The sequence below is a fragment of the Macaca nemestrina genome, chromosome 14 (assembly GCF_043159975.1).
Source record: "Macaca nemestrina isolate mMacNem1 chromosome 14, mMacNem.hap1, whole genome shotgun sequence".
NCBI classification, from domain to species: domain Eukaryota; kingdom Metazoa; phylum Chordata; class Mammalia; order Primates; family Cercopithecidae; genus Macaca; species Macaca nemestrina.
In genome coordinates this window covers 21,543,184-21,598,340 of record NC_092138.1, presented here as the reverse complement: position 1 = coordinate 21,598,340, position 55,157 = coordinate 21,543,184, and the positions used below count along the sequence as shown (strand labels likewise).

At 41.3% G+C, this 55,157-nt stretch overlaps 1 protein-coding gene and 1 long non-coding RNA gene across 4 annotated transcripts; one reads left to right on the top strand and one right to left on the bottom strand.

Moving 5' to 3' along the window:
* Positions 1 to 11,279: 11,279 nt before the first annotated feature.
* LOC105498702 (riboflavin kinase) lies at positions 11,280 to 19,656 on the bottom strand. 2 transcript variants are annotated; one of them, XM_011770955.3, is made up of 4 exons: positions 18,947 to 19,079; positions 17,265 to 17,416; positions 14,325 to 14,427; positions 11,280 to 13,303 (listed from the first exon to the last, which is right to left on the bottom strand). In XM_011770955.3, exons 1-4 carry the CDS (start codon positions 19,047 to 19,049, stop codon positions 13,173 to 13,175), a joined length of 489 nt encoding a protein of 162 aa, XP_011769257.1. In that variant the 5' UTR covers positions 19,050 to 19,079; the 3' UTR covers positions 11,280 to 13,172. The 2 variants fall into 2 exon arrangements, with proteins under 2 accessions (XP_011769257.1, XP_011769259.1); XM_011770957.3 differs by lacking the exon at positions 18,947 to 19,079 and adding an exon at positions 19,524 to 19,656 and having other exon boundaries at positions 13,144 to 13,303.
* On the top strand, positions 19,139 to 39,932 carry LOC105498701 (uncharacterized). 2 transcript variants are annotated; one of them, XR_011612436.1, is made up of 6 exons: positions 19,139 to 19,276; positions 19,489 to 20,213; positions 23,227 to 23,339; positions 37,426 to 37,542; positions 38,385 to 38,526; positions 39,733 to 39,932. It is a non-coding gene; the product is annotated as an uncharacterized lncRNA (long non-coding RNA). The 2 variants fall into 2 exon arrangements; XR_011612437.1 differs by lacking the exon at positions 38,385 to 38,526 and having other exon boundaries at positions 39,733 to 39,931.
* Positions 39,933 to 55,157: the final 15,225 nt, after the last annotated feature.

Here is a 55,157-nt window from a genome sequence, read left to right as displayed (position 1 = left end):
TTGGGAGGCTGAGGTGGGTGGATCCCTTGAGCTCAGGAGTTCAAGACCAGCCTGGGCAACTTGGCGAAATCCCGTCTCTATAAAAAACACAAAAATTAACTGGGTGGGATGGTGCACACCTGTAGTCCCAGCTACTTGGGAGGCTAAGGCGGGAGGATCCTTTGAGTCCGGGAGGTCAAGGCTGCAGTGAGTTGAGATTGTGCCACTGCACTCCAGCCTAGGTGACAAAGTGAGACCCTGTCTCAAAAACTAAAAATAAGCATGAGGCCCTGTGTTGCTGATTGCCCAAAGGGCACACCCACGGGGCTGACCCTGATATTCAAAGTACTCACAGCACTGATCAGCATGCAAAATGCATCAGCTACTGCATCTACCTCCACCCACAAGTGGATCAAAGAATTTAGTACCAAACGTGGGAGCTGTGAGGGGAGGCGAACAGTTCTTTAAGATCTACAAAGCATGTAAGCGCTGAGGAAGATGGCTTGATACGGAAGGGGAAGAATTTCTTTTCAGGCATAAAAAGCTTAATTAAAAGCCAGCTGGTCTTCAAGTCCAGGATATCTTCGTTCCCATTTCAGCTCCATGTGACACTGACCAACTCATCTGACACAATGTACGTGGGTATGCTTTGTGCGTTATAAATGTGTAAACGCGCATGACAATTAAGTATCAATTCTTACTGTTGCCCTTTCTGAAGGTAGTCCTTGGCCCTTTTAGGAGACACACACACTTCCTGACCCTCGGCCACACCGGTGTCGTCACTCTACAGCCTACAGTTCTATACTCTTTCTAAAGCAAAGTCGGGGAGGGCTTTATTGTCCCAAATCACAAATCAGTCTTTTTTTTCCCCCCCATTTCTTTTCTGGTTCTCACTTCCTCTGTTCTAAAACAAAAACAAAACAAAACAAAACAAACAAACAAAAAACAAAAATAAACCAACCTGTCAATTGGTTCATTTCCCACGCAACCTTCTTGGAAGTCTGCGAGGCTTTGAAGAGTAGGGTGTGGGAGGAAGTGTTGGCCCTGCTCACCCCGCCTGACCTCCCTGGGCTGTGATGTCAGAGCTCTATTTACATAGCTGAGGGACTGGGAATGCCGGAGTGGAAGGAGGAGGTGAGGAACAATTCCGGAGGACACACCACATCCCTGATTTTCTTTCCCGCTGGCTTCTCAGCTGCTCCAAGCAGCAAAGAGAGAAGAAATCATAAGGTTCTGCTCTGTCATTTGGAGCCATCTGTTTCCTTTCTTTTTCCTTCCCTAGAAACTTTTTTCAATAAACAGTATAAAGGAGACACCAGAGGATGTCTACAAGACCAAATTAATCTTTCTTCAAATGTAGACTTTTGGAAACCTTTGGCATTTACAGAAAAAGTCTCCGATGCTGCTCTTCTTTCCTCCACATCTCAAATGTACTAGAAAAGATCACATGATTTGGGAGGCCAAGGTGGGCGGATCACCTGAGGTCGGGAGTTCGAGACCAGCCTAATCAACATGGAGAAACCCCGTCTTTACTAAAAATACAAAAAATTAGGCAGTTGTGGTGGTGTGTGCCTATAATCCCAGCTACTTGGGAGGCTGAGGCAGGAGAATCACTTGAACCTGGGAGGCAGAAGTTGCGGTGAGCTGAGATCGCACCACTGCACTCTAGCTTGGGCAACAAGAGCTAAACTCCGTCTCAAAAAAAAAAGAAAAGAAAAGAAAAGAAAAGATGACATGATAAGAGGCTCCCTTATTTACTGCATCTGGCTGAGGTAAAGAGAGCTGATGATTCTTTCCAGCAAAATGCACTCAGTATATATTTTCCAGAGGCCAAGTGTGGTGGCTCACACCTGTAATCCCAGCTCCCACTTTGGGAGACTGAGGTGGGAGGATTGCTTGAGTCTAGGAGTTTGAAACAAGCTGAGTAACACAGGGAGACCCCATCTTCCCCCCAAAAATGTAAAAACTAGCTGAGCATGGTGGTGAACCCCTGTGGTCCCAGTACTTGGGAGGCTGAGGTGGGAAGATGACTTAAGTTCAGGAGTTTGAGGCTGCAGTGAGCTACGATCCTATCACTGTACTCCAGCCTGGATGACAGAGCAAGACCTTGTCTCCTAAACAAACAAACAAACATCTGTTCCCTAGGCACCTACAATATGCCAGGCACCACGTGGGGGTGATGGAGATAAAGTCAAATAAATTGGAATTTCTTTTGCAGACTGTATGTTCTTCAAGGTCAGGGATATTATCTTATTTCATTCTGTACCCCTAGCACATAGCAGAATGCCAGCATGTAATAGCTACTCCATAAATATTTGAGGAGTATGTATTTGCTCACAGAAATCATTGTCTTGAGCTGAACAAAACTGGATTGTGCACATAATTTAGGGAAGAATTTACTGTATCTTTAAAATCACCTTGTTATCTTTGGCCAGGAGAAAAAAATCTCCAGGAGGCGGAAGCAATTGGCATTTGTGAAGCACATACTGTTATTTTAGGTACCATTAGAAGCACTTTGCATGGATCAAATAGTTTAATCCTTTTAATTGTCCTAACAACCCTATGAGGTAGACACTATCGTTATCCAGGTTCTATGGATAAGACGTTAAACCACAGAGAGGTAAAATAACTTGCCTGGCTCCAGAGGCCTTGATCTTGATCTCCCGTATTGCAGCTGCCTAATCCCTCCAAAACCAAGCACAGGGAGAACAAATTAAAACAGGAATTTTCACACTTTTTTGGACCACATTCACAGTAAAAAAATAAAATTTACACCAACACCTATTTATAAAACTGAAGCAAAAGTTTCAGGAAACAATATCCAACCAATGTATTTTCCAACACATTCTAATTTATTATTATTATTTTTTAAAGATGACCAAAATCCACGAATTTGATTTCCAAATATATAGCTTGAGAAACTCTAGGTCAGGGAAAAAAGCCCAACACTGACTGGCTGACCCCGAGCTTGCTGTGATGAAAACATTTTCTCTTTCTGAACTTTCCCTTCTGGGGCAATTCAATTACAATGTCTGTAGTGTGCCCGATGCCTCCTTTAGCAGACTGCTTCCAAGAAGCATTTCAGACCCTGAACTTCTGGAAATCTTTCCTCTGCCCCTCTTCTGGGTCACTTTACCTCTGCACGCTGCCATCTTGAATGGAATCTTCTGCAAATGTGACTCCAGTCATATCTGCAGACCTGGTCCGTGGGAAGCATGCATCTTTGTCCACCCTCAACCCCCTACATTGAGGGTGAAGGTGCTGCCTTCTCTCTTCCTGCTCTGTTCTCTAAGGCCAATCCAGCCACAACTTCCCAAACAATTCTTATGTACCACCTCCTAAGCTAGGGGGACACAAGTCAAGCTCTCTGATTGATACTTGAAGGGGATGGAGGCGGCGCACACTGCTATCTCCAAAGGAATTCTCCCTCCCTCCCCTCTTCAACTTCACTCCTTTATAAATTGAAATTAGTTATGGGCAGAAAGGGTTTCACAATCTTTTTGCATGACCTGGATTTTCTAGGACTTGGAATGTGTACCAATTTGCATCTATTACAAAGATTTTTCCCTTGGCAGCCTCTTCCAAAAGTATGAAGAAATCAAGGGCTCCATTTGCACATCATCTTACAGATGGGTAGGCGTAAGTGGAGGAAACGGGAAGAAATGAGCAAAGGCTTGGAATCTGGATAAGCAATCAGAGTTTGGGGATTACTACGGAACATGAGCTTGCTATGGAGAGTCCAGGTGTGGTAAAACTCCACAGGGAACAAAAGATAGCTATGAGTCAAAGGAAAAGCAACAACAGGTAGGCCAAGAAGCTTGCCAGGGACTTAGATTTAAATTTACTCTCTCCTGGCATTAGTTGACCATTCTGGTCCAGTCTGTGCTCTGGATCCTCGTTACATCCCAATTCCTCCAGGCTCAGAGACTTTGTGCCTGTCACAGTGTATCAGGTTGATTAAGGCTTGTGTGTCTATGAAGTTTCTGCCTTTTTGCTGCTTCTGCTAAAAGGTTGATCTCCAACTTAGCTAACTTTAATCTGGTGCCTGAAACAATCCAGCTAGCAGGGGCAAGAGCCAAGCAAAGGATGAACGGACATGTCCTGCAGAAGCTGAACTGGTGGGCCTGCAGATCGTCCTCACTTACCCTCCAGCATCCACAGCTCACAGGGACCCAAGTCTCAGATGTTCACAACTCCAGGGCGTAGCAGCTAAGCCTGATTCTACTAAGATGATGTCCCTCTGAATGTGAGCTGAAAACTAAGATTTGACGCTCAGCTCTGAGGTATGTTGGCGACATGGTTTGAGTAGGTCTCAGTTTATCTTTGTCTTTCAGTTTCTTCTGAAGTGCAATAACAATGACATCTAGCTAGATGATTCAGATGTATTGTGATGAACAATGAAGTGATATAAAGAAAAGCAAATTGAAATGCTTGCTGCTACAACTGCTGAAATTTACTGGTTTAGTAGATGAAATGGAGAAAATATACTCACTCACATGTTGAATCTCTATGGTGAAACGTGGGGACTTAATTTTTTTTTTTTTTTTCTTTTTCGAGACAGGATCTCACTCTGTCACCCAGTCTGGAGTCTGGAGTGCAATGATGCAATTATGGCTCATTGCAGCCTCTATCTCCTAGACTCAAGCTATCCTCCCACCTCGGCCTCCTGAGTAGCTGGGACCACAGGCACACACCTCCACACCCAGCTATTTTTTGTATCTTTTGTAGAGACAGGGTTTCACCATGTTGCCCAGGCTGTCCTTGAACTCCAGGATCAAGTGATCCTCCTACCTCTGCCTCCCAAAATGCTGGGACTATAGGCATGAACCACCATGCTGGCCTCATTTTTCTTTTTTTAAATTTTTTTTTTTTCTTTTTTCTTTTGAATGTTCAATGTGCATCTAGTTATCTTTGTTTAACTTTTCAAATGTTACGAAGAACGAGATATCTTCAATGTAGTTAAGCTGTGGCAGTAACAAAGCAAGACTGTCTAAAAAGGAAGACTGTCTAAAAAGCAAGACTGTCTAAAAAGGAAGAAAATAAACTTTCCAAAGAGCAAAGAATCCAAGGTAACATTGCCTTCCGTCTTCTAAAATTTCAAAAACATACTCAAACCAAATCCACAGAAAATAGTAGAGAACAGAATAAATCAGCTGGTCAGACAAAGGCCAGGGGAAAAGTCTGGTTGTAAAATATGCTGGGAATCTCAGAATCTTAATATTAGGTTTTGTTGATTTCAGGAGATAAAATGTAAAATAAAACAAAATCTTCATTTGGCAGAAATTCTGTACTAGGTGAGGAGTCATTAATAAATTTGAAATATCCTCAAATCAGTAATCAAAACAACTCCCCGGGCAACCCTAGAAAATATTTTGAAGGCTCAGAAAGACCTAAAGGGACTCTGAAATGAGCCTGAAATTCCCATGACGGACGTGTAGTTAGCAGCTGGTGTATGTTTACGTGGAGCCAGGCAGAACTCACACCTGGGAATCTGCTCAGTGCCCTAGAGGTAGTGACTCCTAGGCTTGACATGGACTGCTTCCAGAAAATGCTTGAGGCGCTGCCTATTATGTGTATGTTGTTGACATGAAAATAGAGAATGTGAACCGTGAGTGAGGAGGAAGGAAGTGTAACTAATCAAACCAAACAGAAGTTACCTAGTATTTCTTAGCATTGGAGGCCTTTTTACGCAATGAAGTCTTCTAAGGAACCCATATATAAAACAATTAGTATGACCTGAGTCCATGGGCGAGAATAAGTCAATGAATAAAAATAAAACAATTAAGAGTGCTGCACAAGCCAGGCGCAATGATCCAGGCCTGTGATTTCGGCTCCTTGGGAGACTGAGGCTGGAGGATCACTTGATGCCAGAAATTTGAGGCTGCAATGAGCTATGATCACGTTACTGCACTCCAGCCTGGGTGACAGAGCAAGACCCTGACTGTTTAAAAAAAAAAAGTGCTGAGCACAGTGGCACGTACGTGTAGTCCCAGTTACTGAGAAGGCTAAGGCAGGCGGATCCCTTGAGCCCAGCAGTTCTAGGCTGCAGTGAGCTATGATCATGCCACTGCACACCAGCCTGGGCAACAGAGCGAGATCCCATCTCTAAAAAAATTTAAAACAAACAAATGAAAAATGTTGCTGTCTTAAGGTTGGGAAGGGACAGAGATCCCTTTGTTTGCTCATCACCAAGACGCTTCCGTGAGGCCCCAGGGCTCTTTGTAGAACGTTTTGAAACTCACAGTTCTAAGTAATTATAGTTACTGTAACTGAACTAATTTAGTCCTAAGCTTCCTGCAATCAAGATAGAGAAACACTATGGACGGCGTTTCTCTTCTTCTTTAGATTAAAAAAAAAAGTTTTAGTCAGAATGTTAGTTAAAACATTAGTTTACCTGAAACATGTTAGTTTCAGGTAAAATGCTCAATACATTTTCAGATGAAGCTGCTCAAAATTAAAGTAAGAGTCCAATTGTTAAATGAAAAAAAAATACAATTACTATCTCCTCTGTTTCCAGACTTTATAGACCGTCATAGTTGTTTTGTCTAATACAGTGGCCACTAGACACATATGGCATTTACAGTATTTATTGATGAAACGCTCTATAAGGATTTATTGATGCAAGTAAAGAAATGCTCTATAGAGTATGTTTGTGGGGTTTTTCCACATTAATAGTTGGGCTCATTAAATTTAGAAGTACTTTACCTGAAAAGATGTCTAAAAACCGAATGAAAACATACTGGGCATGAAATTTGCAAATACAATATCCTGTTTAAAAATAAGTTGGCTGAGCATGGTGGCTCACGCCTGTAATCCCAACACTTTTGGAGGCCAAGGCAGGCGGATCCCCTGAGGTCAGGAGTTTGAGACCAGCCTGGCTAACATGGTGAAACCCCGCCTCTACTACAAATACAAAAATTAGACAGGCGTGGTGGCAGGTGCCTGTAAATCCCATCTATTCAGGAAGCTGAGGCAGGAGAATTGCTTGAACCTGGGAGGCAGAGGTTGCAGTGAGCCAAGATTATGCCATTGCATTCCAGCCTGGGCAACACAGCGAGACTCCATCTTAAAAAAAAAAAAAAATAGTTCACCCTGGTTGCTAAGTGAGTAGATTTTAAGTGTTCTGCCCACAAATAAATGAGGTTAAAAAAGCATTTGATCTTTTGCTACTAAGTAAAAGAATATACAATATGGAAGATGTAAAGAAAAAAGTTCATCCCATGTTTCCCAACTTTCTGAACACTCTCGAAATACATAACTTTTTTTTTTTTTTGATACTCTGTCACCTAGGCTCGAGTGCAGTAGCACGATCTTGTCTCACTGCAACCTCTACCTCCCAGATTCAAGCGATTCTCATGCCTCAGCCTCCTGAGTAACTGGGATTACAAGCATGCACCACCATGCCTGGCTAATTTTTGTATTTTTAGTAGAGGCAGTGGTTTCGCCATGTTGGCCAAGCTGGTCCTGAACTCCTGGCTTCAAGTGATCCACTGCCTCGGCCTCCCAAAGCACTAGGATTACAGATGTGTGAGCCACTGTGCCTGGCCCATAATTAAATTTTTAAAGGCTAATTTTTCTTTTCATCAAGATATACCTGCATATAGTTTGAAGAATCAAATTGTTCTACAAGTTATATTAAGAAAAAGAAACATTAACCTGTCATTAACATCACATCCCACTTCCCATTTCCTAAAAGCAACCAACTTCAAACCTTTCAGCTATTTAAGATCTATCTGCCTAACTCTGTGAGATGCTTAGATTGCTGCTTGTTTCCAGGCAAGGCATCTATCTACTCATTCTCACTAACGCAAGATGAGCAGTTTGTCTCCAGATCCCTCCCTTCTGTTGCCACCCCTGCATACTTCCCATTTCCTCCTCCTCCAGTTAATACACACAACATTTTGTTACATAAAAATTCAGTGCTGTAATTCTATGACCATGTAAATGATAGTCATACCTGAGCTATACAGAACTTTTTTTTTTGAGATGGGCTCTCACTCTGTCACCCAGGCTGGAGTGCAGTGGCACCATCTCCGCTGGGTTCAATTCCCCTACATCAGCCTCTTCAGTTGCTGAGATTACAGATGCCTGCCACCACACTCGGCTAATTTTTATTTTATTTTATCTTATTTATTTATTTATTTTGAGAGGGAGTCTCACTCTGTCACCCAGGCTGGAGTGCAGTGGCATGATCTTGGCTCACTGCAACCTCCGCCGCCTGGGTTCACGCCATTCTCCCACCTCAGCCTCCTGAGTAGTTGGGACTACAGGCGCCCGCCACTGCACCCAGCTAATTTTGTTTTTTTTTTTTTTTTTGTATTTTTAGTAGAGACGGGGGTTTCACCATGTTAACCAGGATGGTCTCGATCTCTTGACCTCGTGATCCGCCCGCCTCGGCCTCCCAAAATGCTGGGATTACAGGCGTGAGCCACCGCGCCTGGCTAATTTTTGTATTTTTAGTAGAGAGAGAGTTTCACCATGTTGGCCAGGCTGGTCTTAAACTCCTGACCTCAAGTGATCCACCCACCTCGGCCTCCCAAAGTGCTAGGATTACAGGTATGAGCCACAGCGCCCGGCCTATACAGAACATTATTTGTCTGTACACAAGGATAAAGCTTGATGAATTTTCTAAGGGAGCACACCAGGCAACCATTGCCCCAACCTAGAAATAGGACAGTAAAACAGAAGCTCCCAACACCCTTATGATCCTCCTGTCAACCCTGTCCTCGAGAATCAACCTCATCTTTATTGCTGTAGATCAGCGGTCCCCAACCTTTTGGGTACCAGGGACCGGTTTCCTGGAAGACAATCTTTTCATGGACGGGTCGTGGGGATGGTTTCCAGATGAAACTCTTCCACTGCATTGGATTATTGTAAGGAGCGAGCAACCTAGATCCCTCGCATGCATAGTTCACGATAGGGTTTGCGCTCCTGGGAATCTAATGCCCCCGCTGATCTGACAGGAGGCGGAGCTCAGATGCTGTATTAGTCCGTTCTAATGCTGCTATAAAGAACTGCTCGAGACTGGGAAATTTATAAAGGAAAGAGATTTAATTGACTCAGTTCCACATGGCTGGTGGTTCCCCCCTTCCCATGATTCAATCACCTCCACCTGGTCTCTTCCTTGACAGGTGGGTTTAGGGGATTGTAATTCAAGATGAGATTTGGGTGGGGACACAAAGCCTAACCAGATCAGGTGGTAATGCTCACTCGCCAGCAGCTTACCTCCTGCTATATGGCCCAGTTCCTAATGTACTAATCCATGGCCATGGTACAGATCCATGGTCTGGGGTTGGGGACAGCTGTAGATGACTTTTGCCTGTTCTTGAAATTTATATACATACGTATTTTTGCGAGGTGTCTGGTTTTACTGTTCTTTTTCTAGCTTTTTGAGATGAAAGCTTAGATCATGACTCATCTTCCATCTTGTCTAATAGCATTTAAAACTATAAATCTTTTAAGTGTTACCCGCATTCTCCAAATGTTTGTGTCACATATTATCATTTATTACAAAATAGCTTTACATTGTGACATTTTTGTATTTTTATGCCTAATTGATTTCTCCATTGCATTGTGTTCAGTATGTTCTTTATAGCAGTCCTTAGAAATTTGCTGATGCTTTTATATATCGTAGACAATAGCTGCGGTTGGAATCATCACTTGATTAGCTGATAATAGTCATTCTCCAAGATTTAGCAAATTTCTGTGCAGGCTAAACAGATATAATAGCGGCCTCTATCCTCAAACTTTCTGCATTTTTTTTTTTTTTTTTTTTTTTTTTGGAGACAGGGTCTCCGTATGTTGTACGAACTGGAGTGCAGTGGCTATTCATGGACATGATTAGACTATACCGCAGTCTCGAACTCCTGAGCTCAAGCTATTCTCCCACCTCAGTTGACCAAATAGCTGGAACCATAGGCCCACACCACCACACGCAGCTCATCTTTCAGGATTTTTGATGATGACCTCTCCAATTTTCCTGGAGATGTAGCATTGTTGTGGTTTACTATCCCGGCTTCTACTTGGCACTTGTAATGGTCAGGGAACCTAAGTGCAAATTCTGACAATAGTCAAGTATGTCTATCTCAAATATACACATGGGAACAAGCAAAATAAGCACAGGGCAGGTCCAGGGACTTACTGAGCTGCCTGAGAAATGACAAGCTGGGGTTCAAATTCCATTTATCATCTGACCTAAAAGGCAGCCAATTGTCAAAGAAATGTCGAGTCACAGCCACATCAGAGTATCAATGGTGAATTTGGAGCTGATAGCACAGTCATAGACTTAAGTCTCATAGTTCACCAATTCTCTTGTTTAATATATATTTAACCTATCCATCGAATTTTTAATTTCAATTTTTCTTTATAACTATATATTCTATTTTGGACAATTCTCAATTATCTGCCCAATTTTTACTTTACTTTAAATTTTAATAGAGACAGGATCTTACTATGTTGCCCAGGCTGGAGTGCCGTGGCTAGACACAAGTGCCCGTAACAGCACACTACAGCCTTCAATTTCTGGCCTCAAGTAATCCTCCTGCTTCAGCCTCTCAAATAGCTAGGATTATAGGCACATGCCACAGCACCCAGCTGCCCAATTTTATACACCTTGCCATTTTACCATTTTTGTTACTCTTTTATTTCATTATACATATTAAACAGTCATTTCAAATTCTGTATCTGATAACCCTGGATCTGCCATCTCTGTAGAGCTTATTCTACAATTTGTTTCTGCTAAGTTTGTTTATAATGGCATCTTTTTTGGCAGAATAGTTTTGTTTCTTGGCTCCATCTCTGAAGTCCGGACTTCCACTTCCATCTCCCAATCAAACTGCAGGCTTGTAAGCCTCCATAGTTGAGGAAGATGGGAGTTCTGGGGATGGGTGTTCAAAGAGTACCAGCATGCAACAGAGAAAGGCACGTTGAGTTCCAGGTTGCTGCTTATGGGGTTGGTAGCAAAAGACAAGAAGGTTACAGAACTCTGTTTTGGGGCAGGAGTTATGCAAGGGAACCCAGACCTATCTATACTGTTCTGGCTCTTCTAACTCCAAAATGTAACGGGAACCCTTACCCTCAGGAAGTGGACTTTAGTAGCGATGCCCTGTGAATGCTCTCCAAATAAACCTCAGTCACTGTGTTGCAGACATAAAACACAGGGGATCCTGAAGGCAAGGCCCTTTGTTGTAGAACTACAGCTGCCACCTATATCTTGCTCTTCAGGCAACTTAACACACTTAGAGTAGCAATCAGTCAATGAATTCGAAATACATAAAGTAAATGATTCAAGATGACACAGGGAAAGAAAAAATATCACTTAGTCAAAATTTATTTCAAGGCCTGAAAACATTCAGACTAATCAAAATGGTACTACTGTAACTTCTTATAACACATAATATAAAAGCTTTTGAAAAATATAGACACAACCCCTCAACAACACACTATCCAATTCTCAAAAGCAATGGCTATTTAACCAGATAGAAAGGGACAATAACATATCAAAGAACTTTCACACACCTAAAGAGAGCATTCAGCAGCAAGCTAGTGAGACAACACAAACACAAATATTTTCACATTTCCCACATTTGTTTTTAACTTTACTTCATAAAACCACTGACGATTGAGGCTTCTTTCAAGTATAAGATTTCTAAAATTAAAAACTGTTTTTGACATATTTTTATGAAGAAATAAAAAGCAAACACAATCCAACTGTATTTATATGAGTCCCTCTTCTCCAACAGCTTTAGATGTTTTTCTGAATACTTTTTATACAAAATAAAGTATTTTTATTAAAATCAGTTCTAATTCATTTATGCAGATTAGGGGAAAATGATTCATAACAAATTAACTTTAACATTACCTTCTATCTGCTTCTACCTCTATCCTCCCCCATCACCACCAAATCTGTTGCTACAGTGAACAATGATGCAATGTACTGTTGAACAATGATGCAATCTGTAATCTGAATTTCCCACATATTAGTTAGTAGGAGGAAAAATCCACAGTGTGAAGGCTATTAAACTAAAACTTTATGCTCTTCCCTCAAGCTGTAAGTACTCTTTAGACTAGCATTAAATTACATCGTGCATATACAACTACACCCGTTTAGATTTGCCTTGGAATATAATTAATTTCAAAGCCTTAAATATTAAAAATAATTTTATAACTATTTCATAGTTTGGCTCTTAAATAGTTTTGCTGGGGGTGGGGGAAACATTTTGTGTTCTTTAAGAAATTGATACGTGTAAATGTGTTCACTTAAATCTAGAAAAAACCTAAGCATGAAGTCTGTTGTTTTGTTTTTCCTAAAAAAGGAAAAAAGAACAAAAGAAAAATGCTGAAAAACAAGAATATTTACTGTTAAAAAGAAGAAACATTATCCAGCAAAAAGGAGACATATCGATTTGAAAACACTTATTTTACTGTCTTCAACGGCAACAAAAAACAGATAGGCAGGGGAAGTCCAGAGGACTCAGAACTGAAGCAGCTCTATACAATAATGAAGGTGGTACAATGTGACTGCAAAGAAAATGACTACAACAAAATTTTATAAACATCTTCATGTTTGTAATGTATTAATGCCCAAAATACCAAAATACAAAGTCTGAGTTTCTTTCTCACAGGTTTATGATAAACTATCAACCTTCTATTTAATGCATTTCCTTTTTTTTTATTATAGAGATGGAGTCTCACTATGTTGCCCAGACTGGTCTTGAACTCATGAGCTCAAGCAATCCTCCCACCTCAGCCTCCCAAAGTGCTCGGATTGATTACAGGTGTGAGCCACTGCACTTGGCCTTAATGCATTTACTTTTATAAGCCTTCTCTGTTTAGAAGTACACATTATACAAGTACATATATGCTGGTATTTTACCATGAAAATTTTAATTTTCATCTCAAACTAGTGACTTGCCTTTTTACCCATACTTATACACATGTAATACCTTTCTAGTGGTATATTTTAATCAATATATATTCTTTAAATCTTGATTTTTAACTGAATCTTTTTCGTGCTATGACATGATGGCCTTAATTTAACAGTTGAAGCATGATATGGTAACTACATTGTACTGTTCAAACTAATTCACAACTGTAGCAAAGTGTTTGATTTTTAGTATATAACCAAGACGAGGCTGGACAGTAATAAACACAGAAACACTAGAAAACAGTGAATGAATAAATATGATTTTTCATCAGTGGCCATTCATTATTTTGCTTTTAGAAACCTGGAAGAAATTGTCTTCTTTGACTTTCAAATGTTCTGGTAAATCTAGTTGTTTCTTAGCTTCTTCAATATCACCTTGAATTGCTGAAATAAGTGACTCTGCAGAGAGAATATACCAGGTAAAAATTATGAAAACCCGTTAACATACTCTTTACTACTCCTGTGTTTAGTCTCTCCTAAAAACTCACAGGCTGGCAGTATCTCTGGCACAGGGTAGATACCCAATAAATGTTCGTTCCATCACTCCTTCCAGGCCTAAGTCAATGGTACACAAAAGATATGTCCCTAGGCCAGACACAGTGGCTCACGCCTGTAATCCTAGTACTTTGGGAGGCTGAGGCGGGCAGATCACCTGAGGTGGTCAGGTGTTCAAGACCAGCCTGGCCAACATGGTGAAACCTGTCTCTACTAAAAATACAAAAATTAGCGAGGTGTGGCAGTGGGCGCCTGTAATCCCAGCTACTCAGGAGTCTGAGACAGGAGAATCACTTGCACCTGGGAGGTGGAGGCTGCAGTGAGAGGGGCCACTGCACTCCAGCCTGGGCAACAAAGAGCAAAACTCTGTCTCAAAAAAAAAAAAAAAAGGTATGTCCCTAATCTTACAATTTAAGAGAAAGGCACAGGCATAAATGTACACCGCAAATATCAAATGGAGGAAAAAAGCATTCACTATTCTTTTTGGTTGGTATTTACACTTGTAAAAGAAACTTTATAACAGAGTTAAAACCATCACACTGCACTAATACATACCTGATAACATTTGTTTCAAATGTTCTCTGATTTATTATATCTCAAACTTCACGCATTTTGAAAGACTTCATTAACTTCATACTGCTGGAGAGAAGCAGCCAGCCTGCTAGGTTCGAAGCTAGGCTCCGTTATTTACTATGTGACTTTGAGAATGTTACCTCATCTCTCTGTGCCATTTCCTCATCTGACAAATAGGCAAAATAATCCCTCACAGGTGAAAGATAAATTCAGGTAAAGCACTTAAAACGGTGCCTGGCATATATTAAATGCTCAAATATTATCTGTCCTGCCATCATTATTACTGGTAGTAGTGGTAGAGGTACCTGTGGTAGCAGTAGTAATATTTAAGAAGATCAAAGTAAGAACTTACCTAAAGAATCAAAGTTCTTTTCTGGTCTCAGGTAGCCAACAATGGCCACATTGAGGATTTCCCCATAGAAGTCTTCTTTGAAGGTATGCATGATATGTGTTTCCTATAGTCAAGACATGTCAGAAAGAGTGCTATCAGACTACAGTGTACTGAAATCTGAAATATATCTTCATATGTATGGTGAGTTAATTTAAATGAAACAATCAACACTCCTTAAACTTTTAAAGATTTAGCTTAAAATCTAAGTGCAGTTTTTCCTAAATTTTCCCAGCACTCCTGTTTGTGCCCCTATCTTATAAACATAACTGAGTGAGGTGGCAGTGTCTGGCATGATTTGCCATTACTTAAAAACAAACAAACAACAAAAAAAAAACTGACATGTATCCAAGAAGGTAAATATCTTATCAAGGTGAGAAACCAGGACACCAAAGAGGGAATGAGCAAAGTATTAAAAGACGGTACTACTAAACAACTAGTTGTAAGGTCAGGATTTGCACACCTCTGACACACAACACGTATGGAAACTTCAGAGTGTGGCAGAGCTGAGGATTGATGGGGCAGGAAAGCCATGTAGCTTCCTGATCAGGGAGTGAAGTGGCAAAAGGGTTCAGGGCACATTAAAGCAAAATGCTGCATGAGGTAGAAAGTGCCTCAGAAGCTAGTTCAGCTAAATCATCGGGGCAGTACCATGGTTAAGAGCACTGATTTACAGTCAAAAGTCTGGGTTCCCACACTTGGTTAACTGTATAACTAGCTTCCATGGGGCTCAGTTTTCTCATGTGTAATGGGCAGGAGGCGGTTTGAGTTAGAAGATACATAAAGTACACCATGGCTTTGGGGCCATGAACCAATATATCTGACGTGTATTCTTTCTTTTCAGTAAACATTTGAATAATAAAAAAGAAACTAAGATATGTAAGACCAGTCAGGCGCAGCGGGTCACGCCTGTAATCCCAGCACTTTGGGAGGCTGAGGCAGGAGGATCGCTTGAGCCCAAAAGTTTGAGACCAGTCTGGGTAACATGCAGAAACCTCGTCTCTATAAAAAAAAATTTAAAATAGCCAGGCATGGTGGCACATGCCTGTGGTCCTTCCTAGCTACTCGGGAGGCTGTCATGGGAGGATCACTTCAACCCAGAAAGTTGAGGCTGCAGTGAGCTGAGACTGCACCATTACACTGCAGCCTGGGTGGCAGAGCAAGACCCTATCTGAAAAAACAAAACAAAACAAAACAAAACTCTGTTCTTCAACACACCATTGAGTTAAAAAAAAAAAAAAAGCAACACACAATGAAAGCAATTTGTAATATAATACACAGTTCCAACAAAGGAAGTGGACCTAGATATGTTACTAAGAACTTATTTAAGGTAAGATAACACATTTTTTTTTTTTCTTTTTAAAGGGCAAAGGTCTGGCACAGGCACTTTATAGATGTGTGTTACTGGCAAAGGCAAGCAAAAGTTCAATTTTCCGCTGGTAAGGTACGCCTATGTTTCAAATTCAATTTTTCCTAACACTCAAAAGGCATTCATTCCTTAACTGGCTGTATAATAACATTTTTGTTATCTGAGTAGCTAAAGACAAATTAGTCATGGGCTATTGGTCCCCTCCCCTTCTTTTCCTTCCTCATTCAATAGAATGGTATTTTGTGATCTTTCTATTGTTTTCCTTGTCTCCAAAAAATAATTTTCAAATCATTAATATTCAAAAATAACTGAAATACTCAGGAAAATGTTAAGTAGTTCTGGGTCATTACTATTGCTTATGCCAGCATTTAGCTCTGTAGTTTTCCAGCAGTGACACACTTCACTTCTATTAACTCCACACAGAACAAAATGTAGCTTAACTGTAATTTGTTTTTGCCACACATTTGAGCTGACAAAAGATTCAGCCAAATCTAACAGATAAAACACTGAAGTTGTGGGGTCCTGTAAAAAGAGTAGGGCAGAAAAGTATACCCTCAGGTGGTTTAAAAAGGAAAAAGAAAAGCACCACTGTGGGACTGTATCAATAAGCGCCATCCACCATTCACGTAGTAACCTGTTTTATCTTAAGAGGGTGACCAAGTAATTGATGCATGAAGTAAACGGTGAATGAAGTGCATTAATTGTGGCAAGCTCAATTTTATGAAACAGGCTTTTAAATCATTTTTATCTTTGGTAAAGTGAGTCTTTCATAGACAGCAATTATCAAAGTCAGTATTATCATTTTGGTTTGTAACTCCACTCTTCATTTTCTACATAATTTAAAAAATAAATGCATAAAAAAAAACAATCATTAATCTTTGTTATTTGGTACCACAATGTATAAGGATGTAATCTGAGCTGGATGCAGGCAGTGGCATGCACCCATAGTTCCAGCTCTCTGGAGGCTGAAGGAGTAAGATCACTTGAGCCCACGAGTTTGAAGTTACAGTGTGCTACAACCTGGCCTGTGAACAGCCACTGCACTTCAGTCTGGGCAACACAGTGAGCCCCCATCTTAAAAAAAAAAAAGATGCAATTTGTGAGTTCTGTATGCTATTGAAATTAAGTTGGTATAAACTTTTAGAATTTCAGGACGTTAAATATAAACCCCATGGTAACCACAAAGATAGTATCTATAGAAATACACAGAAAGCAATGAGAAAGGAATTAAAATGTCACTACAAAACAAAAAAGCACACTACCACAAAAGGCAGTAATAGAGGAAATGAGGGACATAAAAGTTATAAGGCATGTAAAAAACAAATAGCAAAACAGTAGATGTCCCTCCTTATCAGAAATTACTTTAAATGTAAATGAGTTAAACTCTCCAATTAAAAGGCAGAGATTGCCCAAAATTCCAGTATTTGAACTATGCTGTGATTACCATTGATAAGCTATTTCTGCAACGAATACTGCAGTATATTACTCTACGTCATCATACCATTTTCAGTTACAGAGCAAAATATAATGCTTACCATAGACTTCTTCGTATTCTTGTAATATGGGTTCCATCCTATGCTCACCACCATCTTATGGACATCTCCACTTCCAACACTGGCCCAACCATAGTAAATGCCAGTGGATATATCAGCTGGAAGATTATCTACTACTTGCTCAGGAAAATTAGCTAAACAACAGAAGAAAATATTTTGAGTCTTACAAATTTTGTATTAAATGTCTGTAGCCGAGTGCAATGGCTCATGCCTGTAATTCTAGGACTTTAAGAGGCCAAGGCAGGAGACTCATGTTGAGCTCAGGGGTTTGAGACCAGCCAGGGTAACATAGCGAGATCTTGTCTCTACTAAAAAATTAAAAAATTAGCTGGGCAAGGTGGCCTGCACCTATAGTCTAAGCTACCAGAGAGGCTGAGGCAGGAGGGTCAGTTGAGCCCCACAGATGGAGGCTGTGGTAAGCTATGATCGCACCACCACTGCACTCCAGCCTGAGTGGCAGAGCCAGACTCTGTCTCAAAATAATAATAATAAACAAACATCTGTAAAAATCACATGCAAGGCTAATGTAAATCATTACATTCACAAAACTCCTACAACTTTGCCTATAATTATCAATCCCATCCTTACATTTTCCGGCTCAGATTTCCCTCTCATATTTATGTGGATAGGTTATGAATAAAGTACCAGGTAAGTATATAAAGCTCTCCAAAAAAAGCCATACTCTGAGTAGTAGGCAAAAAACAAGTACCAGAGTAGACGGATTTTTTTCAGATCTGTTCTTTCCTAACCAGGTACTGAATCACTTGAAAAATTTTTTTTTTTTTTTTTTTTTTGAGACGGTGTCTCACTCTGTCACCCAGGGCTGGAGGGCAGTGGCACGATCTCACCTCACTGCTGCCTCCCTCTCCCGGATTCAAGCGATTCTCCTGCCTCAGGTTCCAGAGTAGCTGGGATGACAGGCACGCGCCACCATGCCCGGCTAATGTTTGTATTTTTAGTAGAGACGGGTTTTTACCATGTTGGCCAGGCTGATCTCGAACTCCTGACCTCAGATGATCCGCCCGCCTCGGCCTCCCAAAGTGCAGGGATTATAGGCGTTGGCCACCAAGCCGGGCCAACGTTTCTTATTTTTGAAATACACAAGCTCAAGGCTGACTTAATAAGTCAAGACGCAGCCCTGGCATGTATTTCTAAGGATGAATTACAGTCAGGTCTCCATTATTGAAATTAAGGTAGACCGACCAAGAAGGTTAGCTGACTCTCATTCAACTACCTATGTTATCATTTGGACACCACATAATTACAAATTAAAAACAAAACCACCTAAGAGCCGGTTTGCGAGTTCAGCCGATCTGGCCCACGATTCGTCTCTAATGGACAAGACAAGCGTCATGCTTGACCAGCTGTACCTCGGCTGGCCAGAGAGGCGTGAACCACGGATCCCGCGATTCAACTCCGGCTTCCCGCTCTCACCACCCCTCAACCCCGTCCCCGCGGAGCTCGGAGCCAGAAGCAGGGACCAGCTCCCTCAACCTGGCCAACGGTCCTCCGCCGCAGACAAGGGGATCCCGGAGGAGGAAGGAAGGATGTCCCCTTTGCCCGCGGTCCGGAGGCCCCACGACCCAGTCCCGAGTCCCCGGCTGCAGTCTCTCCCCGCTCCCCACGTGACCCGGCCCGGGGGACTCTGGCCGCCCTGCTCTCACCTGTGGGGATGCCCAGCTGCTTGGAGCCGCGGCCGAAGCCCCGCACCACTTGGCCCCGGCAGAAGTAAGGCAGATGCCTCATAATGCAGTCTGCTCGGGGCATGAGCTGCGGCCCGGTCTGCGCGTCCTGCGGAGCCGCCGTCGACGCGGTGCCCAGACCCCGGACCAGTCGGGGGCAGAAGCGTGAGCTCTGCCTGCCGCGGGGGCGCAGCAGGGGCCGCACTACGCCGACCACACGCGGCGGCGGATCCCTGATGCCGCCGACCCAACAAATGCCGCCCGGCAACCCAAAAGCTGCGTCTCCGCTGGCTGGCAGCTGAGACAGCCGAAGTAAGTGCCGGGTGTGGGCGGGGTGTGGGGAGGAGGCGGCCCGACGCCCAAAGCCGGCCTCCGCGCTGCCGGCGTGCGCTCGCTTCCTCAGCCCAACTCCCCGAGCCCGCTCGGCTTCCGTAGCCCCGCCCCCACCAAGAGCCCCGCCCGCCCGCGGCTGCCGCGCCCCGCGGCGCCCAAGGTCAATATCCCGGGTTTCGTTTCACCCTCAGGCAATGGGAACTAATGTGGAAACCCGGTTTTCAACCTGCGAGCTGCGAAAGCACCATTCTCGAACAATTCTGTTTTGTTTTGTTTTTTTCTCCTTCCTCCTCTTCATAACAATCCGGAAGCCAAAGCGAGACGCTCTTTAGTTTCTTGGCAACCGCTGGATTGAACGTCAGGCATCACTCGTTCCTTTCGCCCTTTAAGTATTTATTAAAGCTCCAAAATTCAGCTCAAAGATCGCCTCTTCACAGAGGCTTTTCCTGGCCGCCCTACCGGAAGTGGTCGTCCTCCTCCGGGACCATTGACCACGTTCCGGAGTTACTAATATATTCGAATGTAAGCTCCAGGGGAGCAGTCCCTGTCTGTGACGCTGATAACCCCAGTTACCGAGATGGGCGGTGACTGTCCCCTCCAGGCTGTCTCCTTGACAACTTCACAAGCCGGATAACAGGCCGTCCCGCTACTGCAATGCAAATAGAGGCCTTCAGACCCTCGGAGCTGTAAACACGCACGCTCCTAGGGAAGTAGCTCTGGGCTCACTCACAGGAAAAGCAGGGTGCAAGGTTATTAAGAAGGTGCATCCTCTTACCTCTCAAAGACAAAGAAGTTTTTAAATTTATTTTTAAAATTTTTAATCAATGGAATCCAGAGAAGTTGGTTTTTTTCTTTTTTGGTCTATACGTTTGTATACAATTCTGTCCAGACCATGTAGTCTCTTTCTACCTTACATGTATGTATCTCTGTTAATATTTACCTGATATTAAATTTATGTTCTAGGCCAGGCGCAGTGGCTCACGCCTGTATTCCCGGTAGTTTGAGAGGCCGATGGGGGAGGATTGACTGAGCCCAGGAGATCGAGGCTGCGGTGAGCTATGATCACGCCCCTGCACTCCAGCCTGGGTGACAACAGTCAAAGAACTAGAGAAGAGGAAGGAAGGGAGGGAAGGGAAAGGAAAGGGGAAGGGAAAGTGAAAGGGAAGAAAAGGAAAGGGAAGGGAAGGGGAGGGAAGGGGAGAAGGACCCAAAGAAGCAGTTATGGTTGGTTACTTATCTATACGGAACTAAACAAAGAATAATGAGAATAACGATAATAGTAATACCGGTAGTAACAGTAGTAATAGCAAGTTGTGAAAAGCAATTAAATTATCTGGAGACGCTTAAGAGTTATTTTAGCAAGGTCTGTACAGGATTCTCTCACTCTTGACTCCCGTCCTTAATAAGAATGTTGCATTCCTTCTAATATAGGGAGGATGTCTTTCACATGGTAATTTCATCTGCTTCTAAGAAATAGAAAAGAGGTCAGAATGATTTTTTTGTATCTACTGTTTTTCAAGTGCTTTTAATGCAAAGTAGTCAATATGCAAGAATGGCATATTTTTAACTTCATCAGCAGTGATATACCAAATAAGAAAAGCCTGGAGGTGAGAACTTGATAAATCATCCCTGGGTCTTACTCCACTAAGCCCTGGGTTGCAAGAAGGTATGAGAATTAAATGAGATAAAATAATTAAATGAGTCATAGGAGGTAAATGAGGAGTGGTGGTTTTAAGAATAGAGAAAATGCTAAGGATTTTTCACACTGTCTCGTGTAATCCTCTCATCAGCTTTGTTGGAAAGCATTAACCTAAACGTATAAAAAGGACGGGGAGTGGTGGCTCACACCTGTAATCCCAGCACTTTGGGAGATCCAAGGCGAGCAGATTCCTTGAGCGGAGGAGTTCAAGACCAGCCTGGACAAAATAGGGAGACTTCCGTCTATACAGAAAATTTTTAAATAAAAATAAGAAAGAAAGAAAAAGAGAAAAAAGAAAAGAAAAGAAACAATAAAAAGAAAAGAAAGAAGAAAGAAAAGAAGAGGAGAAAGTAAGAAAGAAAATTTTAAAAATCAGCCAGGGCCTGGCACAGTGGCTCATGCCTGTAATCCCAGCACTTTGGGAGGCTGAGGCCAGTGGATCACTTGAGCTCAGGAGTTGGAGACCAGCCTGGGCAACATGGTGAAACCCAGTTTCTACAAAAAATACAAAAATTAGCCAGGAATGGTGGCGCTCGCCTGTGGTCCTAGATTTACCAGAGGCTGAGGCACGAGAGTCTCTTGAACCTGGCGGCAGTTGCAGTGAGCTGGAGATCACGCCATTGCACTCCAGCCTGGGCGACACAGCGAGACTGTCTCAGCCAGGTGGTGGTGGCTCGTGCCTATAGCCCCAGCTACTTGGGAAACTGAGGAGTGAGGATCGCCTGAGCCCCGGAATCTGAGGCAGCAGTGAGCTATGATTGAACCACTGCACTCCAGCCTAATGACAAAGTGAGACACAATCACTAAAAAATAAATAAATAGGCCGGGCGCAGTGGATCTCGCCTGTAATCCCAACACTTTGGGAGACCGAGGCAGGGGGATCACCTGAGGCCAGGAGTTCAATACCAGCCTGGCCCACGTGGCAAAACCCCCGTCTCTACTAAAAATACAAAAATTAGCCAGGCATGGCAGTGAACGCCTGTAATCCCAGCTACTCGAGACGCTGGGGCGGAAGAATCTCTTGAACCCAGGAGGCGGAGGTTGCAGTGAGCTAAGATTGTTCCATTGTACTCCAGCCTGAGTGACAGAACAAGACTCCTTCTCAACAAAAATAAATAAATAAATAAATAAGGAGAGACTTGTAGAATGTTTAAGATGGAACAGTCAGGCTCCAATCTTTAAAACTACCATTTACATGTCAAGTCATATGGGTAATTACTGTGTAATCAACATAGGATATAGAAGAAAGAATTATTATTATTATTTTTTAAATTATTTATTTATTTATTTGTTTTTTGCCAGAGTCTCACTCTGTCACCCAGGCTGGAGTGCAGTGGTGCGATCTCGGCTCACCGCAACCTCCACCTCCCAGGCTCAAGCGATTCTCCTGCTGCAGCCTCCCGAGTAGCTGAGACTACAGGTGTACACTACCACGCCCGGCTAATTTTTGCATTTTTAATAGAGACAGGTTTTCATCATGTTGGCCAGGCTGTTCTGCAACTCCTGGCCTCAAGTGATTCGCCTTCCTCGGCCTCCCAAGAAGGAAGAATTCTGATCATTTTCTACCACTGCTCAATATCATTCAATGGCTCCTCCCCTCTGAAGAATAAACCCTCCAAGAATTGTACTTCTCTTTTTTTTTTTTTTTTTTTTCGAGACGGAGTCTCGCTCTGTCGCCCAGGCTGGAGTGCAGTGGCGTGATCTCGACTCACTGCACGCTCCGCCTCCCGGGTTCGTGCCACTCTCCTGCCTCAGCCTCCGGAGTAGCTGGGACTACAGGCGCCCGCCACCGCGCTCGGCTAATTTTTTTTTTTTTTTTTTTTTTTTTGTATTTTTAGTAGAGAGAGGGTTTCACCATGTTAGCCAGGATAGTCTCGATCTCCTGACCTCGTGATCCGCCCATCTCGGCCTCCCAAAGTGCTGGGATTACAGGCGTGAGCCACCGCGCCCGGCCGAATTGTACTTCTAAGAACTCCCATCAAGTATTTAATCTGTTGATCAAAGCAGACCCCTCCACCTTGCTTCAGAGGCCAAAGAATATGCTTCAAATAATTTTTATTATTTTTCTTATTCATTTGACTCCCAAAGTATGCTACCTAGCATAAATCTAGAGTTAAAAATGTATGTATCTTTGCCAAACTTAACTGCTTTTAACCAAGGAAGTATTCTAAAATATGCTTTTTATTTCCCCCTCTGAACTGCACTTACACATCCTTTCATCTGCCTGTAGGGAAAGACTCCACATCTCTGGTTTAAGTTGTCTCTGTAGAAAGAAGGATCACAAATGAGACTAAAGAGAAAGTAGAACTGGCAACTTGTGAAGGAAAAGAAGGCCCACTCTAAGTAAGTAATAAAAAATGACCCACTCTAAGTAAGCAATAAAAAATGAATCTGAAGAATTCTTAAAATTCAGCAATAAGAAAATAAGCAACTCAATTTAAAAATGAGCAGAAGATCTGAGTAAGCATATGAAAAGATGTTCAACATCATATATCATGAGGGAAATACACATTAAAACAACAGTGAGATACTACTATATACCAATCAGAATGGCCAACATTCAGAACACTGACAACACCAAATGCTGGCAACGATGCAGAGCAACAGGAACTTTCATTCATTGTTGGTGGGAATACAAAAATGGTACCGCCCCTTGGAAGACAGTATGGCAGTTTCTTATAAAACTAAACATACTTTTACTGTATTATCCAGAAATTGTGCTCACTTATATTTAATCAAATGAGGTGAAAACTTTTGTCCACACAAAAACCTATTTGTTTTTACCCCAATCCATTTTTATTCCTACTCCCACTGAATGCAAATGGAACAGATGAATGGATGTTTTATTTCTATTTTATTTTATTTTTATTTTGTTTCGCATGGATGTTTATAGCAGCTTTATTCAGAATTGCCAAAACGTGGAAGCAGGTGAGACGTCCTTCAATAGGTGAATGGATAAACAAACTGTTGTGTATTCATATAATGCCATACTATTCTGTACTAAAAAGAAATGAGCTATCAAGCCACAAAAAGACATAGAGGAAACGTAACTGCATATTACTAAGTGAAAGAAGCTGGTCCGAAAAGGCTACATACTGCATGATTCCAATTATATTACATTCTGGATAAGGCAAAACTATGGAGACAGTAAACAGATCAGTGGTTACCAGGGTTTGGGGAAGTTGGAGGTAGGAGGGAGGGATGAATGTGAAGCACAGGGGATTTTTAGGGCGGTGAAACTATTCTGCATGATACTGTCCTCATGAATATATGACATTATGCATGTATCGAAACCCATAGAACTATACAGCAACAGCAGTTGCCAACCTAAAACTGCTCTAAATAGTAGAGTCTATTAGTTTTTGAATAATTAATCTAAAAATTGCTAACTTGGAGTCTGACATCAAGGTTCACACCTTCCACACCTAAATAGTTACCAAGTCTCTCCCAATCCATTTTTACCCCTCCTCCCACTGAATGCAAGTCATGACCTCTTACCTGCACAGGTGTAGCCAACTCTCCATTCTCCCAGTCTTAGATTTGACACCAGTCTCTCTCAACCGCTTTTTCATGCTGCAATAACCTTTCAAATGCCAATCTGATAACATCACACTAAAAGTCATGTTGTGCTTCCCCTTGTCTTAGGATCAGTCTAAACTAAACCATTGTTACAGATTCTCCCTATCACACCCCACAGCTCCTGCCTCTAAAATCTCTACCCAGAAGCCCTAGGGAACTTTTCCAGTTCCTCTAACTCACTCTTTGGACTTCGTATAAACAGACTTCCTAGCATGAGACAATGCTACCAGTAGACCAGAGAGCAAGAGAACCCTGTGAGTTAGGTATGCTTGACAATGCCTTCCAGAGAGGTGGGACTTAAGCTGGAGCCTTGGGGCATGTGTGAATCCACTAAACAGAGAAGAGGAAAGAAAAGTGTCTAGCTAGGGAGAGTTCCTGTGATCATATTTCCAAGAAAGGGATGTGCAATAAACAAGCCAGAACTACTGAACTCTACTGAGAGGTGATAGAGCTTAGTAGTAGGTAAGAGGGACTCTGGCTCTTACACCAGTTTCCTGTCTGTGAGAAAGGAATAATCACCATAGCACCTCATAAAGCATTTGAAAGATTTAAGACTTAATGCATGTGAAGCAACTAAATCAGTGTGTAACGTGTAGTAAGCCTTCTGTATTGGCTATTATGATGATGATTACCTGATGATCTGTTATAGAAAATTCATTGTAACCAGACTACAGTCCAAATAAGCTTGGCTGAGTATAAGTGTCTTCAGAATTCTACCTTGGAAAACAGACATGTAAAATCCCACATAAAAGCCCAATATAGAAAATAAATAATGTTTTATTTATTTATGTATTTACATATTTATTTTAGAGATGGGATCTTGCTATGTTGCCCAGTCTAGAGTGCAGTGGCTATTCACAGGCAAACTCATCGCACGCTACAGCCTTGAAATCCTAGAATTAAGCCATCTGCCTGCCTCAGCTTCCTGCATAACTGGAACTACAGGTGTACAATGCCATGCCATATAAACAAGTGTTATAACCACAAATGTATTTGTGGTTTAAACTCACAAAATTTACTACATATAGTATATATTTACTCAATAAGAACACACTAATGAAGTTTACAGTGTAAAGAAAGAAAACTAATATTTTTTCCTCACCCCTAATGCGTTCTTAGAAGGGACCCCCGTAACAAAAAACAGAATAACAAAGTAAGAGCAAAAACAAATATTTATTATCATGTATATTTTATTATGTATACAGGAGATGCCCAGGGAATGAATAATTCTCAAAGAGATGACTCAGACCTCTAGCTTATATAAACTTCAATAAAGAACATTAAGGCCCAGCACAGTGACTCACTGCTATAATCCCAGCACTGTGGGAGGCTGAGGCCAGAGGATCCCTTGAGCCCAGGAGGTCGAGGCTGCAGTGAGCCATGATCATGCCACTGCACTCCAGCCTAGGTGACAGAGTAAGAGCCTGTCTCAAACAAACAAACAATCAAAAAACACACTAAATTTCTAAATTTAGTACAAGACAGAGGAAAAGAACTTTGAATCTCTAGAGGTGGCAAATTGTGGGAAGGCAAAATAATGGTAGATGAAGTCCACTTAGCAACGCTTATTAATGTAGATTCCTCTTGTGCCATCTCCAGCCAGATGAGGGCTAAAGTTATCTTCAGTGGTTAACTTTTGTCCTTCCAGGTAGAGGGGGAAGAAGGGCACCTTTTTCTTTGTAAATCTGTGTCCTGCCACTAGGTAAAAAGAGGAAGGGCAGAGAGCTTTCGTATATCTGCTTCCTCCCACTTGCTCTTAGCTTAAAACATTTTATGTCAAAGAGGCATGTTTTTTGGTTAACACATCTGGTTTTCCTTCAACACTCTCAACGACATCCAAATTTGGTTCTTATCACTGTTTGTACTATTTTATCATATTAAATTCAGAAAACGTATTTTAAAATAACGTTTTGAAAACTAAATTCATAAAAGACATTTTTAAATGAAATGTGCTTTGAATATTTAGAACCTTTTGTAGCAACACAGATTGTAAATTACTCATCTGGTCTAACATTGTTATTTTGCACCAAAAAAGCAGACTGAACGTATGACCTGCTAAACCCAAAAGAAGACAGACAGTCTACAAAATGCTGAGAAACCATCCATCCCTTTGACAATGGACCTAAGATCACCTTTTCTGGAAGAGTTAAGTGATCAGGTCTGTCTGCTATATGCAGCTATTCATAATAACCCATAATGAAATGTTTATTTGGCTGATTTTTTTTTTTTTTTTTTTTGAGACAGAGTCTCACTCTGTTGCCCAGGCTAGAGTGCAATGGCATGATCTCAGCTCACTACAACCTCTACCTCCTGGGTTCAAGCGATTCTCCTGCCTCAGCATCCTGAGTAGCTGGCATTATTACAGGCATGTGCCACCACGCCAGGCTGATTTTGGTATTTTTAGTAGAGACAGGGTTTCACCATGTTGGCCAGGCTGGTCTCGAACTCCTGACCTCGTGATCTGCCAGGCTGGGCCTCCCAAAGTGCTGGGATTACAGGCGTGAGCCACCATGCCCAGCCCGGATTGTTTAATAAATATACCACACATATGGAAATGGAAAGTTGTCAGTAGTACTAATAAATAATTCTTATACTTGTATGGAATGTAAACCAAATTTTGTCAACTTCTACCCACATGAGACATTAAAAATATCTCTGGAAAATTAGATTCTAATGTCAGGTCAAGCCTGAAAACCAAGAGCTTACCTAAAATATCAAATGTTTTAGAGAAAGGTATTCCTTCCTTCATCTATTCATTCACTGGCTGCTTTAATAGGGTCCAGTCCAAATCAAGGGTGTGATGATTACTAATTTTTAAAAATCTATACTCCATAAATATTTGAGTACCTACTGTTCCTTGTGTATTTCCCGTATGGATTTTTTATTTTTGTTTTTTGTTTTTGCAATGAGCAAAAATTGCTTGTATTACGGGGGAAAAACTATGCAAATACAATGTTAAGTTCTCACCACCAAAATCAAAAGCACTACGAGAATTTCATTCCTCATGCATCCACAAGGTGGCATATTACAATTTTGCTTTTTACTGACATGAACCTAGAACTGCGGTGACACGTGAAGTAAGAACTGCAAATGGAAAATGAAAGTTAGGGAATGAGGTTCATCGGGCCCTGTGCTAGACACGGGAGGATTCTGTACTCAGAAATGTTTGGCTTGCTCATTGCTTCATGTGCTTGGATTTGGTTCTTTGGTGAAGCATGGCTGTTGTATTCTACCTTCTTCCTCAATCACAAAAGATAAAAAGACTGTCTTAATTTGGAAAGTTAATGTTTTTTGGTGCTTCCTCTGAATATATATATATTTCACTATAGAAGAATAAAATGGAGAAAGAGAAAAAGGAGGAGAAGAGCACCTAGAATTATAGATAGAAGAATTCAGACTTCTTTCCCATTTAAAAAAATGTTTTTTATTATACATTTGGTGCAATGATGGTATAGGAGATTAAGATGCTAAAAATTTCTGGGATGAGAGAGAAGAAAAACTTTCTAACACTGGACTGTTTTCATAATAATGAGTAAATACGTCTGAGATTCTGGAGATGAACTTTCACCTCTGTTCAGAATAATACCCCTTTTAAGGCACGATTTACTGATTGTGAAATTAACCATTCTTTAGTGTCCATGACAGGTGTCTGACTTGTGTTCTCTCAAATTCATGATACCTTTGGCATGTGACTGCCATGGCAAAAATATAGGTGTTACCAACAGTAATTACATATTTAATTATTTCAGTTTGTCTTCAAAATTACTGGTGTTTTCCTCCTTTTTTCTCACAATGGCGATATAACATTTTAGGAACTTTTTTTAATTTTAGAAATTTTTTCTGTCCAATATATAAAATAATACAGTTACATAGAAAATTGGTCTAATCTGCCGGGCCGTCAGCATGGACTATATATTTAGAAGATGAAAAACAAAAGTGTATCATGGGGGGGTAGTATAGATTGGAAAATTATTACCAGTTGAATAAAAAATAGTAGGGTAAATTAAAAATGCTCGCAAATACTTCTTCACTCCTTTTATTGAGAGGGGGAAGCCCATTTCCTCTCCCCATTAAAACTGACCTGATTGTGAAATTTGACCAATAAAATTTGACAGAAGTGATGTCGTGTAACTTCAGAGGTGTACTTACAGAGATCTGCAGCAACTCTGTGATAGGCTTTGAACGCTCTCTGTTAGAAGCTGGGCATGATATAAGTCCAGCTACCCTTCTAGAGAAAGAGATATGAAGAGAGGCCTGAAGTATCCTGGACATTTCAGTCTCAAATGAGCTCCCGGAAGAAATACCACGCAGGTGAGCCCCAGGCAAACTAGAAAATAATTTGAAATAACAGATTATTTTAAGTCATCAGTTTTTTTTGTTGTTGTTATTGTTTGGGGTTTTTTTTTTTCTTTTTTTTTAAACAGGGTCTTGCTCTGTGGCCCAGGCTGGAGAGCAGTGGCGCGACCTCAGCTCTCTGCAATCTCCACCTTCCAGGTTCAAGATTCTCTTGCCTCAGCCTCCAGAGTAGCTGGGATCACAGGCGCACACCACCACACCTGGCTAATTTTTGTATATTTTTCTAGAGATGGGATTTTACCATGTTGACCAGGCTGGTCTCGAACTCCTGGCCTCAGATTATCCACCCCCCTCAGTCTCCCAAAGTGCTGAGATTACAGGCATGAGCCACCAGACCCAACCCAAGTCATCAAATTTTGAGGTGGTTTGTTCTACAAAAATAGTCAAACCAGCTAGTGAGCTCTGTTTTGCCAATACTTTTTTCCTTTAAATAGACTTTTTTTAAAAAGCAGCTTTAGGTTCACAGAAAAATTGAGAAGTACAGAAAGTTCCCATATACTTCCTGACCTTCAACACACACACACACACAGCCTCCCTCACTATAGACATCCTGCACTAGGCACTAGAATGTATATGTTACAACTGATATACCTACATTGACGCATTATCACCCCAAGTCTGTAATTTACATGAGAGTTCACTCTTGGAGTTACACATTCTATGGGTTTGGACAAAGGAATACTAACCTGTATCCAACATTATCATATCATACAAAGTATTTTCACTGCCTTAAAAATCCTCTGTGCTTTGCTTATTCATCCCTCCCTCACCCCTAATCCTTGACAACCACTGATCTTTTTACTGTCTTCATAGTTTTGCTCTTTCCACAGTCACATATAATTGGAATTATAAAGGATGTACCATTTTCAGACTGCCTTCTTTCACTTAAAAATATGCAGTCAAGGTTCCTCCACATCTTCATGGCTTGATGGCTCATTTACTTTTAGTATAGAATAATATTCCATTGTCTGTATGTATCACAGTCTATTTTCCTATTCAAGGACGTCTTGATTGCTTCCAAGTTTTGGCAATTCTGAATATAGCTGCTCTAAACATCAATCTGCAGGTGCTTGTGTGAATATAAGTTTTCAACTAATTTGGGTAAATACCAAAGAATACAATTGCTGGATCATATGGTAAGAGTATCTTTAGTTTTATAGGAAACTGCCAAACTGTATAACAAAATGACTACACCATTTTGCATTTCCACCAGCAATGAAGGAGAGCTCCTGTTGCTGCACATCCTTGCCAGCATTTGGTGTCGTTAGTGTTCTGGATTTGGGACCTTCCAATAGGCCTATAGTAGTAATTTGCATTTCTCTGATGACATATCATGTGGAGCATCTTTTCATATGCTTATTTGCCATCTGTATATCATCTTTGGTGAAGTGTCTGTTCAGGTCTTTTGCTCATTTAAAAACATCAGACCAGTTGCAGTGGCTCATCCCAGCACTTTGGGAGGCCAAGGTGAGAGGACTGCTTGAGCCCAGGAGTTCAAGACAGCCTGGGCAACATAGTGAGACCTTATATCTACAAAAAAAATTTTAAAAATTAGCTGGGCATGGGTGATGCATGCCTGTAGTTCCAGCTACTTGGGAAGCTGAGGTAGAAAGATCACTTGAGGCTGGGAGATCAAGGCTACAGTGAGCTATGATTGTGCCACTGCACTCCAGCCTAAGCAACAGAGCAAGACCCTGTCTCAAAAAAAAATAAAATAAAATAAAGAAAGAAAAAAAAAGAAAGAAAGAAAGAAAAGAAAAGAAAAAATGAAAAAGAAAAAAGAACAAATCGGCCAGGCGCGGTGGCTCAAGGCTGTAATCCCAGCATTTTGGGAGGCCAAGGCGGGAGAGTCACAAGGTCAGCAGTTCAAGACCAGCCTGTTCAATATGGTGAAACTCTTTCTCTACTAAAAATACAAAAATTAGCCAGGCGTGGTGGTGTGCACCTGTAGTCTCAGCTACTCAGGAGGCTGAGGCAGGAGAATTGCTTGAACTCAGGAGGCAGAGGTTGCGGTGAGCCAAGATTGTACCACTTTGCTCCAGCCTGGGCAACAGAGCAAGACTCCATCTGAAAAAAAGAAAAAATCATCACGTTGTTCACTTTCTTCTTGTTGAGTTTTTTTTTTTTTTTTTTTTTTTTTTTTTTGAGACGGAGTCTCGCTGTGTCGCCCGGGCTGGAGTGCAGTGGCCGGATCTCAGCTCACTGCAAGCTCCGCCTCCGGGGTTTACGCCATTCTCCTGCCTCAGCCTCCCGAGTAGCTGGGACTACAGGCGCCCGCCATCTCGCCCGGCTAGGTTTTTGTATTTTTTAGTAGAGACGGGGTTTCACCGTGTTAGCCAGGATGGTCTCGATCTCCTGACCTCGTGATCCACCCGTCTCGGCCTCCCAAAGTGCTGGGATTACAGGCTTGAGCCACCGCACCCGGCCCTCTTGTTGAGTTTTAAGAGTTCTGGCCAGGCACAGTGACTCATGCCTGTAACCCCAGCACTCTGGGTGGCTGAGCTGGGTGAATCACTTGAGACCAGGAGTTCAAGACCAGCCTGACCAACATGGCAAAATCCAGTTTCTATTAAAAATACAATAATTAGCTGGGCATGGTGGCACACACCTGTAATTCCAGCTACTCAGGAGGCTGAGGTGCCAGAATCATTTGAACCCCAAAGGCAGAGGTTGCAGTGAGCTGAGATTGTGCCTCTGCACTTCAGCCTGGGCAGCAGAGCGAGACGCCATCTCAAAAAAAATAAAATAAAAAGTCATTCCCATACACAAGGTCATCTAGATTTTCTCCTGTGTTATCTTCTAGGAATTGTATAGTTTTGCATTTTACAAAATGATCCATTTTGAGTTCCTTTTTTTTTTTTTTTTTTAGTTTCTGGGTCAGTATTCTCTATTGCCACACTGTACTGCACTGTATTTACACTTCAAATTTCTAAAATAGCGTTTGTATATTATAATAGTTATTTTTCTCATTTTGAACTAATTTTGGGGATGAGTACAAGGTCTATGTCTATATTCTTTTTTTTTTCTCCTGCATGTAGATGTACAGTTGTTCCCGCAGCATTTCTTGAACAGACTATTATCCATTTTCTCCTTTGCTCCTTTGTGAAAGATCAATTCACTATATTTATTTGAGTCTATATCTGCTGCTCTGTTCTGTTCCATTGATCTGTTTGTCCACTCTTTCATCAACACTACTAAGTCTTGATTACTTCATAGTAAATCCTGTAGCTTTATGGTAAATCCTGAAGTCAGGTAGTGTCAGTCCTCTGACTAACACTCATGCATGATTATGTTGGCTATTCTGGGTCTTTTGTGTCTCCATATAAACTTAAGAATCAGTTTGTCAGTATCACAAAATAACTTGCTGGGAATTTGGTTGGTATTGTGTTGAATCTATAGATTGCATTGAGAAGAATGGACATCTTAACAATATTGAATCTTCCAATCCTTGAACATGGAATACCTCTTCATTTCTTTAGCTCTTCTTTATTTCATCAGAGTTTTGTAGTTTTTCTCATATAGATCTTGCACGTATTTTGTTAGATTGATACTTAAGTATTCCATATTTTGGGGTGTTAATATAAATGGTATTCATATTATGTTTTAAATTTCTAATTCCACTGGTTAATTGCTGATATACCAGAAAGGAATCAAATTTTGTATATTAATCTTGTATCCTGCAACCTTGCTATACTTACTTATTAGTTCCAGGAATTTTTTGTTGTAGTGGTTGATTCTTACGGATTTTCCACATAAACGTTCATGTCATCTGCAAACAAAGACAGCTTTATTTCTTCCTTCTCAATCTGCATACCTTTTATTTCTATTTCTTTTCTTACTGCATTAGTTAGAACTTCCAAGTATGATTTTGATAGGGAGTAGTAAGAGAGGAAATCTTTGACTTGCTCCTGCTCTGGGAAAGCTTCTAATTTTTCATCATTAGCTGTGGGGTATTTTTGTAAATGTTCTTTATTCTATTGAAAAAGTTCCCCTTTATTCCTTATTTCCTGAGTTTTTGTCATGAATGGGTATTGTTTTTGTCAAATAATTGTTCTGCATCTATTAATATGATCACGTTTTTTCTTTTTTAGTCTGTTGAAATGATGAATTATTAAATCATTAATTTTCAAATGTTGAACCAGGCTTACATACTGGGAATAAATTTCCTTGGTCATGTATATAATTTTTTTTCTTGCAGCTTCAGTTCAAAGAATCTTTTTACACATTGTTGGATTTAACTTGCTAATATTGAGAATTTTTGTATCTATGTTCATGAGAGATACTGGTCTGTAGTTTTCTTGAAATATCTTTGATTTTGGTATTAGGATAATGCTGGCCTCATAGAATGAGTTGGAAACCATTTCGTCTGCTCCTATTTTCTTTTCTTCTTTCTTTCTTTTTTTTTTTTTTTTTTTTTTTTTACGACGGAGTCTCGCTGTGTCACCCAGGCTAGAGTGTTGAGTGGTGCTCTCTCAGCTCACTACAGTCTCTGCCTCCCAGGTTGATTCTCCTGCCTCAGCCTCCCAAGTAGCTGGGATTAGAGGCATATGCCACGACACCCAGCTAATTTTTGTAATTTTTAGAAGAGATGTGGTTTCACCATGTTGGCCAGGCTGCTCTTAAACTCCTGACCTGAAGTGATCCACCCACCTCAGTCTCAAAAGTACTGGGATTACAGGTGTGGGCCACCACGCCTGGCCTCTCTACTTCTATTTTCTGAAAGAGATTGTAGAAAGTGAATACAATTTATTTCTTAAATATTTAGAAGAATTCACTGGTGAATTTATCTGGGCCTGATGTTTTTTGTTTTCGAAGGTTATAATTGATTCAATTTCTTTAATAAATACAGACTTATTCAGAATGTATATTTCTTCTGTGTGAGTTTTGGCAAATGTGTCTTTAAGGAATTAGCCTATTTTACTTAAATTATCAGATTTGTGGACATATAGAGTTTCTTATTTCTTTATGATCCTTGTAGTGTTCACAGGATTTGTAGTGATGTCCTCTCTCTCATTTCTGATATTAGTAACTTGTATGTCTCTCTTTTTCTTGGCTAGCCTGGCTAGAGGCTTATTGATTTTATCAAAGAAACGGCATCTAGTTTCATTTATTTTCTTTATTGTTTTTATTTTTATTGATTTCTTTTTTGGGAATCAGGGGAGGTGATCAGAGTCTTGCTCTATCGCCCAGGCCGGAGTGCGGTGGCACAGTCTCGGCTCACTGTAACCTCCGCCTCCCAGGTTCAAGTGATTCTCATGCCTTAGCCTCCGGAGTAGCTGGGATTACAGGCACATGCCACCATGCCCTGCTAATTTTTGGTTTTTTAGTAGAGATGGTGTTTTACCCCATTGCCTGGCTGGTCTCGAACTCCTGACCTCAGGTGATCCACCTGCCTCGGCCTCCCAAAGTGCTGGGATTGCAGGCATGGGCCACCACACTCGGCTGATTTTTATTGATTTCTGGTCTAATTTTTATTATATCTTTTCTTCTGCTTGCTTGGGATTTAATTTGGTCCCCCCTTTTTTTTCTAGTTTCCTAAAGTGGAAGCTTAGATGACTGATTTTAGATATTTTTTCCTATCCAATATATGCATTTAATGCCTTAAATTTCCCTCTAAGTACTATTTTTACTGTATCCACACATTTTAATAAGTTGTGGTTTTATTTTAATTTACTTCAAAATATTTTAAAATTTTTCTTGAGATTTCTTCTTTGACCAATGTGTTAGAGTGTGGTTTAATTTCCAAGTATTTTGGGATTTTCTAGCTATCTTTCTGTTACTAGTTTCTAGTTTAATTCCACTGTGACCTGAAATAATATATTGGATGTTTTATAATCTTTAAAATTTGGGCTGGGCATGATGGCTCATGCCTGTAATCTCAGCACTTTGGAAGGCGGAGGTAGGTGGGTCACCTGAGGTCAAGAGTTGGAGACCAGCCTGGCCAACATGGTGAAACCCTGTCTCTACTAAAAATACAAAAATTAGCTGGTCACGGTGGCAAGCACCTGTAATCCCAGGTACTCAGGAGGCTGAGGCAGGAGAATCGCTTGAACCCAGGAGGCAGAGGTTGCAATGAGCTGAGATCATGCCATTATATTCCAGCCTGGGTGATGAGCGAAACTCCCTTCAAAAGCATTAATTAATTAATTAATTAATTAAAATTTATTAAGAGTGGGTGTGGTGGCTCATGCCTGTCATCCCAGCACTGTGGGAGGCCAAGGCAGGCAGATTATTTGAGCCCAGGAGTTCAAGACCAGCCTGGGCAACATAGCAAGACCTCGTCTCTATTTCTAAATAATAAAAAAAGTTTTAAAAAATAAACAACTAATAACATTTTTTAAGGTGTGTTTTAGGACCCAGAATGTTATCTATCTTGGTATATGTTCCATTTGAGTCTGAGAAGAATGTGTATTCTGCTGTTGTTGGGTAAAACAGTCTAGAAATGTCAATTATACCCCATTGATGGTGCTATTGAGTTCTGTTAGAGAGATACTGTCTCCAAGTATAACAGTGGATTCATGTGTTTCTCATTGTATTCCTATCCGTTTTTGCCTCACATATTTTAAAACTTTGTTGTTAGGCATAGATACACTGTGGATTGTTACGTCTTCTTGAAAATTGAGCCCTTTATCCATTATGTAATGCCATGCTTTATCCCTGATAATTTTCCTTACTCTGATGTCTGCTCTGTTTGAAATTAATATAACTGCTCCCACTCCCTTTTGATTAGTGTTAGCATGGAATATCTTTCTCCATCCCTTTACTTTTAATCTATATATGTCTTTACATTTAATCTGGGTTTCTACATAAACAACATATAGTTGAGTCTTGTTTTCTAATCCACTCTGACAATCTCTGTATTTTAATTGGTGTATTTAGACCATTGATATTAAAGTGATTATTGATATAAATGGATGTATATTTATAATATTTGTTACCTTTTCTATTCATTGTCTCTATTCCTTGTTCCTGTTTTTGACTTCCACTTTTTCCCTGCCATTTTGGTTTTTTTTATTTGTTTGTTTTTAAAATTTTTTATTATTATATTTTGAGTCAGGGTCACACTCTGTTGCCCAGGCTGGAGTGCAGTGGCATAATCATGGCTCACTGCAGCCTTAACGTCCTGAGCTCAAGTGATCCTCTTGCCTCAGCCTTCCACATAGCTGAAACTACACACGTATGCCACCATGTGTGGCTAATTTTTGTATGTTTTGTAGAGATGGTATCTTGCTATGTTGCCCAGGCTGGTCTTGAAATCCTGGGCTCAAGCCATCTGCCTGCCTCAGCCTCCCAAAGGCTGGCCAATTATGCTTCTTTTAAAAAATAATTTTTTGGCTGCTATACAGTTTGTGATATACGTTTACAACTAACTGAAGTCCACTTTCAATTAACACTATACTACTTTACAGGTAGTGCAAGTACTTTATGATAACAAAATATTTTTAAGCCTTCCCTCCTGTCCCTGGTATTATTGTGTAGTTCATTTCACTTAATAAATGCTTATATTTTCTTAGTGAACAAAAGCATCCATAAGCATAAGTGTATGTATATACATCCAATCAAATACATTTTGCCATTATTGTTTGAAACAAAATGTTATGTTAGACCAATTAAACATTTTTAAAGTTTTTATTTACCTTTACTTATTCTTCTCTAATACTCTATCTTTCTATATGTAGATCCACATTCCTGAACTATATTATTTTTCTTCTATGTGAAGAATTTCCTTAATATTTCTTAGAAGGCAGGTCTACTAGCAACAAATTTCCTTAGTGTTTGTTGGTCTCAGAAAGTCTTTATTTCTACTTCACTTTTGAAGAATAATTTCACAGGATACACAATTCTAGTTGGTAGTTTCTTTCTCTCACCACTTTAAATATTTCACTTGACTCTCTTTGTAGTAATTTCTTACAATTTTATGTCACCTCAGCATCCATTTTGAACATAGGTTTAATTTTCTCATATTGGAAGCAGGGCTTAGTCACCCTTGACACAGGTTCCGGTTCTCTACTTCATTCCAGTTCCTCAGTGTGGTTGATCCAGATATCTGCTTTATACGACTGCCTCCTGGTGACCACCTCCCTATCAGACAGCTAGATACAACCTACTTGACTCACCTTGCTGAACCCCCTACTGTGCAGATATGCCAGTGACCACTTTTCAGTCACAGCATGATTTCATGAACTTGTATCTACTTCCTCTAAACCCACTAATTAGAACTTCCCGAGGGAAACCTGCCTGGATAACGCCCTAGACCCCAGTAAAGGCTTCAGCCCATGGGTTCCTCATTCTCTCTCTTGCTTCTTGCCTGCTGATTGAGTGTACATGTCCCAAATAGCTCCCTACTTCCTGTTGGCCCCATGGGGCATGCTGCTGTCTTCTTTCTGGGATCTGAAAGTAATATACTCCTTGTGTTATTTCATGTTTTGTTTGAATTACTTCCTTTGTGTCTCACCTGAATGACACATCTAAACCTAACTTCTTTCCTGGCCAGGGCTCTCCTAAAGAATGGCTATCTTGGTAGAAATAAGCTGGACACAGGTCAGACAAGAGCCATAAGGACATCTGCCACTATAAACAAGTTTCCTGTGAGTGGGACACCTGGACACAGGTCAGACACTTAGACATCTGGCTGTTTGTCAGGCTAAAGAAGTATCTTATGAAAGACACATTGTAAACATTCACAACCAAATCTCCTGAAGCCATGTGAGAGAGGACAGGAATTTACTGCCATTCTCCAGAATGAGACATTAAGATGAAATTACAGAAAAATAGAACACTCTTCTTGCTTGTGTGGTTTCTGAGGAGAAGTTGGATGTAAATTTTATGTTTCTCCTCTATAGGTAAAGTGTTTTTTCCTGTGGCTTCTTTCAAGATATTTCTTTTTTTTTTTTTTTTTTTTTGAGATGGAGTCTCGCTCTGTCACCCAGGCTGGAGTGCAGTGGCAATCTTGGCTCACTGCAAGCCCCGCCTCCGGGGTTCATACCATTCTCCCGCCTCAGCCTCCCGAGTAGCTGGGACTACAGACGCCCACCACCACACCCGGCTAATTTTTTGTATTTTTAGTAGAGACGGGGTTTCACCGTGTTAACCAGGATGGTCTCGATCTCCTGACCTCGTGATCCACCTGCCTCGGCCTCGCAAAGTGCTGGGATTACAGGTGTCAGCCACTGCACCCAGAGGGCTGCTGGTTGACTATTTTTATGGTTATTTCTTGATTATATGATAAACAAAGAGTAGATTATTCATGAGTTTTCCAGAAAAAGGGTGGGGAGTTCCAGAAACTGAGGGTCTCTCCCCTTTTTAGAACATGCAGGGTGATTTCCAGAAGTTGCCATGGCATTTGTCATGGTGCTAGTAGGCGTGTCTTTTAGCATGCTAATTCATTATAACTAGCGTATAGTGAGAAGTGAGGACAACCAGAGGTCACTTTCATCTCCATCTTTGTTTCAGTGGGTTTTGGCTGGCTCCTTTACCACATCCTGTTTCATCAGTAGGGTCTTTACAACCTCTGACTTGTGATACCAGTCCTGTTGACCTCCAGTCTTACCCTGTGACTAAGAATGCCTAACCTCCTGGGATGGCAGCCAAGCAGGTCTGAGCTTTATTTCACCTAGCCCCTATTCAAGGTGGAGTTGCTCTCCTTTAAATGCCTCTGGCATTATAATTAGGTCTTAGTCCTTTAGTTAGCCTTTATGTGCCCTTTAACTGTGAACTTTTTTTTTTTTCCTTGAGACAGGGTCTCATTCTGTTGCCCAGGCTGGAGTGCAGTGGCATGATCATGGCTTACTGCAGCCTTGATTTGCTAGGCTCAGGTGATACTTCCACCTCAGCCTCCTGTGTAGACAGGCACACACCACCATACCTGGCTAATTTTTGTATTTCTTGTGGAGACAGAGTTTCACCATGTTGCTCAGGCTGGTCTTGAATTCCTGGGCTCAAGCAATCCACCTATCTCAGCCTTGCTAAGTATTGGGATTATAGGTGTTAGCCACCACACCTGACCTTGAGGGTGAACTTCACAAATTGTCTCTGCCTCTTGGATTTTTCCCCCACCTTAGGTGGGACAGGATGCCTAGTGGGAGCTGGAATTAAGTCTCACATATTCGTCAGAGTCCTATGCATACATATGTAATTAAGATGGTTTTTCTCTGTTAATTTATCATCTGTCAATTTAATTCATGGCCTAACCAAAGAACCTAGAAGGGTAGAGGAAAGCCATTTCCCTTCCCATGAAAAGCAAGAGTAGGGCAGTGTGTACAGTTTTCTCTTTACATAACCAGATATAAAATGGGATTCTTTGTTTTAACAAAGCATCAATAAAATAACTATTCAATGCCAAAGCACATGTGAAACAGATCTTCCACATGTAGAATTCACAAAGGAAGTTATTGACAATGAATTACACAATGCTTGGGCCCCCTCTATCCCCAGAAACACAAGAAAAACCTAAAACCCTGAGACTTCCTGTTTGTCTTTCCATTGTGATTTTGTATGGTGTGCCCACAAATCATTATTCAGTGTTTTTTTATTCTGCTGCCAAGATTGCTCTGATGCTTCCTGGTAATCACAGGGCCTGAAGCAGTAGCCAAGTATTATTGATATGGACAGGAGGCAGGGAAATACTGAATAGAAGAGGGCAGTTCCCTGGCAAAGGCCCCACCCACAAGCCTGGGCCCACAGCACTAAATAAGAACTTCACATTCCTGTTTTCCCACTCCAATGTTGCTTTTTCCAAAACTGCTCTGGCCCATCATACCTTCCATCCCATACCCATAAAAACCTCAAATTCCACTTACAGACAAGCAGAGTGGCATGGCAGAGAAGGAGAGAAGAGAAGAAGCATCTGAATGTAGAGATGAGTTTGACCGGGGACGGCCAAACTGCAGGGGAAGATTATCTTCCCACTCCATCCCCTTTCCAGCTCCCCATCCCACTAAGAGCCACCTCCTTTGCTCAATAAAACCTCTGCTGCATTCACCATCCTTCAAGTCCATGTGACCTGATTCTTCCTGGATGCCGGACAAGGACCTGGGTACCAAGAGGGCAGGGAGTAAAAGGCTGTCATGCTGACTCTCTGAGTCAGTTAACACTTAGCCATCCATGAATGGCAACTGCTAAAAGAGCATTAATTTTAACACACCCCTAGATGCTGCTGTAGGGCCAGAGCCCAAAAGCACTTGCCCCAGCCTTGGCACCTGCTTGCCTGCATGCTCTCCCTACTGCAAGGGGTTTGAATAGGGGGCCGAGTAAGCAAGCCACACCCCTGTTGTGAGTCTCATGAAGGGATCCATGGAACTCTCCAGTCTCACTATGTATTTAACTAACACTATGGCATAAATTCTTCTTTTAATTTTAAGTTTTGAATAAGATGAAAAAGCTTTTTTGTGATACTTAGGAATTAAGAAGATATGATCTGGCTGGGTGCAGTGGCTTGCACCTGTAATCCCAGCGCTTTGAGAGGCTGAGGCAGGTGGATCACTTGAAGTCAGGAGTTCAAGACCAGCCTGGACACCATGGTGAAACCCTGTCTCTACTAAAAACACAAAAAATTAGCTGGGTGTAGTGGTGGGCACCTGTAATTTCAGCTACTCAGGAGGCTGAGGCACGAGAATCACTTGAACCTGGGAGATGGAGGTTGCAGTGAGCCAAGATTGTGCCACACTCCAGCCTAGGCAACAGAGCCAGACTCTGTCTCAAAAAAAAAAAAAAAAAAGAAGATATGATAAAAAAAAAAATGTGTCCTTTATCTGCCTTAAATCTAAACAATGAGGTAAGAAATTGTTTTCTTTGAAATAATTTATAAAGTTATTTATGAAGCTCATGAAATTATTTGCTTTAATAACTATGGGTGAAATAAATGTAATCCTACCTTAGCAACTTCTTCAAATTACAATTCAGAGGTTATAATGCAGGGAGTTAGCAAATGAGGTATATGGATATAAAAATGCCATCTCTGCGGTAGATGAAGTATGACAAATATTCAACAAAATGTGCCCTAGTCTTTTTTTTACCCACCTGAGTATGTATCACAGTGTAATGTTGGAAGGAAAATTTTTCCTCTACCCACTAAGTTTCAATTGCTTGGAGGCCTGAAGATTAACTGACAATAGACAGATGAATAGAAAAAAGAACAAGAATTATTTATACATGTACTCATTACTCAGTAAGGAGTAACCACATAAATAGCTAGAGGTAAATGTTTTTATGTCAACTGAACAAAACTGGGAGGGGTTAAAACTTCAAAGGGGAAGAATGAAAGATACTGTGGGCTTTTCTGGTGTTAATAGATGGCTGAATTCTCACTTCAGTGAATTCAAACAGGAAACTCCTTTGGTGGATGGGGGAGTCAATGGCATCTGTAGTTTCAGGAGGCCCTGCTTAAGTTTGGATAATGTTTATTTCTGTAGCTGCTGGTTGTACAGGCATTTTCAGTTTAAAATAATTTTCACGTCACTTTTGTAGGCTATTAATTTCTTCAGTAATTTCTCAGCAACTCATAGAACCCCAGTAAGATCATTGCAAATCTCACACATCACTCACCTATATGATTGTAGAGGGGCCAAGGGAAAGCTTCCATCATCCTGTTAAGGGTTTATTGAAAATTGTTGATGAAAAGAGTGAAACTTTTAAAAATATTTGAAGAGGTTTATTTTGAGCCAAATATAAGTGATCACAGCCCATGACACAGCCCTCAGGAGACCCTGAGAACATGTGCCCAAAGTGGTTGGCATACAGCCTAGTTTTATATATTTTAGGGAGACATCAAATACGTGTGAGGTATACATTGGTTCAGTCCAGAAAGGTGGGACAACTCCAAGTGGGCAGAGAGGGGAGGAGGGGGTTCCAGGTTATAGGTAGATTTAAAATATTTTAGATTGGCAATTGGTTGAAATAACTACTATCAATAGAAAGGAATATTTGGGTTGCAATAAGAGGTGGTGGAAACCAAAGTTTTATCATGCCAAGAAAAACTCCAGGTAGCAGACTTTGGAGAGAATCGATTGTAAGTGTTTCTTATTAGCTTAAAATCTGTGTTGATGGTACATGCTGGTCAGTTTTTTCAGAATTCTAAAAGGGAGGAGGGTATAATGAGGCATGTGCCACCCTCTCTTCCTGTCGTGGCTTGAACCAGGCTTTCAGGTTAATGTTGGAGTGGCCTGGCTGAGAGGAGGGGGTCTATTCAGATGGTTGGTTGCAGGGCCTTACAATTTTATTTGTGGTTTACAAAAGGCAGATTAAAAAGCAGAAAAAGGCATACAAAATTTATTTAACATGCACGAACATGAGGGAATTGCAGGAGGAGGATTACCCAATAACCCAAATGAGGTCCAGTTGCTTACATACTCTTGTTCACAGGGGAAGAGGGGATGAGGGTGTAGCAATTTTGAGGGGTAGTAAATGATTTTTAGGGGAAATGAATGAACCTGGGAGACAGGAATTAATTTCTAAATTATTCTCTTTAGAATTTGAATGAGTCTGAAAGGCAGACATTGTTTTGTGAAAAAATTCATCTCCTTTTCTGTGATAGGTAATGAGATTTCAGAGAGGGGATGGAAGACAATTGTGTTTTCTTTGTGGGTCCAGTCTTAAAGGTGATAAGGGAATATCAGAGAAGAGCCTCATCCTGTGCCTTGGGAGAGACAAAGTGTTGGTGGAGGCTGGAGGGTGGGGTCAGAGAGACCTTGAGGCTGCTGCTTTTAGTTCAGCATACCAGAACACCATATTTTGGGGTATCATTTTTCTGAGCCCCAACATTGCCTTCTATACTGCTGCATGGTCTGTATAACATCTATAGTCATTCTCTCTTTTGATTCTCAGTGCTTAATCCCTTATAGCCCCCATCCCAATCATCACCATCTTATTTACATGATTATTGGCTGTCACAATATCTGCTCCAGAATATACACTCCATGACAATAGACTTTGTCCATCTTCATTACTGTATCACCAGAGCTAACACTATGTCTGGCGCAGGGTTGTTACTAAATACATATTGGTTGATAAAATAAATGGAAAATAAATAATTTAAAGTGTAAGCTGGGCATAGTTTGTTTGTAATTCCAGCACTTTGGGAGGCCAAGGTGGGAGGATCGCTTGACCCCAGGGGTTCAAAACCACCTGAGCCCCATGGCGAGACCCCTGTCTCTACAAAAATTAGCCAGGCATGGGGTGTGGCTGTAGTCCCAGCTACTCAGGAGGTTGAGATGAGAGGATTCCTTGAGCCCAAGATGTCTAGGCTGCAGTGAGCCAATATCATGCCACTACACTCCAGCCTGGGGGACAAATTGAGACCCTCTCTCAAGAAAATTAAAAAGAAAGAAAAAGGGAAAGAAAAAATATAAAGCAATGTTTCCCTCTGGAGCAGTGGTACAGATCATACTGCTACATTGTGACTTACAAATTGAATCCTGACATAAAATGTACTGTCTAAAAACAACATTTACTAAATGAGTTGAGCAGCCACCACACAGTTGCTACTCTTTAACACCAGCACCTCTATCTTGCTGAGCTCCAGCAAAGAAGGAAGGTAAGTAAGGAGGTGTCTGCTACTAACCATGGCTCCCACAAAACTGGTCCCAGAAAACATCTGGCTACAAATGCCTTTCCCAAGAGTGCGCCCTCTACTGGAGAAGTGAAGAAACCTCAGCATTACAGGCTTGATCCTGTGACACTCCATGAAATTAGATGTTATCAAAAGTCCACCAAATTTCTGATTTGCAAACTTTCATTCCAGACCTGATATTAGAAAGTGCTTAGGACTTCAAAACAGATTTGTGTTGTCAGAGCACAGCTATTGGAAGCAAGTGAGGTCTATTGTAGAAAGCAAGTGTGGTCTCTCATGTGGGACTTCCACCCTGGGTGCCATCTGTATCAAATGTGTAACAGTGTCTTTTTTTTCTTTTTATATTTCATTTTTATTTATATTTTTAGAGACAAGATTTTGCTCTGTCACCCAAGCTGGAGTGCAGTGGCATGATCATAGCTCACTGCAGCCTTGAACTCCTGGGCCAAGTAATCCTCCTCCCTCAGCCTCCCGAGAAGCCAGGATTACAGACACACAATACCAGACCTGGCTAATTAAAAAATTTTTTAGAGAGAGGGGTCTTGCTATGTTGCCCAGTCTGGTCTTGAACTCCTGGGCTCAAGCAATTCTCCAGGCTCAGCCTCCCATTTAGCTGGGATTGCAGGCACAAGCCACCACACCCAGCCCAAGTATGACTAAAGACATCCAGCTGCCATGCTAGATAGATTGAGAATGTGTTTAAGAATCCACTAGCCGGGCGTGGTGGCTCAAGCCTGTAATCCCAGCACTTTGGGAGGCCGAGATGGGCGGATCACGAGGTCAGGAGATCGAGACCATGCTGACTAACACGGTGAAACCCCGTCTCTACTAAAAAATACGAAAAATTAGCCGGGCGAGGTGGTGGGCGCCTGTAGTCCCAGCTACTTGGGAGGCTGAGGCAGGAGAATGGAGTGAACCCAGGAGGCGGAGCTTGCAGTGAGCTGAGATCCGGCCACTGCACTCCAGCCTGGGCGACAGAGCGAGACTCCGTCTCAAAAAAAAAAAAAAAAAAAAAAAAGAATCCACTATGCCTAGGTGTGGTGGCTCACACCTGTAATCCCAGCACTTTGGGAGGCTGAGCCGGGAGGATAAATTGAGCTCAGGAGTTTAAGACCAGCCCAAGCAACATAGTGAGACCTCTTCTCTACTAAAAGTTAAAAAAAAAAATTAAAAAAAAAAAAAAATAGCCAGGCTTGGAGGCATGCACTTGTAGTCCCAGGTACTTAGGAGGCTGAAGCAGGAGGATGGCTTGAGGCCAGAAGGTCAAGATTGCAGTGAGCTAAAATCACACCACTGCATTCTAGCCTGGGTGACAGAGCAAGCCCCTATCTCAAAAGGAAAAAAAAAAAAAAAAAAAAAAAGGAATCCACTATGAAAGGAAACATTTCATTCTCAAAACAAACAAACAAAAAAACCTCTCATCTTCCTGTTAGTGGTAGTTTTGAATGTTCAATATTTTTTCCTCGTGGGGTCAAAAAGTACCTAAGTATATAATTGCAAGTGGAAAAATAGGGGATAGAAATCAGATATTGACAGTTTTACCATTTTTACTTACATGCGAATTGTTAATATGAATGTGGAAATATAAAGCACTGAGGCAAATCAAAATGTTTTATTAAACAAGTGTCAGCAATTCACCTTTATAACAATTATAAATAAACTTGTTAGATTTTCCTGGACAATGCCAGCATTTGGATTTTTACAAACAAGTAAATGTTGGCTGGGCACAGTGGCTCACGCCTGTAATCCTAGCATTTTTGGAGGCCAAGTCGGGCAGATCACACGAGGTCAGGAGTTTAAGATCAGCCTGGCCAACATTGTAAAACCCCGTCTCTACTAAAAAAAATACAAAAATTAGCTGACCATGGTGGCGTGTGCCTGTAGTCCCAGCTACTAGGGAGGCTGAGGCACCAGAATTGCTTGAACCCAGGAGGGAGGCTGAATGAGCCGAGATGGAGCCATTGCACTCCAGCCTGGATGACAGAGCAAGACATTGTCTCCAAAAAAAAAAAAAAAAAAAAAAACAACCCACAACAACAACAAAAAACAACCCACACAATTTAATGTCTTATTGATGGCAACTCAATTGTGTTTGTAGTTTTTTTTTTTTTAACAGGGTCTCGCTCTGTCATCCAGGGTGGAGTGCAATGGCTCAGTCACAGCAATCTGCAACCTCCACCTCCTGGGCTCAAACAATTCTCCTGCCTCAGCCTCCCAAGTAGCTGGGACTACACATGCACACCACCACACCCAACAAATTTTTGTGTTTTTCGTAGAGCCAGAGTTTTGCCATTATGTTAGTTCATTCTTAGGCTGCTATGAAGAGATACCCAGGACTGGGTAATTTATAAAGAAAAGGGGTTTAATTGACTCAAGTTCTGTATGGTTGGAGAAGCCTCAGGAAACTTACAATAATGGCAGAAGACACCTCTTCACAAGGCAACAGGAGAGAGAATGAGAGCAAGAAGAGGAAATGCCACACATTTAAAAAACCATCAGATTTCATGAGAATGCTCTCACTATCATGAGAACAGCATGGGAGGAACCGCCCCCATGATTCAATTATTAATGCCTCCCACTGGGTCCCTCCCACAACATGTGGAGATTATGGGAATTAAAATTTAAGATGAAATTTGAGTGGGAACACAACCAAACCATATCAGCCATGTTGCCCAAGCTGGTCTCGCACTCCTGAGCTCGATAGATCCACCTGCCTCAGCCTCCTAAAGTGCCAGGATTACAGGCGTGAACTACGGCACACAGCAGTAGCATCCTAATCTACAGTAGATTTCATCCATTCACTATGCAGATAGATAGTTCTTGATTTATGTCAATTTTATTTACAATATTTTGGCTTTATTATGGTGAAACAATGACATGCATTCAGTAGAAACCATACTTTGAGTACCCATACAACCATTCTGGTGTTTTTTGTTTTCATTTTGGGTTTTTTTTGTTTTGTTTTGTTTTGTTTTTTTGAGATATGGTTTTGCTATATCACCCAAGCTTGAGTGCAGTGGTGTGATTATGGCTCACTGCAGTCACTGCAGCCTTGACCTCCTGGGCTCAAGTGATCCTCCCACCTCAGCCTCCAAAGTAGCTGGAACTACAGGTACATGCCACTATGCCCAGGTAATTTTTGTATTTTTTATAGAGATGAGGTTTCTCCATGTTGCCCAGGCTGATCTCAAACTCCTGGTCTCAAGCAATCTGCCTGCCTCAGCCTCCCAGATTGCTGGAATCACAGGCATGAGTCACCATGCCTGGCCCAACCATTCTGTTTTTCACTTTCAGTACAATATTCAATAAATTACATGAGATATTCAACACTATTATAAAATAACCGTTGTGTTCAATGATTTTGCCTAATTGTAGACTAATATAATAAATATTCTGAGGACATTTAAGTTAGGCTAGGCTAAACTATGATCATCAGCAGGTTAGGCATATTAAATGTATTTTTGACTTAAGGTATTTTCAATTTATGATGGGTTTAGCAGGACATAACCCCATTGTAAACTGAGGAACATCTACACTTTTCTAATTGAGTTGTCCATGATCACCACCACCATTGCCATCACCCTTGCCATTAGTCATCATGTTTTCTTCCTTGGCAGTTGCTACCACAGCAAACGTGTCCCCAAAGTTCATGTGTTGGAAACGTAATCCCTAATGATGCAACACTGTTGGGAAGTGGGGCCTAATTGGAGGTGTTTTGGTCATGAGGGTTCCAACCTCATGAATGAATTAATACCAATTATAAAAAGGCTGACACTGTGAGCTCATTCTCCTGCTCTCTTGCACCCTCCCTTTGACTTTCCCCCATGGGATGATGCAGCAAGAAGGCCCTTGCAAGATGCTGGCCCCATGACCTTGAACTTCCTAGTCCTCAAAACTGTAAGCCAATAAATTTCTGTTTATTCTAAATTATCCAGTCTCATGAATTCTGTTATGACAGCACAAAACAAAGTAAAACAGAGGTCAGTCATCACAGTTACCAGTTTTGGCAAGATTTTAATGAATAAAAGAATCACTTAATTTATACTTCAAAATGGCATGTTTTCTGCAGATCTGCAATGAGAAAGGAACAGATGATGTTACACTTTTTTCCTCATGCTTCCGTGAGATGGGGATTCAACAACTCTTCTAGGAATAATATAAGCTATGACATAGTTTGATAAAATCCACAGAGGTGAATTGATTTGATGCCATCATTAAAATTTCCACTGTGGAATGGCAAGGAATTTATTGAGATAGTGTCATTTTTGTTGTTGGTGTTTCTAAATACAATCTGAAATAATTTGTTAGATCAAAGGCTTGCTTTTCCCCCCTGAACAGGGTTGATTCACGGTAAAAAATTTACCACATCAGAACTATTTGTTGACATGATACTTTCTATCTTGCATTCAGAACTAGATGCTAGAGATTACAAAGAATGGTTTGCCTTTGAATCAAAGGTGTAACGATTGACTGTGTAAACATTTTCTGAACTGCGATGGTTGCTAAGAAGCCAGCAGCAGTGGGGGAAGAATTGAAGAGGCTGCTTTGCCTTCCTAGTGAAATGAATATCCATCCTCATAGACAGGCAAAAATCAGACTGTAATATTTTGTTAAATCTTATAAAAAGTATCTAGTATTTCAATACTTTAAAAGTCCTTGCATTTTTCAAAAGCTAAGCAGAACCTGGAACCAAGGCCAGGGTCCTGGGGAAGCAGTCTGTGCAGCAGGAGCCTGCCTCAGGTGCACATTGGAACTAGGGGGAAAAAAGTTGCTTCTACCTGTAGTGCCTCTCCAGTTCCACTACTGACATAGCTTAACATTATGCCAACAGGCAAAGAAACAATATTTAAAAGACGTAGGTCCATTTTCACAGAGGAAGTAATGAATGAATTTGGAACTGAGAGGCAATAAATGGATAATAGCACAGCAATTAATGTGGACTGGTGGACTTCAGGTAAGGCTGGATCTTGGGGTAGCCCAAAAAGTTTATAATAAACTCTCTTTTCGTCTCAAAAAAAGAAAAAAAAATAGATAGACAGGACCTGGGCCTTAAAGTCTTTCTGTTTCACAGAGCACTCTGAGTAATATAAAACTGGATGATAGATAACTAAATCTCTTTTTGTGCCCTATTTAAAATGGAAAGTTCAAAAGTTGCATATTGGCATTAAGACAAAGGTGATTCATTCACCCCATCTCAGAAAAGAGTAAAAATGAAACGAGCCATCTTGTAACTGAAATCAACACAAATGTATTTGGTCTAGAACTTTCCATAAAAAAGGACATCGAGGCTGGGCGTGGTGGCTCACGCCTGTAATCCCAGCTCTTTGGGAGGCCAAGGCAGGTGGAGCACGAGGTCAGGAGATTGAGACCATCCTGGCTAACACAGTGAAACCCAGTTTCTACTAAAAATACAAAAAATTAGCCAGGCATGGTGGCACGCACCTGTAGTCCCAGCTACTTGGGAGGCTAAGGCAGGAGAATCGCCTGAACCCAGGAGGCAGAGGTTGCAGTGAGCTGAGATCATGCTACTGCACTCCAGCCTGGGCAACAGAACGAGACTCCGTGTCAAAAATATAAAAAATAAAAAAGACATAGAACCATCACAAAAGTTCACATGAAAAACATCACCCAAAGGCTAGTAAGGAATAGTATTTTAATTTAATTTAATTTATTTTTTTTTTCAGACGGAGTTTTGCTCTTGTTGCCCAGGCTGGAGTGCAATGGCACGATCTTGGCTCACTGCAACCTCCTCCTACTAGGTTCAAGCAATTCTCTTGCCTCAGCCTCCTGAGTAGCTGGGATTAAAGGCACCCACCATCACGCCCATCTAATTTTTGTACTTTTAGTGGAGACAGGATTTCACCAAGTTGGCCAGGCTGGTCTTGAACTCCTGACCTCAGGTGATCCGCCCCCCTCGGCCTCCCAAAGTGCTGGGATTACAGGCATGAGCCACTGCACCCGGCCTTGATTTAATTTTTAAAATACTTATTATTTACTCAAAAAATGGACGACCAAGCTTATGTAACAGCCCAGTGGGTTCATGTTGCCTGCTACCTAGACAGAGCCAATTTATCAAGACAGGGGAATTGCAACACAGAAAGAGTTTAATTCATGCAGAGCTGGCTGTATAGGAGACCTGAGTTTTATTATTACTCAAATCAGTCTCCCTGAAAAGTCAGAGATGGGGGTTTTTAAGGACAATTTGGTGTGTCAGGGCCAGTGAGTCAGGAGTGCCGATTGGTTGGGTCAGAGATGAAATCATCGAGAGTCGAAGCTGTTCTCTTGCGCTGAGTCAGTTTTTGAGTGGGGGCCCACAAGATCAGATGAACCCGTTGATTGATCTGGGTGGTGCCAGCTGATCCGTCAAGTGCAGGGTCTGCAAAATATCTCAAAATATCTTAGGTTTTACAGTAGTGATATTGCTTCCCCAGGAGCAATTTGGGAAGGGTCAGAATCTTGTGGCCTCTAGCTGCGTGACTCCTAAACCATAATTTCTAATCTTGTGGCTAATTTGTTAGTCCTACAAATGCAGTCTAGTCCTGAGGCAGGAAGGAGGTTTGTTTTGGGAAAGGGCTGTTATCACCTTTGTTTCAAAATTAAACTATAAGTTCCCCCCAAAGTTAGTTCGTCCTACGCTCAGGAATGAACAAGGACAGCCTGGAGGTTAAAAGGAAGATGGAGTTGGTTAGGTCAGATCTCTTTCACTGTAATAATTTTCTCAGTTATAATATTGCAATGGTGGTTTCAATTCTAGCCCTTTGGGAGGCTAATGTAGGAGGATCACTTGAGCCCAGGAGTTCAAGACCAGCCTGGGCAACATGGTGAAGCCCTGTCTTTGCAAAAATTACAAAAATTAGACAGGCATGGTGATGCATGCCTGTAGTCCCAGCTACTCAGGAGGCTGAGGTGGGAGTATCACTTGAGGCCAAGAGGTCAAGGCTGCAGGGAACTGTGATCATGCCACTACACTCCAGACTGGGTGACAAGAGAGATCGTGTCTCAAAAAAAAAAGAAAAGAAAACTTAAATTAGATAATAAATTTAAGAACAGGCCGGGAGTGGTGGCTCACACCTGTAATCCCAGCAATTTGGGAGGCCAAGGCAGGTGGATCACCTGAGGTCAGGAGTTTGAGACCAGCCTGGCCAATATAGCGAAACCCTGTCTCTATTAAAATTACAAAAAATCAGCCAGGCATGGTGGTGGGCACCTGCAATCCCAACTACTCAGGGGTGGCAGAGGGTAGGGCTGAGGCAAGAGAATCGCTGGAACCCGGGAGGCGGAGGTTACAGTGAGCTGAGATCACGTCATTGCACTTCAGCGTGGGCAACAAGAGTGAGACTCCATCTAAAAAAAACAAAACAAAACAAGAATAAATATTCGTTGTTATGGGCTGAGTTGTGTCATCCCCAAATTCATAAGTTAAAGTCCTAAACCCTAGTTCCTCAGAACTGACTGTGTTAGTTAAAGTGAGATCATTAGGGTGGACTCCAATCCAAAATGACTGGTATCCCTATATGACAAAGAAATTTAAACACCAGCATACACAGAGAAAAGACCATCTGAGGACACAAGGAGAAGACAGCCATCTGCAAGATAAGGAGAGAGTCCTCAGGAGACACTGATTCTACCAACACCTTTTTTTTTTTTTTTTTTTTGAGATAGGGTCTCACTGTGTTGCCCAGGCTGGAGTGTAGTGGCACAATCTTGGCTCACTGCAGTCTTGACCTTCTGGGCTCAAGCAATCCTCCTACCTCAGTCACTGCAGGTACACACCCATGCTCAGTTAATTATTGTATTTTTTGTAGAGACAGGGTTTCACCAAGTTGCCCAGGCTGGTCTCAAACTCCTGGGCTCAAGTGATCCACCCGCCTCGGCCTCCTAAAGCGCTAGTATTACAGGCGTGAGCCACCATGCTTGGCCGGGGTAATATACTTCTGACAGGGGTATAAATTGGTATTACCTTCTGAAGAAAAATTTGACAAGAAATATTAACCTTAGAAAGTGAATACACTTTGACATATCAGTTATACTTTTGAGAATGAATGATATGGAAATATCAATGTTGTCAAAGATGTTTATTACAGCATAGGTTATACATGTGAAAAATTATAAATTTCCTAGATATAAGAATTAAAAGGATTAGTTTAAGAAATGTTAGCTCTTGGCATGTAATCCCAGCACTTTAGGAGGCCAAGGTGGGCAGATCACTTGAGGCTAGGAGTTCGAGACCACCCTGGCCAACATGGTGAAACCCCTTCCCTACTAAAAACACAAAAATTAGCTGGGCGTGGTGGTGCATGCCTGCAGTCCCAGATAGTTGGGAGGCTGCAGCATGAGAATTGCTTGAACCCAGGAGATGGAAGTTGCAGTGAGCCAAGATCATGCCACTGTAATCCAGACTGGGCAACAGAGCAAGACTCTATCTCAAAAACAAAACAAAACAAACAAACAAACAAAAACCACACATTAAAAACATTAAAACACACATTAAAAACGTTAAAAAAAAGAGAGAGAGAGAGAGAGAAATGGAGAAATGTTGGCTCCTTAAGCTAAAATACCAAGTAGTCATTACAATTGCTCTTTTGGCAGGTCAATTAGATATACATAAAGTTATTTATTTAATTTATGAGCTCTTTTAAATACAAAGTAAATGAGAATAATATGAATACCTATCACTGATTTTGAAAATGTTAATATTTTGACAATTTGCTTTTTTTTTTTTTTTGCTTCTTTTTAGAAAGAAATAGAACATTACAGATCCAGTTAAATAATCTTGGTGCCCCTCCCCAGTGGTATTTTCCTCCCACCACCATCCTCATCCTCTGAAAGGTAGCCATTGTCAAAAATTCCCTTCCCTCAACATTGTATTTTCAAAATACATTACTTTGAATCATGTAGCTGTAGCCTATTCTTTTTTTTTTTTTTTTTTTTTTTTTTTTTTTTGAGATGGAGTTTTGTTCTTGTTGCCCAGGCTGGAGTGCAATGGCATGATCTCAGCTCGCTGCAACCTCCGCCTCCCGGGTTCAAGTAATCCTCCTGACTCAGCTTCCTGAGTAGCTGGGATTACAGGTGTGCACTATCACACCTGGCTAATTTTGTATTTTTAGTAGAGACGGGGCTTCTCCATGTTGGTCAGCCTGATCCCAAACTCCTGACCTCAGGTGATCTGTCTGCCTTGGCCTCCCAAAGTGCTGGGATTACAGGTATGAGCTACCACGCCAGGTCTCTTTTTTTTATTATTATAACTTTTATTGTAGGCTCAGGGATACATGCGCAGGTTTGTTCTTAATATTTAGATAAACTGCATGTCACAGGGGTTTGGTGTACAGATTATTTCATCCCTCAGGTAATATATTGCCCAATATTTCTTCTAATTGTGACATAATGTTCCATTATATGAGTACACTATAATATACCTTTCTCTTCTTTTGGTGAATAACTTGGTTTTTGTTTGTTTGTTTGTTTGTTTTTTCTGATTTTATTCCTATACCATGCACAAGGTTGCCATGAGTATTCTCGTAGCTATTTCCTTGGGCACATGTGTGAGATTTTCTCCAAGGTGTGTATTTAAGATTTGAATTGCTGAGGCATTAAGTATATGCATCTTTAACTACACTAGATATTGCCTCAATGCTTTGCAAAATGGTTGTATCAATTTACACTCCCATGTGTATCAGGTAGTTTTTGCTGTGTAACAAATCATTCCTTAACACAGTGGCTTAAAAACCAACATTTATTATTTTTCATGATTTTTTGGATTGGCAGCCTGTTCTCTTGGGCTTGTGATCTTGGCTGGTGCTGGGTTTTCTAAGATAGCTTATTCATATGTGATAGCTGGGCAAGAGGAATAGCTGGAGTCTCTCTCCACATGGCCTCTCATCATTTAGGAGGCTAGGTCCAGCTCGCTCACATACAAGCAGAAAGATTCTTGCCAGCAAGAAAGTACAAAGTCCTAATGAACAGAAGCTTTTCAAGTCTCTATTTTCATCATGTTTGCAAACGTCCCATTAGCCAAAGCAAGTCATATGACCAAGCTCAGATTCAAGGGGCAGAGAAACATACTCTAGCCTTTGGTGGCAGAAGAGACAAAATTACCTTATAAAGCGTTATATATACAGTCATGGGAGAAATATGTGGCTTTATTTTTTTTTGCAACCTACTATATACTGGCAGTGGGTGAAAGTTCTGTTTCCCTACATTCTTGACAATACTTAGTATTAAGTGACTTTTAAAGTTTTTGCCAATCTGAGAAGGATTTTTAAAAATCTTACTATTGTTTCTATTTTAATTTGCATTTTTCTGGTCATTAGGAAGGTTGTATATCTTTTTGCATAATTATTGGCAGAGCACTCATTTTTTTTTTTTTTCTTTTTTAATTAGGGTTTCACTCTGTTGCCCAGGCTGAAGTGCAGTAGTGTGATCATGGCTCCCTGCAGCCTTGACCTTGGGGGTTCAAGTGATCCTTCCACGTCAGCCTCCTCAGTAACTGGGACTAAGGGTGCTTGCCATCATGTTCGACTGATGTTTTTATTTTGGTAGAAACAAGGTCTCACTATGTTGCCTAGGCTGGTCACGAACTCCTGAGCTCGAGCCATCCTCCTTCATTGGTCTCCCAAAGTGCTGGGATTACAAGAATAAACCACTGCACCTGACCAGCCCTCTTTTTTTTTTTCACCAAGTCTCGCTCTATGGCCCAGGCTGAAGTGCAGTGGCACAATCTCAGCTCACTGCAACCTACGCCTCCCAGGCTCAAGCGATTCTTGTGCCTCAGCCCCCTGAGTAGCTGGTGTCACGCACGTCCGTGTGAAGAGACCACTAAACAGGCTTTGTGTGAGCAACAAGACTGTTTATTTCACCTGGGTGCGGGCAGGCTGAGTCCGAAAAGACAGTCAGCGAAGGGAGATGGGGTGGGACTGTTTTATAGGAATTGGGTAGGTAGTGGAAAATTACAGTCAAAGGGGGTTGTTCTCTGGCGGTCAGGGACTGGGGTCACAAGTTGCTCAGTGGGGTAGCTTCTGAGCCAGGAGAAGCAATTTCACTAGGTAATGTCATCAGTTAAGGCAGGAATCAGCCATTTTCACTTCTTTTGTAATTCTTCACTTGCTTCAGGCCGTCTCGATGTATACGTGCAGGGTTAGGCTCAGAAACCTGACAGCTGGGAATACAGGTGTAGGCCACCATACCCAGCTAATTTTTGTAGTTTTAGTAGAGATAGGTTTCACCATGTTGGCCAGGCTGGTCTCGAACGCCTGACCTCAATCAATCCACCCGCCTTGGCCTCCCAAAGTGCTGGGATTATGGGCATGAGCCACTGCACCTGGCCTCATCTCTTAAAGTAACATGCACATACATACACAGGAGAAAGAATGAAAGAACATATATTGGGGTAGTTCAATTTGGGTAGTGGAGTTACAGATAATTTTTAGGTTCTCGTATCTAAATTTTCTAAAATGAGCATCTATTACAGAGGGAGGAAACTAAATGAATATGTTAAAATGTCTTGGAAAAATTCCCAACTGGGCTAACAATAACTAGGTGCACTGAAATTTAATTCTGACACTAACCACCCAGAGTTAGCATCAGACTCAACAAATTAAGGCTCGGTCCTCCACAAGACTGCCCTCACGTCAGATGCAAGCCCTCAGTAGGGACCCCAGGTC

What these genes read in the sequence shown, in the direction of transcription:
- LOC105498702 (XM_011770955.3), bottom strand. Translation starts at nt 19,049, where the DNA reads ATGCCCCGAGCAGACTGCATTATGAGGCATCTGCCTTACTTCTGCCGG. An exon ending in GCAGCTGGGCATCCCCACAG is followed by an intron (nt 17,417 to 18,946) that starts GTGAGAGCAGGG and finishes TCTGTTGTTTAG; the next exon opens with CTAATTTTCCTGAGCAAGTA. An exon ending in AGAATACGAAGAAGTCTATG is followed by an intron (nt 14,428 to 17,264) that starts GTAAGCATTATA and finishes TCTTGACTATAG; the next exon opens with GAAACACATATCATGCATAC.